The sequence below is a fragment of the Enhydra lutris genome, unplaced genomic scaffold (genome assembly GCF_002288905.1).
Source record: "Enhydra lutris kenyoni isolate GAN:26980312 unplaced genomic scaffold, ASM228890v2 scaffoldscaffold7, whole genome shotgun sequence".
NCBI lineage: Eukaryota > Metazoa > Chordata > Mammalia > Carnivora > Mustelidae > Enhydra > Enhydra lutris.
This window is the reverse complement of record NW_019154091.1, coordinates 25,890,196-25,962,284: the sequence shown is the minus strand read 5'-3', so window position 1 is coordinate 25,962,284 and position 72,089 is coordinate 25,890,196.

Here is a 72,089-nt window from a genome sequence, read left to right as displayed (position 1 = left end):
TAAACTCCATCTGGTCTGGATTTTTGCGCCCAACAGGTCTTGTTTCCCACCCTTGTCTTTTCATGATCCAACCATCTTTTTAGAATATGGATCAATTTCTTTCACTTCCTTACCTAAAATCTTCAAATGGCTGCCTGTTGTGCTTAGAATAAAATCAGAACCCCTAACTACAGCCTACAGGGCCCTACAAGCTCTGACCTCTGACTTCATTTTATAATCTTGCCCACTTCTACACTAGGATCTACCCATACTTTCCTTTTTACTATTGCTAAAACACATCAAATTCATTCTCACCTCAGGACATTTGCTCCTGCTCTTCCCTTCACCCAGAATGTCTTGCCCTGAGACTTGCCTATAACTGTTTTGTCATATACCAGTTCCTCAGAGAGATGTTCCTCAGAGAGATGTTCTAAAACTTCCTAATCCAAAGGGGAAGAGCCTTTCTGCCTAGTTACTGTCCCCTGAGCCTATGTTTTTTTTCTCCATAACACCCGTCACTAGCTGACATTATTTTATTCATTTATTTATTTTCTTATTTATGGTCTTTCTACTCCTAACTAAAATTTCATCTTCATAAAAGCAACTATATTGTGGATCATATTCACTGCTGTATCCTTAATATCTAGGGTAGTGATGAGTACACATTACTCAGGCCATAGATACTAGTGACCTGAACAAATAAATCAGTTATGCAATGCATCAGCTGGGATTTTTTTTTATCTGCAAGCAACAGAAGCTAACTGCAGCCAATTTAGGCAGAAAGGCATTTACTGGAAGGCTATCACATGGCTCTCAGAAGAGCCAGGATAGCTGGAGAAATAGGCTTAGAAGATAGGAAGGAAGCACGCAGCTGGAGGGCCGGAATTACAGTGAAAATGACACCAGAAACTGACCAGAACAATGCCACCTTTGGCCCTGCTAGTCACGGGCAACAGACATTCTATTACGATTGTCCTCACCATCACTGCTACTGGATGCTGGTTGCTGCCTCTCTAACCCTCTGACAGAATCCTCTGCCTGTGCTTCTTTACTTCTTTTTCATGCTTGATTTCCTTGCAGTAACAATCTCGGCCACCTGTCTACAACCACATTTGAAGGTAAATTATGAAAAAAATGGTTTCAAGCCTTTGGGACTTTGGTAGAGGAAGATGGGTCTTATCACCGTAAAATTTAAAAAAAAAAAAATGTGAGAGGCAAATCATTGCTTTTTGTATCTTATGATTAGCCATGACTCAGAAATTCATAGACCTTGCTATACCCTTAGCAGGTCTTTCAATTGATTCAATAATCACATATTGAATGTCTTCTATTTTCTCTTTTGATAAATGGTTATTGAGTGGTTAGGGAAAGGTGATGACAAACTCAAGACTGGTTATAAATAACCCCATAAAATATAAAGAGCCCGGCAAAAGCCTAATAATCTCAGGTATCTATAGGCAGCTTTAAAACATTGATGAAAGAACACGCCTCCACTGCAAGGCCAAGGGTTCACAATCATGTGATTTCCCTTTGTAAAAACTCATCAGAGCAGACACAGAAGATCTGGACTCTAGATCCATAAATTGTACACCCTTACTGAATGATTTTGGGCAGGTCTCTAAGCCTTGTTTCTTTACCTGTAAAGTGAGAATATTAATAAAATTATAGCCTTCTATTACTGCCTCATCAAGTTTTTCTGAGGATCATATAGGACAATATACAAGTATATTTCAAAGAATAAAAGATAGGCAAAATACATGTAAAATATCAGTATTAAAAAATAACAAGATCTATTGCAATTGGGAGCCATATCAAGAACTGCCATTTATTTATCCTTTGCTAGGTATTTCAAACATGCATGGCCCCTCATTTTCTCAATCTATCTTCCTCTCCCAACCTGCTTGAGAACAAGTATCTTTCTCAGGTCTGTACCAGATCTACTAGATCCTCTCAAGGACCCCCTCCTTCCTTCTTAGCCTCATGCTTCCTATGGGGAGATTTTAGCTAAACTAGACATACTTTCGGTCTCCCTCCCTAGGAAGGGATTTGATTAATGAATTTGGGGGTAAGAAAGTGATCCTCTTTAAGATTGTTAAGTACTAATAAGTCATTTTTGCCCTATATACCATGTTAACCATTTTGTCCTATACTTGACAATATCTCTGCATGAAATAAAATTCTCATTATAATGTTTATTATCTATATGCATGATTTTATTGTAAAATCTTAGATCTTAGAGATTTGATCTGTTTATGCTATGATTGGGTAGGTTATATACAGAATATTTTATGTATGTTAATTCTAGACAAATTTACTCTGAAAATATTTTAGCAGCTCTACCTTTATTCATAATCAAAGGAATAAAGACTTTCCCCTTGTGAATACTTTAAACTGTGCATTAATTTTAACTTGCTAACACGTAAAACATGGGAAATGTGATATATAGAGAATGAAAACATAAGTCATGGTGCTTAAAACACAAGAGAAGCACAGTGGGCAGATTTTTTTTTTTTTTTTTAAGGCTCAGCTCACCAGGGAATAGAAAAAAGAAAACACAAATGTCTCTGCCCTGCTCAGGGAAACCTTGCCTTTTTGTGCTACTCTCCACCCTCTCACCTAAGCACCCCCCACCCCGCCCGCCCCCCAATCGCAGATGAAAAGGCAAAGAGAAACACCAGCCTGCATAGCTCCCCTGGGATTTGAAAGAACAAAAGAAAAGCAAACACTCCCCTGCTTCCAAGAATGACAGTTAGGCAAGAATAGTCTGTCTTTTCTTTTTGTTTCTTCCTCTCCCTTATTATTAAACAAACAGACAAACAAAAAGATTAGTGAAAAAGCAGAAATCCTTTTAAAAATTATTTCTGTTTTGGGGTCAGAGTTTAGCATTTTTTTGAAAATTAGAGCAGAGCTTATTTTGTCCCCCACCTTTGAACATTTCAATTGTTAATTCCCAAGCAGAGTTTGATTCTCTTGTGATGCACTCAGTATTAAAAACCTCCAATTTCCTGAGGTGTCTATATTATTAATTGAGTACCCTCAGTTAATGCTGATGTGCAAATGACTTCCTTATGGGACCTAAAACCTGACAAAGCCTTATTCCTAGGACTTCAGCTCATCTTACATGACCACACCAGTGATGTGCCATGAGAATGAGCTGCCGCTAGGACAGACTCAAAGCTTAACGAGAATATTTTCATGCCACAGTTCTGAGCTCAGTTATCGTGCCAGGCACTTGGACCCACCCGCGGCAGGTGATTTGACACACGCCAATGGATGGCTAAAGCTATACTGAAGTCAGTCCCAATCCACACTGAGACAGGAGTTTCCCTGCCCACTTCTGTCTCCTGAACCTTACTCTAAATAGTAGGACATGTGTGGGAGCCACATTCTTGTTCAATCCAAAAGACACCGCCACCAAAATAATATCTGGCTACCGCATTTAGTATCCCCATCCTCTAAATCCTGGCATGTTAAGACAGGTCCCCCTCTGTGAAATCCTTTATTTATGTTTCTTCCTGACAGTGGGAATCAGACATGGAAATGAGTCATCTAAAGAGAGCAGGATCTTCTCTGGAAGTTCTGCCAATTAAATGCATAAATGCCTTTGACTTAAGAGTGACCCTACAGGGCACCTGGGTGGCTCAGTGGGGTAAAGCCTCTGCCTTTGGCTCTGGTCATGATCCCAGGGTCCTGGGATCAAGCCCTGCATTGGGCTCTGTGCTCAGCAGGGAGCCTGCTTCCTCCTCTCTCTCTGCCTGCCTCTCTGCCTACTTGTGATCTCTATCAAATAAGAAAAATCTTAAAAAAAAAAAAAAAAAAAAAAAAGAGCGACCATACAGCCTGAATTGGATGTTCCTGATCTCTCCTGTCCTTAACATCCTGTTCTTATGGGTTTGCTCTTAACCCTCTGGTTATTCTTTTTTAGTATCTCTCTGGGCTCCCTTTCCTCTTCCCCTTATTGTGGGTATTGGCCAGTCTTCCATCCTTGACTCCGCTGTTAGCACGCTATACTATGAATCACAAACCAAAGTGCTCACAGGGATCTGAAGGTAGCATAAATAAATGAAGCAGGCTGTTCATGACAAAAATATGTGGTTCTCTTACTCTTCAATACAATAATGAACTGCCTTTTCTCTTATAAGGAAATAACAACAGAAAGAACACAAGCACGACTTTAAATGGCAGCTGATACTTAGAGTCAGGGAGATACCGTGTAGGAGGCTTGAGTCTGGGGGGTGGGAGGGGACAGCTGTTCTCAGCTATGGTCAGTACCTGGAGAGAGGTAATACGACAACTAGACAAGATTTTCCGTTTCTCAAAAGAATCTGGAAATCCAGATTCTTATATATAAACTTTTATATGAAATCTCCAATATTTAAAATTTTCCTCAAGCATAACATATCTGTATGTCAGAAATGAGTATGCTGACCAAAGAGAACACATCTCCATGCCAGATACAGTCAGTGGGTCACCAGTTGGCGGCTTCTTCACCACAGATTACTAAAGGCGGTAGTTTTCAAACTGCAGGGCACAAGACATCACCAGATCATATAATCAAGCCATGGATCACAAGTGGCATTTTTAAATGAAATAGAATCTGCATAGAAGAAAACAACTAAAAATGATAAAATATATCACATTTAATAAAGATGGGTATTACTACAGGAGACACACATACATATGCATCTGTGTGTGTGTATGTGTGTGTGTGTGTGTGTGTGTGTGTGTGTATGGTGGGTCACTATTAAATTTTTCTTTGACTGTAGTCAAAAGGTTTGAAGGTCACTGCCCAGGTGATATTATTCCATTCCTTTACCTTCTATTACAACCTAAGGGCTAAAATGATTGTGAAATATGCATACCTATACTAAATTTTTCTATTGAACTTTTGCCACTTTTTTATTTTAAGATTTTATTTATTTGAGGGGCGCCTGGGTGGCTCAGTCGGTTAAGCGTCTGCCTTCAGCTCAGGTCATGATCTCAGGGTCCTGGGATTGAGCCCTACATCAGGCTCCCTGCTTGGCGGGGAGTCTGCTTCTCCCTTAACCTCTGCTTCTACTCCTCCCCTCTCTCCCTCTCTCCCTCAAATAAATAAATAAAATCTTAAAAACAAACAAACAAAAAAACAACACCATTTTATTTATTTGAGAGAGAGAAAAAAAAAATCACAAGCAGGTAGGAGGGGCAGAGGAAGAGGGAGAAGCAGACTCCCCACTGAGCAGGGAGCCTGATGTGGGCTTGCCCAGGACCCTGGGATCATGACCTGAGATGAAGGCAGATGCTTAACTGATTGAACCACCCAGGCATCCCTTCAGCCACTTATTTTTAATTATCTACAGGATATTATCACTTGGATAATCCACAGGTCCCACAAACACAGTATAACAGAACAATTAAAATAATGCGCCCTGTAGTCAAAGGGATCTCAATTTGAATCTTAGGATTTCTTGGCCTATTTTCTCATCTTTAAAATCAGGATAATTGAACCATCTGCATAGGGTTTATTATAAGAATCTCTCCTTAAAACAGTGCCTGCACATACAAAATAAACAAATATTGCTTGAGCACCAAGCATATTCCAGACATTGTTTCAGACATTAGAGATAGGTAAGAAAACTCTGCTCTTCCACAATTAGACTGTGCTGTTTTTCAGTAATTCAAGAAAGGAAGTTAAAATTAACAAAACATCTCCTCAATGTTTTACCGGATATGCACAGTAATCCTTTTATAATGTAATCTATAAATATCCTTTTCCAATAGCTCTGAAGTGTACTAATTAATGACCACAAGGACGACATTCTTCTTCCTGCTGAATGTCAGGAGGTCTCCTCTCCTCTTGAGTGTCGTGAGCCTCCCCTGCCCTAATTTTGCTCTGCTAAGGAACTAGGGTGTAGAATAAGATGATGACTGTCTTAGTCCATTGGGGCAGCTATAACAAAGCACCATAGGCTAGGCAGGTTATGAACAACAGAAATTTATTTCTCAGGACATGGGGCTTGATCCTAAGACCCTGGGATCATGACTTGAGCCAAAGGCAGACGCTTAACCAACTGAGCCACCCAGGCTCTCCTAGGGTTTCTTTCTTAAGAACATTATCCACTCATGAGTGCTTTTCTCTCCTCCTTCTTCCCTCCTCCCTCTTCCCTTCCTTCCTTCCTCACTCTCTTCTTTCTTTCTTCCATTTATTTATTTGAGAGAAAGAGAGAGAGAGAGAGAGAGAGAGACAAAGCACAAGCACAAAACAGGGGGAGTGGCAGCCAGAGACAGAAGCAGGCTCCAGTCAAGTAAAGATCCTGACCCAGGGCTCAATCCCAAGACCCTGGGATCATGACCTGAGCCAAAGGCAGATCTTAACCACTTAACTGACTGAGCCACCCAGGTGTCCCCTGACTTTTCTCTCATGACCTAATTACCTTCTAAAGGCCCTACCTCCTAATACCATCATCATACTGGATATAAGGTTGCAACATATGCAATTTATGAATTTGGGGGTGGGGGAAGGGCAGAGACACAAATATTTAGTCCAAAGCAATATCCTTTCCCTTTGAGAAGCTTGTTGATAGGGAACACATGCACAATCTGTGGTAAATTCCTGATTGAACTTTCTGCCTCCAGATCCATTCCCTTTTAAAACATCCATCACACTGAAACCACGGACTCCCTATAAAATAGATTCTGGTCATAGTCCTTCACATTCTAACCTTTTAATGATCCTGTAGAGGGCTGAAATCCTAGTGGAATTTACCACTAGGTAAATTTATCCTCACCTCTCAAGCATCATCTGGTCTCAAATTCTGTCCTCTTGTCAATTAGGACAACTTACAATTTCTAATACATTTAGCACTCTCTGTCAATTGATACTGTCAGGAAGCCAAGCCTGTGACTGCAGTTGTCATGTTTATAGACTAGCTTCTGCCCTTCCAGGCATCACTTCCACCTTCCAGAAAGAAAGAGTAGAGGATTGAAAAATTCTGCCTGGGGTTGAACTGTATCACATAAATATCCTTAACTGAGACCAGGATATTATGCATTTTTATTTCCTAATTTCTAGTAGTGGAAAAGAGAAAAGGGATTGGAATCGGGTGCTGGGTGAACACTGCCTACACAATTGGAATGTTGGAGCTGATTCATCCCTCATGAATCCTTAATTCTTGAAGGTGTTTTTTCATGTACCTAATACACCTAGGAGTCCTGAGTCGTTCTGCTTCCTGTTATTTCTTCAGCTTCTCTCTTAAAGTTTCTCTTTCCTTCTCTGAGCTGTGCTTTCCTTCCAATAAATTTAGTAAGAGTTAATTTTCATTGTGTGCTACCGACAAACCCTAAATGATAGCATTTAAAAAATGATTCCAAGTGTTTAGAGGCCCAGGTAGTATCAAGCTGATGAATATTCCTCTCCTTTTTAAAAATTTTTTAAAAAGATTTTATTTATTTATTTGACAGAGAGAGACAGAACAAGAGAGGGAACACAAGCAGGGGACAATGAGAGAGGGAGAAGCAGGCTTCCCGCTAAGCAGGGAGCCTGATGCAGGGCCGGATCCCAGAACCCTGGGATCATTCACTGAGCCAAAGGCAGACACTTAACAACTGAGCCATCCAGGTGCCCTGAATATTCCTCTTTTTATAGCTTAGAATCTACTGAGCACTTATCCCTGTCCATGGAATATCTCAGCGACATTTTAGGATCAAAATTTTAAAAGAATATTTAGCAGTTGTTAAAGTATCCAAAATAAATTTATTGGAAATGTCAATATTCACTCAATGGAACATTCTGGTAAAATAAATTTTTCCATTCCTGAGATCCACTCTTATTTGTGCAGATTGGCTAGTGACTGGAACTGGTTAAAATATGGTGCAAATGGGTTACTAGCCCTTTGTTAAATGAAACTCATCATTATTTAAATACAGTAATTTCATTAATCAACTGCCGTTAATCTTAAGATCCTCTTGATGATTTCTTCAACAAATCCACAAGAAAAGTACTAGGAAAAGAAAAAAAAATCTATGTGCTAAAATGTTTTAGAATATAAAATAGGACAGAAGAAAAATAGTAGAATAATACAGACTCTCGGTAAAAACTGCATTTGTAAAAATGATGATAATAGAATATATCATAATGAGAATGATGTCTGTAATAATACTCCTAATACCACTTTAGTTAAGTAAAGACCTGTTAAAGATGAATTTTAGAATTGTAGAATATGCTGCCTTACGATCTCTACAATGACATTCTTACATTATAATCAAATATATCACCAAAAGAATCTAGGAAGTAAAGCTCTACTAAGTACTGCTAATAATGTAAACTTATATGCACAAACTACTATGAATATTTTGAAAAGATAGCACAGTTTCTAAGAATTTACAATAAAATCTAACCAAAACACTGCAAAATGAGTCTAATCTTATTCCTTTAGCTATTAGAATGCCAGAGCATGGCAACAGATTATTGAACAACTTAAATAAGTAGATTCAGCATGCTGTTACTGAAGCAATTCCAGTCATTTATATTATGGACTTTTCAACTTTTAAGCTAGGAAATACTTTATTCAAAATAAATTACATGAAAGCCTAGTATATGAAAACAGAATGAATGTGATGTTAAACATCGCTCATAAGAGATATTTATTACAGTATTATTTGAAAGTTCAAGGTAGACATTTTAAAGCAATATGCCAGCAGTTGCTAGGAAAAAAGTAAGCCAGGAGTCTTTTGAAACTTTTTGCAAGACTCAGCTATAAGAATTAGGGAGATTAGAGAAGTCAGAGCAAAAATAGTAAGTACACTATTCACTATTACTACAGAAACATGGAGCCAGTATTTCACTAACTACGCCTAGAGAAGGAAAAAAGGAAAAATAAAGCAGAAGAAAATTCCCAAATCACTTGCATTTGATTTTGGGATACCCCTGACACAAATACCCTGCAATCACGCTGGCTCTACCCTAACTTCAGCAGCCTGGGAATAATTTAGGAATGTGAAAGTGGAAGTCTGAGGTCATCCCAGACCAATAGTGGGTATAGAATTGCCCATTCATGTTGATGTTAATTTCTTATAATTATAGAGCTGGGAGCTCAGACGGTTGGATGGTTATGTTTATTCTGTTTCACTGTCCTGCTACCTCCAGCTAAACCAGTCCCCAGTCCTCACCAGGGGTTAGCCTCACTACAGTCTCTTCTCTCTGCGTCACTTCTACTGCCCTTGCCACCTCCCCCTTTTCCCATCGAACTCTTTTGGCCCAGAGATCAGAGTAGCTGTCATGGTCAGATTGGTTAAAGAAGAATGAATGACTCTATCTGTCTCAAATTAAAGGAAGCCTCCAGAAGTGCTTTCAGAGAGTCCATACTCCTTTGGTACTCTAAAGCTTCTCTCCTGACGATGTGGACATTTAATCAACCTGCTTGCATAACTTATTTTAACCCCCTGCCTCCTGGCACCAAAATACTTGCTAATACATAGAAAGGAGAATCATGTAACTAAATGTTAGATAATGTAAAGATATTGAAAAGGAAAATAAGATGAAATTAACTTCTAGGGATCTACCATATGGGCTCCTGGTTATCAATCATTTTAATAGCAAAAAGCTTTTACATTACTTCTAATTCTTGGATTAGATACTAACTAAATACTAACACAGATATAAACATTAAATGCCTCTTTAAAAGTCAAGTGAAGGGGCTCCTGGGTGGCTCAGGGGGTTAAACCCAGTGGGTTAAAGCCTCTGCCTTCAGCTTGGGTCATGATCCAAGGGTCCTGGGATCAAGCCCTGTATCAGGCTCTCTGCTCAGCGCGGAGCCTGCTTCCTCCTCTCTGCCTGCCTCTCTGCTTACTTGTGATCTCTGTCTGTCAAATAAATAAATAAAATCTTAAAAAAAAAGTCAAGTGAAAAATTTACTCGTTAAGTACCTTCAGTATTATTTGTACAAGTTTCTTGAAAAGAAGGTTAGTAACAGTTAATCATCACCTGATATTTATTGTGGAACCAGAATATGCAAACTATAAAGGAGGAAATCATCTGACAACACCAGTCCAAGGAACAAAAACAAATCCATGCATAGCAGAGAACTACACAATAAAGCTTTCTGGTTCAACAATCAATACTATTAATTGAGGATCTACTATAAGCCATGCATTGTGCTAAGTATTGAGAACTCACACAATAGGAACAAAGATCTCTCTGTGGGGCATACAAAGATAGAATACCCCAGTGGTCCAGGCTTGGGATTGTACTGCATTTAAGTCAACAGAAAATCTGATCTTTTCTTTTATTACCCACAAAAGTTCTTGTCTATTTGAATATATGATCCTGGAGAATTCTCATTAAACTTACTCCTTTGCTATATTCAGACACCCTGAAGCTTCTGGGAACATCTCACACTTTGTCCCTATAGAACCCTCATTCTCTCCTACTCTCCCCATTCTTGCCATCTGGTCCTCCTGATTGTCTTCTCTCCCTTTCCATGCATCTGCCTATAATGACAGGTTTCACTTATTGATAATTGTTATGTGTTCAGGCAGAACTCAACTTTCGGAATCATCTGGTCTAATGGAGAAGTAAGAGCTATAAATAAATATTTCAGTACTGGGTGATAAGCATCAAAACAGAGATAGGTACAAGTTTCCAAGAACTATGATGGGGAGAACAACTCATGGTAGGCGCAAAAAGATGGAGGTTAGGGGCAGGGACAGTAAGAATGGCTTTTATAATCAAGAAATGCCCTTTCTGCAAGTGAAAATATTGATGGTACCTGGAATCCCTCCTGAAAAAAAAGCTAGATTAAAACTTATGAAAGTCCCCAATTTTTGTCTCCAATACAGAAAGCATTCAGTTTTACTGAACACTTTTTTTATTTAAAAAAATGCGTACCAGTTCTTGCCAGTATTTGATGATTCCTGTTCACGTAGTTTCTCTGGGTTTTATTTCACTGGCCTGTGTTAAGATAGCCTTTTCTCCATTTGCTGTGCCCTTCTACCACCTCCTCCACAAATATTTGCAAAAGCATGTGCCTCCATTAGGAAACACTACACACACACACACACACACACCTCAAAACAAGTCATAAAATTTGTAACATCAAAAATCATGAACTGATGAATTGTACAAGGAACTACAGCGAAATATGGAAGTGAACATAAGAGTTAAATTTATAAATCTTCAAAAAGTATGTAAGTTCATCTCTTTAGATTTTCACAACTCTTCTCTTGCCTATAATGTATTTGAAAAGAAATAAGTATGTATAAACAAACAAACAAAAAACTCTAGGGGACTGATTCTATTCTTAAAGTCAATCCTAAAAGCTCTGAAATTTGACCCAAACATGGCTATGGAGTCAGAAGGATATAGAACAAATGATTTATCACAAGTAGTGGCTGTATTTTCAAATGCATCAAAACCAGAAATTCAAGATGTAGATTATAATGTAATTTTCAAGACTAGTTAAAAACCCCTCCCAATGGAGCAACATACTTATTCAATTAGTTCAGGTGAATAAATATTATCCTTTAATTGATATCTCATTTGTCTGACAACAAGCTGGAGCACACTGTTCACACAAGCTACATTTCTTGCTATAAAATGATAAATTTTAGGAGATAGGGTGCATAATGGAAAAGTAATTGTTCCAGAAGAGATGTGTATAACTTGTAATCTTAAAAAATTAATTCTGCCTGGGCTACATTCCAGTATTCCAGAACAATTACCCAAGGAACGCCTCCAAATGGTAGGAAACGAGAATGTATACCCCTGCATACCCCCTCCCAGGCACAGCCCAGAATTTTGTGGGGACCCCAAGAAAACTTTTTTCTTCTTTCTAAACAGCAATTTCATTAAAATACATGCTCTACAAGAAGGTGTGAATGGAAAAATGAGCAGTGGAAGGAAAGAGGCCAAGAAATGGAGTTGTGGAAACCATACAGTAAACAACTGCTGATAAATGTGAACATTCTGGTATAGTTAAGGGGAGTTTAGAGTGCAGAAAAGATTCCTAGGATATTTTATTAATACACTTTTGTGAAAGTTACAAATGCTGAAACCTAATTCATCCTTGAGCTTTTATGGTTAGCTTACTATTCTATTTAAGAATCTAGCAAATATTTACAACCACTTGCTAAGGCGATTTGAGTAATCCTGCTTGGTTCCCACTTACCAACTTGATAACCTAAACACCTTCAAGTATTGTAAACATCATTTATAAATTTAAAATATTCTATTTCCTTTTTAGTTAAAAAGATCTGATTGATAAACCCTTCCCAATACTTAAGGAATTCAGACAAGTTAACTTTATGAATATGATAAAACTTGAGTCCTTTTAATATTCTAGTGATGTCTATAACCTTAGTAATATCCACCAAATCGATTATTCAATTACACACTTAAAACTAAAATTAAAAGATTTTCACTCTAAGATACTCCATTTTTCTCAAATGTATAAAGCACTAATTATGCATAAATTCCTACCATAAAAATATTAGTATTATGGTTCTGATCATTTTAAACATTTTATACTAATCCTAAATATTCCCACAGTTAAACAATGCTACTCTCTCTGGAGACAATGGCATTCTCAGTTTATTTGGTTACTTTTGATTAGTAATTTCGACTGAGAGTAAAATTTGCAACTTGAGAAACCCAGGAAAATTCTTACCAGCCACTATTTAGGTGGCTATTATTTGAGGAGTCTTCTTCTCAGCATGCTTAAGATTACCCAATGGCTGGAAATTTTGACCAGATGTAATTTTCATACAAAAATTCCAAGGATCCACTTCTTACTGCATACCATTCCATGATCCAAAATAGGAATGGAGTCTTTATAACCATCTAGTGGGCCTTAGGCAATCCCCAACCCGCATTCCCATTGCCACCCACTTCCCCTCCTATCTAATCTCCTCCTACTCTCTTTTTTACTTTCTTTCTTTTTAAGATTTATTTATTTATTTATTTGAGAGAGAGTGAGAGAGAGGGCAGGACGGGCAGTGGGAGAGGGAGAGAGAATCTCAAGCAGACTTTGAGCTGAGCATGAAGCCTCACATGGGGCTTGATCCCATTGAGATCATGACCTAAGCTGAAAAAAGAATCAGACACTTAACTGACTGTGCCACCCAGATGCCCCCCCCGCAAAATACATTTTTCTAAGCAGGAAAAAGGAAGAAAGGAGGAAGGGAAGAATGGAGGGCAGGAGGACGGAAGGAAGGAGATAGAAAGAGATACTTGTTGCTCTTTTACTCAATCGACACAAGTTCCCTTCCTGCTTTTGGTACTTGCCCCATGTGCTCATGCCTCAGGACCTTTGCACTGATTCTTCCTTCTGCATGAAACAGTTGCCTCCTAGAAATGTATGTTGCTTCCTGATTATCTTTAAGTCTTTGCTCAGATATCACCTTTTCCAAGAGCCTATGCTGACCACCCTATTTAAAACCACAACCCTGCTCCCTCTATACCCTTTCCATGTTTCCTTTTTCTCAGTCACTCAACACATCTGACATACTATACAGTGTAATTATTTACTCATTTATTGCCTCTTCTCCAAGACTCCATGAGAGAAAGAATTTTCTTCTTTCTTAGTCAGTGCTGGATTCCCATCACCTAAAACAGTGCCTGACACACTGATGGTTCTCAAAAAAAAATTGTTGAGTGAATGAATTCATTGAGTGAATGAATAAAGGGAATGAAGAAGCTGACTTCTGGGTGTCACAAAGAGAGTCTGTGTGGATGCTGTTGTTTTTGGAGAGAGAAGCTTTATCCTTTTTAAAGGTGCAAAGCCGCAGAAGCACTTGAGCAATGGCTTTGGCAAGTAACATGTGGATGTGGAAATAGCCCCTCCTGTTCCTCCAGCAGGCCTGTGATGACCTCTGCCTGTTTTCTAAGCACTGTTGGTAGCAATCATTCATGTTTCTAAGTAAGGTTATATATATATTTAAAATATTCCTTCAACAGAATTTTCACTCTTTAAAATCAGCCTCATCCCTTAATTAGTTCAAAGTGGTAAATGAAGTTCACACCCCAATGCAATTCATTCCACTTCTTTACTGGGACCTCCCTGTTTCTCATTTGTTCCATTAACCATAAGGGGAGTTGAGAACGAATAAATTGTTTTCTCACGGTGAAAGGTCTGAATAGAATAATTAGACTAGTCAATTCCCAGAGTGCAATGGATAAATTTTTCTTTCTCTGATTCACACCACATCTCTGCAAGCCACAGCATTGTTAGTTATCAAATATTCCATAGACGTTCTTAGTGGAATCCCCTCTGAGGGTATCAGGGAAGCTTGGTAGAGATCAAAAAGGACTTCACCTCAAAGTTTATTGTGCAGGAGGGAATTGTGTGAGGGATTCCTCAACTTCTTTTTATCACTATTAATACAGGAACAGAACAAAAGAAGAGCTCACTCTGTGGTTCTCTCTGTTCTGCATATCTGGTCATCTGCTTTCTCTTTTTTATGGAAAGTACTGGATTGGAGGGAGGGATAGAACCACTTGCTATCCATCTTCCTCAATCAATATTCATTATGTCAGAGTAAGAACATCTTGCCCTGACTTGTACTACCCTAGAGAATACCAGTTAAACTCTCGTAATAAAGACAATTCCCAAATGACCTGTAGACTAATCTGTGGTGCAGTCAGTGAGAAACCCCACGAAAGTACATACCTGGACTCAAAGCAATGAACAAAGGCATGAATGAAAAAAAAGAATCTTGGGATTTTTCAAGACTATCCTTCCCTTGAATTCTGCTTTACTTAAACCAAAAGGTTAACATATACAATTTGACAACCTGTGGATGCCATATTGGATGACAGGAAGCCCTTCATTCTCAGAAGAGGAGCTAAACCAAAGACTGGGCTATAACCTTGTGGAATATCTATTTTACAGTGGCTATTATCTGCTATATGTAGAGGAAATGAGGTCTTTGTTTTTCTGAGGTTAACCCTGAGGGGTTTTTTTTAATTTTTTTTAATTTTTTTTTAATTTCTTTTCAGAGTAACAGTATTCATTGTTTTTGCACCACACCGAGTGCTCCCTGCAATACGTGCCCTCCCCAATACCCAGCACCTGGTTCCCCAACCTCCCACACCCCACCCCTTCAAAACCCTCAGGTTGTTTTTCAGAGTCCATAGTCTCTCATGGTTCACCTCCCTTTCCAATTTGCCTCAACTCCCTTCTCCTCTCCATCTCCCCATGTCCTCCATGTTATTTGTTACGCTCCACAGATAAGTGAAACCATATGATAATTGACTCTCTCTTCTTATTTCACTCAGTGTACTCTCTTCCAGTCCCGTCCATGTTGCTACAAAAGTTGGGTATTCATCCTTTCTGATGGAGGCATAATACTCCATAGTGTAAATGGGCCATATCTTCCTTATCCATTCGTCCGTTGAAGGGCATCTTGGTTCTTTCCACAGTTTGGCAACCGTGGCCATTGCTGCTATAAACATTGGGGTACAGATGGCCCTTCTTTTCACTACATCTGTATCTTTGGGTAAGTATTGGGTAAGTACAATTGCAGGGTCATAAGGAAGCTCTATTTTTCTTTTTTTTTTTTAAAGATTTTATTTATTTATTTGACAGAGGGAGAGAGGGATCAGAAGTAGGCAGAGAGGCAGCAGAGAGAGAGGGGGAAGCAGGCTTCCTGCTGAGCAGAGAGCCCGATGTGGGGCTCGATCCCAGGACCCTGAGATCATGACCTGAGCCGAAGGCAGAGGCTTAACCCACTGAGCCACCCAGGCGCCCCTCTATTTTTAATTTCTTAAGAAATCTCCACACCGTTCTCCAAAGTGGCTGCACCAACTTGCATTCCCACCAACAGTGTAAGAGGGTTCCCCTTTCTCCACATCCCCTCCAACACATGTTGTTTCCTGTCTTGCTAATTTTGGCCATTCTAACTGGTGTAAGGTGGTATCTCAATGTGGTTTTAATTTGAATCTCCCTGATGGCTAGTGATGATGAACATTTTTTCATGTGTCTGATAGCCATTTGTATGTCTTCATTGGAGAAGTGTCTGTTCATATCTTCTGCCCATTTCTTGATATGATTATCTGTTTTGTGTGTGTTGAGTTTGAGGAGTTCTTTATAGATCCTGGATATCAGCCTTTTGTCTGTACTGTCATTTGCAAATATCTTCTCCCATTCCATGGGTTGCCTTTTTGTTTTGTTGACTGTTTCCTTTGCTGTGCAGAAGCTTTTGATCTTGTACAGAAATCAGTGGCTTTCTTATACACTAACAATGAAAATACAGAAAGGGAAATTAGAGAATCAATTCCATTTACTATAGCACCAAGAACCATAAGATACCTGGGAATAAACCTAACCAAAGAGGTAAAGGATCTGTACTCGAGGAACTACAGAACACTCATGAAAGAAATTTAAGAAGAAATAAAAAGATGGAAGACCATTCCATGCTCTTGGATCAGAAGAATAAACATTGTTAAAATGTCTATACTGCCTGGAGCAATCTAGACTTTTAATGCCATTCCAATCAAAATTCCACAAGCATTTTTCAAAGAGCTAAAGCAAATAATCCTAAAATTTGTATGGAATCAGAAGAGACCCCGAATTGCTAAGGATATGTTGAAAAACAAAAATAAAACTGGCAGCATCACGTTACCTGATTTCAAGCTTTACTACAAAGCTGTGATCACCAAGACAGCGTGGTACTGGCATAAAAACAGACACATAGACCAGTGGAACGGAGTAGAGAGCCCAGATATGGACCCTCAACTCTATGGTCAAATAATATTCGACAAAACAGGAAAAAATATACAGTGGAAAAAAGACAGTCTCTTCAATAAATGTTGCTGGGAAAACTGGACAGCTATATGTAGAAGAATGAAACTCGACCATTCTCTTACACCATACACAAAGATAAACTTGAAATGGATGAAAGACCTCAATGTGAGACAGGAATCCATCAGAATCCTAGAGGAGAACATAGGCAGTAACCTCTTCGATATCAGCCACAGCAACTTCTTTCAAGATATGTCTCCAAAGGCAAAGGAAACAAAAGCGAAAATGAACTTTTGGGACTTCATCAAGATCAAAAGCTTCTGCACAGCAATGGAAACAGTCAAGAAAACCCTGAGATTTTTTTAGAGATCTTGAAAGTTGGTTGCCACTAGGTAAGCAAAAGATTTACATCTGGACAGATCAACCTTGTTTTAGAAAAACCACTTAAATGGGCCCATCAGTTTCAGTCATGTAATAAATATAATATAGAAACTATACCTTAGAGAAGAACTGCAAGGTCATTACTTAACTGAATGCAGATGCTGAAAGTGAATCAGGTACTACGTCATTACTTTTCCATCTGCTTTTTGCTTTTAGTAGATTGTGGTTTAGAGTGATAGCTGTCTTCTAGTTTTATTGAAGATGGGGTTTCTGTTTCTCTTTACCATTTTTCTTATTGTTTTAGAATAATTTATGAAGGTTATGTGGTGAAATGATTTTATTATGTCACTTTAAGACTGGAAGTAATATGCCATACATTTTAGATATTTGTGTTATCATTGTGGCAACTCTGTGAGTATACTGGGAAAGCCAAATTTTATTAAAATATTATTAAATAATAATAAATATTATTAAATAAATTTTATTTATTTAATATTTAATTAAATAATTAAATTTTATAATAATATAAATTAATACAAATTTTATAATAATAAATATTGTTAAATAAATTTTATTTAATATTTAATATTTATTTAATATTATTATAAATAAATATTATTAAATAAATAATAAATATTATTAAAATAAACAGAATTGAAGAGGCTTCCACCTTCTTGGGAAGAGGCATAGTTCATCCCTGTTTAGATAAAAAATGATCTTGGACTTTCACACGTCTTCTGATGGAAAAAGGTTGGGCTTGCTAAGTATTATTTGAATGACTGGGGGCTAGTCGCAGAAGTTGCTACATTTTTCTGCCAATTACACATTGTGAGGAAGTTTGAGTTTCTTTAGGAAGCCTGGAAGAAAAGGGATTAGTGGTCTTAGAACTGGGAAAAGGAAAAGGAGAAGGGGAAAAATGCAAAGAAAGAGCAGAGGGGGAGGAGGAAGAGAAAAGAAAGGGGGAAAGAGACAGAGAAGAAAGGGCTATGATGTTTTTGAGCCAAATATCAGTAGGTATTGACATGGGAAGAAAGTTGGCCAGCAAGAAATTCCTTGTGCCCTTATATAGTATATATAAAATGTGCATATGTATAGAGCATTATGTATAGTATGAAACATGTACAATAGATGAAAATATATAATTATATTATTAGGAGCACAGATACTAGTAAAATGTAGTAAAATAATTAGGAAATGAGTTTAGTGTATCTGTTAACTTTATTTTAAACCTTATTTAATTATAAGTATACTTTCATTTTTAATAATGGCTATGTTTAACAACTAACTCACAAAGTGCTTAAAAATTTAATGACTAGCTCTCATGAGCCAGTAGGAGCTAGCTCCAGCACACCTGAGTCAGCCCACTGTGATTTGGAATGCATTCACAATTTCTAAGCGTTCTTAGAAACCAGTGGATTTAAAAAAAATCTTATCCCTTAAAATCAAGGCCTGAATCTTACATTTTAAACTCTGTCCCCAGAAACTCTAGGAGATCCAGGTAGTACGTAATCAGAGTAATGGAAAAGTCTAGGAACCAGGGTAAGCAGATGAGGCATGAGAGTCACCAAGAAGTAGATATTGGTATGAGAATCAGCATGCAGCCACAGAAAGCACACCCTTCTCAAGCATACCCAAACTCAATATAAAGACAAATACATAGCCATACAGGGCTGAAATTATTCCTGGAAATGGAGAGTTTTGAACTTGCAAGGCAGGACAGGTGAATAGTTGCCCTTATCCAATGTCATGGACCCTGAAGTTGCCTTTCCACCACCCAGACCCCCTCTGTTACCTGTACTTTTGTTGTGGGGGGCTGCCCATGACCTTTGGAGATGCTGATTCCAACTCTGAATCCAAAGATGGGGCATATTATTAGGATCTAAGAAAAAAAGATTCAGAGGATTCATACCACCTAGTCCTAGATACATTTTTAGACCAGCAAGACAGGAAGGAGGGTTTGGTGTGTCTTTTGAGTACATAGTCATTTATTCTATGGAAAATGGAAGTATGTTGACCTGAGAGTTGTCAGCAGTCTGTTGGGACCACAAAAGCACAACAGCTTTAGCATGAAACTGATACCACTGAACGCTAGAAAGAAGGAAACCAGATTCTTGGTGATGCAGCTAAACCCCTAGATCAAACTGATCCTAATACCCATATACTTCTTAACTTCTAGTTATGTGAACCAATAAATCTTTAGAACTTAAGCCAGTTTGACTTGCATTTTCTGATACTGGTACTGAATGCATTATAAATGATAAAATCTTCAAAGTGATCAAGTAGGTGTTCATTGAGAGTCCAACATGACAAAACATGCCAGAGAAATCTGAGAAGTGAAAGATCAAAGAGGGCTGGTGTGGCTCATGAAGATGACACTTCATGAAAGAAGTGTCTTTCTTCAGAAGTGCCCTTGAAGGAAATATAGATGTGGCGGATGAGAAAGAGAAGAGACCTGTCATCTGCAAGGAAGGCCTGACCAGCTGGGTAGGAATGGGCTAGGACCGGCTGAGCATGACCTTGCCCTTTCTCCTGTCTGACAGTTAGAGGAGGGAATTCATTTCCTCATGAGCAGAGGCTCTGCCTGTTGCATCAAGCTCACTGCGCCGGTCTGGTGCCTACTCCTCAATCAGATATGGTAGCTAGAGGAAGTGAATGCCAAGTTGTAAAAATAGAAAAACAGATAATGGGAAGTTCTCTCTGATTTTCACCTGGAGAGATACGTGGAAGATGAAAGTGAGTAAACCAAACTGCCAGGTAATCCAAACATCAGGCATAGATTGTTACATGACTGACCTTCTTGGAAAAATTTGCTTTGTCAAATGTGATTTTTCTGGGGGGGCAGGATATTGATATTCTATAATTAGTTAAGAGAAATGTCTAGAATCCAAGTCAACGTACACAATAAGCCAATCAAAATCAGATCCAAGTGATACACTCAGACTGGAGACACTGCTCTTTGACAATCTGACAAACTGGAGTTTGCCCCACACTCAGGGGCGCCACCTGGACTCTTGTGTGAACATGGAAACAGAGCTAATGGAGCAAAAGGAAGAGCAAAAATAATATGTAGTCAAAATCTGAAATTTAAATATAAGCTCCTCAGAAGTAGGCCCTCCTCCGGTTGCCAAGAAGAAATAAGGGGAAAGTGTCTGACACCATCCTTAATAACCAAACCTGTGCCACTCTTAGCTTCTGGCCCTAACATGGTAGCAATTCTGCAGGATTTCCTGAAATAATGGTTTATAATTGCAGATAGCCCAGCAGGAATTTTAAATTATTTTTAATATGGCTTATATTTTCACCTATTTAGTACTCTAAAAATTTTTATTTATTTATATCAAAGTTTTTTGAGTATAGTTGATGCACAATGTTACTTTAGTTTCAGGTGTATAACATAGTGATTCAACTTCTCTATATGTTACTCTATATTCACCACAAGTGTAGCTCCTATCTGCCACCATACAATGCAATTATAATATCATTGACTCTATTCCCTACCAGCAGTAATTTTAGATATCACAACCTATGCTGACATTTTTCAGAAGTTTTTCTTTCCTTTGTTCCTTTTCCTTCTGTTAAATTTACTGATCTGCTCTCTGTTCCCCCCCTCCTCCATCAGTCTGGAAATTCTCACACAAGCGTACCTTAGAATCTGATCCATATGTTATTCCTCCAAGAACAGAGGAATAGGAAAAAAATTCATATGTGTATTCCACAGAATACTCACTGATATCTGGGATGTGGGAGTCTCAAGGTCAAGGCCATTCAGAGCTGGATGAACCAAGACTAGAACCAGAGTTTCCTGAATCACGGGGACTACTCCAGTACCCATGTGCCCCTGAGCCTCTTTGTACATCCAGGGAAAACCAGAAACATTTTCTAATCCAAAAGATCATTTTCTTATAAAAATGAGGAGAACATTATTATTAACCTTTTTTACTTACAACCTCCCTCTTCCTAATAAGAATTGAAGCAAACTTGTCATCAAATGGCCTTTTCAGGGAAGCAGGGCAGAAACGGGTATGAATCTAAGCTCAATCACTGACCAGCTCTGTGACTTCTAGCAAGTTTCTTAGTCTGTTTGTCACTTGTTTCCCCTTTGCTATAAAAAAGGGTTACTGATACTTGCATTTGGGCATGTTGCATGGATTAGAAACAATCTATAAAAACCACACAGCACAGTGGCTGGTACAGAGTAGACACTGAACACATTATACTTCTTACTATTTCAAAACAAACCAGTTCAAACATTTGGGAACCAACCTATGCTTCTAGATGACAATATGAGCCAAAAAAAAAAAAAAAAAAAATCCTCCATAGAAGATTCCTGTAATTATATATAGTGGCTGTGAATCAAGTTACCAATCAAAGACAATATATTTAAATCAATCCTAATCAAATTAAAAATAAATTCTGATAACTTGCCTCAAAAAAGGAAACAATTAAGATTCCCATTAAGACAAATTCAGTAACCACAGAAGCATACAGAACCAGACAAAAGAAGATAGTGGCATTCTTTCCATGAGTATATGACTCATTTTCAGCTCAAAGATGGTGTACAGGAAACAAATGCTCATTTACCTACTAGATGGCCCAGAGCTGCAGATACAGACAACACTCCACTCATTTTTTGCATATTCAGGCAAAATATTACGTCCTTTCTTACTGGACTCAGTCCCATTTTTGCAGGTGTAACTTTTATAAGCAATATGGTGGGGGAAGTGTCATTTGAGAATGTATTTATTTGAAGCCCACTAAGAGGACACATCCACCTGGGTTTCTCCTTAACCTTCAGGCTGCAGGATGGCCTCACAGCCAGGCTAGAGAAGCAAGGGCAGAGAGCCAAAAACAACAGGAAAAGAATATGATACTTCAAAATTATCTGGAAAGGACAGGTGTGCTTTTTAAGAAGCCTTTCCCATAGCAGCTTTAGCTTTTGCAAGCAGCCCAGATATAGCAGATAAACTGAGGGTCTCTAACTTTGCAGTTAGAGATACAGAATTTTCATACGGTATGTGGGAAAATAAGTCACACAGTGTATTGGACAGTTGTCCCTGTGTTATCAAGAGGCCCTGTTCTCTCATTTCACTAACAAATGTGCAGACAAACATACATTGTGGCAAATGCAAGGAAATCACTAGCTTGGTTTGGAACTTAAGCCTCCTCATTCTTTGGGGTATAGCATTATTCAGGCAATAAGAGTCCATGGTACAACATTGCCCTTTCTCTCTAGACTCCTTTAAGACTCTGGAACACTACAATAGCTAATATGTTTCAGTGTATGAGTAATTCTGATCTCAGATAGACAATCATTGTGGAGGAACTGCCATGATAATAGTTACCTCATTTTAAAAAGAAGATTTCATTGTGAAATAAAAATATTCAAAATGGCCACCTATATTTTGGCAAAAAAAAAAATCCTCTTCTTAAAAAGTAGAGGGCTAATAAATATCTGTCAAATGTATGAATAAAAGGACAAAGGAATGTTTTTGTGGATTCTGATGCCTTTCTAGAGAGATGCTATCTCAATCATAGCTCATTCCTTAGGTGAGAATATTTAGACACAAAATTAGAGTAAGCCACGAACCTCATGGTCAAGAGCAGATTCAGGAACACTCTTTGCCTGTCCCTTCATGCAATTCTTCTCTACTCTCTGAAAAAGAATAAAACAAAAAAAATCCTCTCTTCCTGCTGTTTCCACCCCTGAAATACTTACAGGCTGATGTCTCCTTGAGTCATCACTGAGCTAAGCTGCAATCTTTTAATCCTTTCTCAGAACTCATTTTCTCCATCTGCTTAATCATTGCATTTACTTCTGACCCCACCCAATGTGCCTACGTCCCTCAGACATAAAGTTCTAAAAATGGAGATAGGCTTCAAGGAACCAGAGGGATGCCTGGCAACATCAAGCCATGACAAGAGGACACGTCCTGCTGTGGGATTCTGGCACTCCGTCTCACCTCCTGGGTAAGCTGCAATCTAGACAGAGCTCCAGGGGCAGCGCTATAGCACAGGAGAACATGCACTGCTTTTGGCCGGGCACACCTGGGTCCAAATCTTAGTTTTCCCATTGTCTACCTGACGCAAGTTATTTAGCCTCTCAAAATCAGTTTCTTTGTCACAGATAGCTTGGGAAATGCTAGCTACATCGTAGGACTCAAGTGAGAAATAAATTAGTTAATATATGTAAATGGACTATATAAAGTATGTAGAGGTCTCTACCTACACCTCTAAAGACCTGTATATGCTAAACCTCACACATGGTCCGCACAGTGCTCCCAATAGCCCCCAAATCTAAAAGTTCAACCAATTTCTCTCAATTTCTTACCACATTCCATTCAACTTACCAGGAATTTGTGTCTACCCTTCCTCCATTTTTTCTAAACTTACCCATTTTTCTCCATGGATGTGAGTCACAGTGGAATCAGCTACCACCTGACCGGATAGGCCACCATTTCTTACCAGGACCATTGTAAGAGCCTGCTTCCTGATGCATCTCCCTGCTTTAAGTCTTGCCCCTTATAAACCATTCTCTACACAGCCATGATGTCATCTTTGTAAGAGTAATTAGATCAATCTACTTCTTTGCATAAAACCCCACATAGGTTTCCCATTATACTTAGAAAAAAATCCAAACTCTTTGCATGGGCTATGGGGCCTAATGGGACGCATCCCTGCCTGTATCTTTAAAGTTAGCCCTCTCTACTCTTCCATCCCTCATTCTGCTTTAGGCACAGAGGCTTTAAAAATAGTAGTAGTAGTAGTAATAATAATAATAATAATAACAATAATAATTATTATTATTATTTTATTTATTTATTTGAGAGAGAGAGAGAGCATGCCCATAGGCAGGGTCGGGGAGCCGAGGGAGAAGCAGAATCCCCACTGAACAGTGAGTCTGATGCCGGGCTCCATCCCAGGACCCTGGGATCATGACCTCAGCCAAAGGCAGATGCCTAACTGGCTGAGCCATCAGGTACCCCAAGCTACAGAGGCCTTTTTATTTTTCTGAAACTCATTGAGCTTATCCTGGTCACAGGAACTTTGCCCTTGCCTTCCTTGAGGCTTCAGTGTTCTTTTCTCAGATCCTCAGATCTTCATATGGCTGATTCCTTCTCATTATTCAGGTCTAAGGCCAGATACCACCAAGAGACCTCCTCTGATCACCAAATCTCATGTTGTCTCTCCCCTGGACCCCAAGACAGTCACTCTCTAGTACATTACTTTGTCTTGTTTTCTTTATATCGCTTACCACTATTTGAAGTTACCATATTTATTTACTTACTTGCAGAATGTCTGCCTCCCTCAACAGAATATTAACCCCATAACAGAAGGGCCCTTGTCTACCTTGCTTATCTCTGTACTGTCACCTTCTAAAATAGGGCCGGGCAGGATGTAGGCACTCAATAAATATTTGACAAATGAATAGGTGTTTTAAAGCCTGTCCTGGAAGAACTGAGCTCTGTCATACTGTCCATAAACATGAAATCACCAAATAACATATAGAGTCTCAAAGTATTCTCACAGAAGTTTAATATCCAGGTCCTAAACTTCACACTGCCAGAAAATTCTGGAGCATTATAAAGTGGTTCAAAACACAGAGTATATTTTAATTCTAGCTTTGTACTTCCTATCCTTGTGACCTTGGACAAGTCAGTTAACATATTAAAACTGATTTCCTCATCTAAAAAAGTAAGGATAATAAGACATACATTAGATGGTTTTGTGAGGAATAAATGAGCTAAGCCTTTAGCTCAGTTCCTGGAACATCGTGCACACTTAATAAATGGCAGTTATTATTGTTACGGGTATTGTTATTACAGTAATTAATTTCCGGCACCATACTTTACAAAGAACATTGACAAATTGGAGCTCATCCAGGGGAGAACAAACAATCCTGTGAAGGGTCTGGAAACTGCAACTTGTGAGGAACAACTGAAATTGCTGAGGATGTTTACCTTGGAAAAGATGGATTTCAAGAGGAACATGATAGCTTTTTTTTTTTCAAAACACTGTAAAGAACTGTCTCATGGAAGAGGGATTAGATTTAGTCAATGCTGTTCTAGAAGTTACAATTAGAGCCAAGGAGTGGAAGTTAAATCTTGAACTCTTCAATACCTAATAACCAAACTGTCCAAACCAATACAGGATTGACTTCTACTTATAAAAGTAAAAGAATTAAGGTACAGTTACATATTTTGATTCAGAAAATTATGTATGAAGCCATTTACAAGAACCACAATGAAGACTTTGTATCAATATAAAAATATGTTTGGCATGTGAATTGTTAAAAAGGTGACTAAAGTATGCATATATGCCGTGATCCCAATTCTGTATTTATCTAAGAAAATATAAGCACAAACACACACAAATGAAATGTGCTGTTTCATGAAGTAGTGTTTCCTGTCACTGCAAATGTTGAGGCAGAGGCCAGACAAACTCTTAGAAGAAATGGCATTCAAGAAGTGGTGTGTCAGAGAAAGGGCTGGGCAGAGAGAACCCCGGGAAAGATTTCAAAATTCATGGGTCTCTAATCCTACAAAATTCATTGCTGAATTATGGTAATACAAAATAATGCTTTTTTTTTTTTTAAGGAGTAAAGAGGTCTCTTCAAATATTTTCATTTTCTCCCAATTAAGCAAGGGGGGGGAAAAAAAAAGATCGACTCTTAAAAGACCCAAAGTATTGGGCTCTGTGGCCTAAAGGGGATATTGCAGCATCAAATAGTAGATGCTTGTGGACACTATTTCTCTTCTGCCCCAACCAAAGCCTGTCCATCTCTCTGACTCTGATGTTCTGGAGGCTTCCCTGTAAAGGAGGAAGTTGCATACTTTCAGGATCTGAAGGTCTATGATTCATCTTGATTATTTTGTTTGATAAATATGAACTTGGCCAAGAATTAGGAAGCACCTGAACTTTGTAAATATGAATGTCCAAGAAGACCAACAAAGGAATAACTTTAGGAGAATTCTGGTCCAAAAATCAAGGATGGTCCTATCCCCTGCCAGGTTTACAAAGTAATAACTGATTCCTTTTCTAATTCAATGGGTGAGAAGTTGACCTCTAAGAGACAGGCATCCATGAACAGGGTATTCTAGTAAAATCTCTTTGTTTTATACATAAGATGAAATTAGTAGGTCACCTACATCAAATTCTTAGCCTCTGATGATAAAGGCACTCTTTTTCACTGTTGTTAAAGTTCCAGGCAGAGCTTTCAGACTGTCTGCATCTTGGAAAGACCAATATAAAAAGGATTGCCATTTTCAAGCACTGAGGACATTGTTTGATCCTCTCTTGAGGTCACCTTACCTCCCATTTCATACCTCAGATTATTTACAGTGGTGGTGAGAAGTACTTTTCCTTTCATACCCAGTGACTAAGAGATGCACTTCTTGAAATAGAGATATTATGAAGTAATATCCGTGTGACCTTGGACACAAGGTGACCCCACAGAACTTCTCAAGACATCATATAAGTTACAGTTATAAAGAATAGAAGACAGTTTCATTCTCTTCAAGTCTTTGGTTATAATTCATATAGGTTATCTTGTGGGAATGGAACAAATTAAATCTTGCTGTTCCATGCTCTCTCAGTGAGAGTTCTGACTTTTATATTTCAGATGAAGAAAGCATTATAATGTGCCAATGGTCAGGAATGCCCTTGCTTCTATGCCCAGAATTTTTTTTTAATGCCCAGAATTGACCTAGAGTCCTCAAAACAATGATTTTAGGCTTAAATAATTACCATTTGAATGGAAGATAGTCTTTTTTTTCTTCTAGAATTTAGAATTTTTTGTTAATTTTGTAAATAATTGAATTAAAATTCACATTATAGAAAATTAACCATTATAAAGTGAGAAATTCCAAGAATTTAGTACACTCACCATTTCCTCCTTCCTGCAGTCCCTACCAGCCTGTTTTCTAGCTCTAAGGATTTACTTATTCTGGAAATTTCATAGAAATGGAATCATATAATATGTGACCTTTTGATTTTGGGAAGACAGACTTTTTTTTTTAAGATTTTATTTATTTATTTGAGAGAGAGGGAGAACACAGGAGCAGAGGGAGGGGCAGAGAGAGAGGAAGAAGCAGACTCCTGCTGAGCAGGAAGCCATATGTGGTCTGGATCTCAGGATCCCAGGATCATGACCCAAGCCTAAGGCAGATGCTAAACCAACTGAGCCACACAGGCATCCCAAGGGAAGATAGACTTTTAATCATTCCCAGTATATACTTTAAGAAGAAGCTACATTTGTGTAAGGAAATATATAAACATTATCGTAACAATTTACCTAAACAAACATTCTATTAAGACATGGCATTTGCAAAATATCTAAAGTGCTTTTCGGAGCACACACATACAAAATGCATCTTAACTGTCTTTGTACTCAAAAGACCCACAGTTTGGGAAGAAAGTGACAAAGAAAGGGGATTGGGTGCCAAACAGGAGAGGCCACTTTTTTTTTTCTCAAACAGGAGAAGCATGGCAAACAAGGGAAGCTTGGAGCTTTGAGGTCCTTTCTTGTCCGTGTCAAGAAACGGTACCATTATTAGTTAGAATACTTGGTTGCAAAGTTCCAGAAATTAGCTTAACCCAAAATGGGGAAATTTTATGGTGAAGCAGGCATTGTTTGTGACATGTAGTAGAATAGAGCCTAGACTCAAAAGAGAAGCTCAAGAAACTCCCTCTCTCATGTTGGTTCCTTTATGCATGTTAGTGCCAATTTATTCTTTGCTCTCTGCTCCCATGGGCAAAAAATGGCCATCCCACAGTTCCCAAGTTTCTATCTTCTCTGTTCAAAAGAGTACGTATGCATGGAAGCTAAGATCATGGGATCCAGAGACAGACTGGGGTAAGTCTAAATCCTACTCTGCCATTTAGGCTGCGTGACATTGGGCAAGTTATTTAACCTCTCTGATGTCAGTTTAACTGAGAAAACATATTTAAAGATTACTATCATATAAATCTTCAAAAATATTATTTATTACTTTTATTATTATTATCATCATCATTATCATTAAAGAAGTCAGCCTTAACTGAGTTTTGGTCACAAATTCAGCTTTCTAGGAAAGAAACTGCTTGATCTAATTTGGATCCGGTGCTCATCTCTACTCCATCAGTCATAGCCAGAGGGTACAGCCACAACTGAGAGCAATGGCTACCAGCAACACATTCCTGTGGTAGAGTGAGGAGAGTATGAGCTACAGAACCCAGGAGAAAAGATGCCGGTAATCAGACAGAAGGGATATGGAGAGAAAAGTCAAGGCTCCCGTTCTGCCCAGCTAGCTGCCTGAGGATCCCAGTCCATAGAAGGAGAAAGGTGTTGATTAGCTAACCCCCTGGGCTTTGAAATCATTGTTTACATTCTTTTTCTTTTTCTTCTTCTTCTTCTTTCTTTCTTTCTTTCTTTTTTTTTTTTGATAACTTCAGCTTGTTTGAGTTATTCTTTTGTTCTTTCTGACCTTCAGCTTTAAATTTTATTTTATCTTAATTGCTCTTAGCTCATGGCCTGCTTGCTGCCTTCCAATTTCTTTTAACTCATGTTTTCACTTTTGTGTGTGGGGGCGGGTGGAGAAGGGGTCAGTTGTTGAACCTAGTTTCTGTATCATTTAATCTTTACTATTTTATCTTACGTTTTACTCTAAGTTTTACTGTTACTTTTAAAGCTTTTTATTGTCTATCATTTTTGTTCTCACAAATACGGCCAGTAATGCTTATTTTTTTTACATCCTGTAAAAAATGCAGGCTGCTGGGTATTCACTTCCATTTACCATCTCAGCCAACCTATAAGGGTTCTCAGCCCCTGAGGCTGATCTTCACAAAAATCTTATAGCAAGCCACATAATTCCCCTTTACAGGTCCCCTGTGCTGAGGTTTTGCCTCAGGCTCTTTCTCACCCTACTTTGCTTCCATCCTCCCAGGAGAAAGCGCCTCCCATCAGCGGACTGAGTAGGCAGGGAGCCCTCCTCCTCTGGAGAACTAAAAGCTTGCAGCTCTGCCAAAGAATTATTGAAATGGATATACCATTCCAGTTGAAGGAGGCCTTCTCATCATGGGGGAGCTGCAGGACTTGGCCCCAGGACTCCTCTCTTCTCGGTCCACATTAGTCCCTGGTTGATCTCTCAGATGCCATCCACATGCTGATGACTCCCAAATTTGCAGAACCCAACTTCTCTCCTAAATTCCATAGAGCTAACTTCCCACCAGAAATCTCAACTTAAGTGTCCAAAGGTATCTCAACTGTAGCATGTCCAAAACTAAGCTATTGATTCCCACCCCCGCTGAACCAGCTCCTCTTGAAGTCTTCCCTATATCAGATAATAATAACACCATTGTCCTAGTCATCTAGAGCCAAAATCTAGCAGGAAGCTTTTACTTCTCCATTTTTCTTATAGCTCACATCCAATAAATCAGCAAATCCTGTTGTTTCTACTTTAACCTTCCATCACCTTTCCCTGGAGGGGTTGGAGTAGCCTATCTACTGGTCTCTCTCCTTCCATCTCTGCCTCCTAAATTCTACTCCTTATAGGACAGCTAGAGTGATTCTTTAGGCCATATTATTCCCCTGAGAACTCCAGTAATGGTCCTTTTCTTACTGAGACTAAAGACTTTGTCTTGACTATGAGCTACAGGGTTCTACATGATATGCTCTATCACCTAACTCTTTACTCCCAAGCTACCCACCTAACTTGTTTCTTACCATTTCTCCCTGGTTTATTCCATTCTAGCTCTGCTGACTTCCTTGCTGTTGCTCCAACACCAATCATGCTTCCCCTACAAGGTTTTTGTATTTGTTCTTCCATCCTCCTAGAACTCTTACACCAGATATTCACATGATTTAAACACTCACTTCCTTCATGTTTATACTGAAAGTCCCTTTATTGTTCCGCATAAAATAGTATCCACCTCACCATCCTATCACCTTCCCTGCTTTATTTTTCTTCATAGTACTTTTTGCCATCTGCCTCAATTAGTTATTATCTGCCTCCCTTTATTTAAATGTAAGCTCCACTAAAAGAAAAGATATTCTTTTCAATTTGCTCACTGCTATATTTCTAATACCTAGAATAATGCCTGTTACTAGAAGATGCTCAAAAATCGTTTGAAAACTTGAGTTTTCAAATTGAATGATTAAATAAATGACGTGACAAATCCCGGCATAATTCAAGAAGCATTTCAAACTATGTGTGTTTGTGTGTGTGTGTGTGTGCGTGTGCGTGTGCGCACTGCAGGGGCGGGTAATGTTGGGAAGGAGAGAAAACAAAAGTGAAAAAGTAAAAAGGAAGGTATCAACCATTGGCTGAACTCCACCTGTATGGAAGGCATTGTGTTAGGTGTCACTTCTGGGTTATTTCTCTTAATTCTAAATTTTATAAGATAAATGACAATGTTTTTTCAACTCTAGTAGCTTCTCTGAAACTTATTTCCCATTATCTTTACCTTTTCACTCAAGCTATAATACTACTTGCAAGAAACACAGCCTTTAGAAAATAAGTCCGCTAATCTACATATTGTATGTTTTTCCCCTTATCTATAGGAAATCCATTATGGCTGGTGAATTGACCATATTTATCATGGTGAATTCAAAATAAAATGTGAACCACAGAAAAGCATACAAAGTATTACGGGTTAATAATGAAAGGAGGAATTAACCTCAATATATGGAGTCAAAAAAGACTTTAATGAGAAGGTAGAATTTGATCTGGACCTCAAAGAATTGACAAGCTTTGTAAACTCAGAAGTCTGATATAAAGCAAGCTATAGTATAAAGAAAAGAACTTTAAAATACATAGTGTGCACAAAACCTTCCAGTAAATGTAGTAGGTGCTTCCAAGATGGCCCCCATTGATCCTCACCCTCTGGTATTTATGCCATTGTGTAATCCTCTCCACTTGAATGTGATAGGACCAAAGACTTACTTCTAGCCAATAGAATACAGCAAAGGTGAGTGGGATGTCACTTCCATGATTAGGTTACACAAAGCTCTGACTTCTGTCTTGGCTGCAGATTCCATTGCCTTCTCCGCTTGTATGCTTTCATGAAACAAGCTTTCATGCTGGAGAAGCCCAAGTGGCAAGTCACTAGCCAAGAGACAGCAAGGAACTGAGGCTAAGCTCAGTCCAATGACATTCCCCGGTCAAGACTTCACTGACACTGTAATTCCAGCCTTGTGAGAGACCCTCATCAGAGGACCCAATGAAGCCATGCCAGGATTTCTGACTCACAGAAACTATGAATGTTGCTTTAAGCTGCCAAGTTTTATGGTAATCTGCTGTATAGCAAGAAATAACTAATTCAGTAAGGGACAAGTGAAAATTTGTATTTTCCCCCAAATATGTTTTGTAACAGATCTTCTAATTGTTAATTCAAGCATTTATTTAGTACATATTTATGATGAGTCTTCTTTATGAAAGTAATGTTGTTATAGTTACCATAAAGCCTGGAATCAATCACAGAAAGACTCTAACCTCAAGAAGTCTAGCAGGTAGGTACAATGTACTCACAAATTACTGTAAAACAAGTAGATAGCGCTAAGCCACAGGAGTAGCTGGAGATGATCCAACCAGAACTCCTGACGGAGTGGCATTTCAGCTGGATCATAGATAGCTTGGGCATGCCAGTGGACCATATATAAACAAACACATGCAGGTAAGAATTGTGGGTTATGTACAACAGACAAACAGACAATTGTGGGGTATGTCCAACAGACAATGTGTCCTATTCTGTAAGACACATTCAGGATACAGGGGATGCGCAGGTAAACAGAAATGAGAAGTAGGCTTGGACCATGTTTTGAAGTTCTTTGAACACTGGGTGAAGGGCTAAGAACTGGTACATTTTGGGGCACCTGGGTGGTTCATTCAGTTGAACGGCCAAATCTTGATTTCAGCTCAGGTCATGATCTTGCGGTCCTGGGATTGAGCCTGTATCAGGCTCCACACTCAGCAGGGACTCTGCTTGAGATTCCTCTCTCTCTCTCCCTTTGCCCATTCCCCCACTCACCCACTCTTCTCTCTCTCTAAAATAAATTAATAAATCTTTGAAAAAAAAAAAAGAGTTGGTATATTTTTGGAGCATTTGTTCAAATTCCATTTCCAAAAACAATGCAGTCCCAGTTTCCTTTATGAAACTTTCCTCATTCCGTAATCAATACTTTTTAATATTGGGCCAAGGACAGAAACTTCTTGTATTTTTATCATGTTGCAGTTCATTCAGGATTAGTTATCCATCAATTCTCCGTGAAATGAATGGCTCACTGCATTTTATAATGCAGTTTGAAGACCTATCATTGAAACAGAGATTAACACCATCTATAAAGTATTGGGTGTATTTTTACTAAGTGCAAATTATTTTGGTCTATGTCTTTATTTGTTTCCAGTACCAAAAACTCTTCTAATTATTTTTCCCCCAAATGTCACTTACTTTAAGTATTCCCATTTATTCATCAGGGTTTGGAGGTAGGCTACATGGCTACAAAGTATGTATTTATGTCTAATTTATACACAGCTCTTGCATGTACTTTAATCAAAGGTAGCTGAAATGGCACTTGAACAATTTTTACTTGAGCATTTACCAGCATTCAATCACTTCAAAAATCCATCCCAGAACATCTTGAGATTAATCTTCACAAGTGGCTCTCTCTACATCATCTCTGCTAGTTACAAAATTCTTTGTATCAGTTCTCAGTGTGCTTCACAAGATTTCTTCTCACCCAGCAGAAAATGGCTCATTTTAGAGTCTTTCATATATTATTTTTAGAAGATAGCAAAAGGTTACCACTTTGCTCCCCTAATAGTAAGTTATTTATAGACTTCTGTAATTATACCTCTGTATCTATTTAAATGCCCCAAACAACACAGAAGTATTCCCTAGACTTTCAAAGTGTCAAAGTATTTTGACCTTGTCTCTCTCAATTTTGCACTCTACGTATCTAATCACACAGCACATGTAATCCTATTGTCATAGGATTAACTGTCCAAGGATCATATTATCATCTCCATATTTTACCAGCTAAAAAATATTTATAATTCAGTGTCATAATTTTTTTTGATTGATAATGTTTAAGCATCCTGGAGAATTAGTAGGGTCCTAACCAGGGTTTATAATTGATATTTGGAAGGCTGCAGCCTTTTCCTTCTCAAGAGGCAGTCTCATTAGTGAGGGCTGCCTATTTGTACAATGCAGGAGGAGGAGGAGCCCTGACATCTCTTCAGGGTGTGAAATTATGGGGCTCTTTCCCCATCAGAACAGCTCCACAGAAGCAAAAGAGGCAGAATACCTCTAGAAAAGAAAGGCTCTTCAAACATAGTATTTACAATTTATTCATAATTCTCCAATCAATGTTCAAAAGAATTTAGTAGTTTACTCCCCTAAATCTCACATATAACAAAACAAATTTACTCATTTAAAATTAGTTCACTCTGGGGTGTGTTTAAATAGTAAGTTCCTTGATTCACTCAAAACTACTTTATAATATAATTGACACTGGAACTTTTTTTTTTTAAACTGGAACCACTTTTAAAAATAGGTTCATTTAAGCAGTATAATTTGATTTTTTTTTTTAAAGATTTTATTTATTTATTTGACAGAGAGAGATCACAAGTAGGCAGAGAGGCAGGCAGAGAGAGAGGGAAGCAGGCTCCTCACAGAGCAGAGAGCCCAATGCGGGGCTCAATCCCAGGACCCTGAGATCATGACCTGAGCCGAAGGCAGAGGCTTTAACCCACTGAGCCACCCAGGCACCCCAGTATAATTTGATTTTTTAAAATTACGGTTTATACCCCTATATTTTAATTTTTGTATATAGTTAATAACATGATACAATGTCTGAATGGTTCAGAGACCAGGATACAAAGCATTTAACTTTTTCTCCTGGCGACCAGGCTTGGAAAAGGAACAGAGAGAAGTTTTTGAATTCGAAATGTAATATAGCTCAGCTATATGAACTTTTAAAGAATCATTCATGTTCTTTAATTTTTCCAAATTATCAAGCAGCCAATTTTATGAAAAGCTTGCTTTTTTATAATTTTTTTCCTTCTTCAAATACATATTTCTTTTATTTCCAAATGCACGCTTGATATCAAAAGATTTACTTTTGGACTCTCTGTGATCTTGACTGATGTTAAGTCTCTCTTAATCTCAGCCTGTCAAGGTCAAAAGAATATTTACTTTTCATTTTTGCTATGATAGCATAGATCTCAAATCTGTTGAATGCTTTCCTTATGGTTTTTCTGTTTATTAAATTAAAAAAAATGCACTCATTTATAATATCTCATACAAATCCCTTCTTATATTTTATTTACTCCTCTATCCATAACATTTACCTACAATCTTCCTTTTTATCCTTTTTACTTTAAGTTTTTATATATTATTCTCCTCAACCCATTGCATAATAAATTAGTATATTCATTTCCATTCATTCTAAGCATTTTAGTTTGTTATCAATGACCAGAGTGTAAATAGTTCAATAATTCGAAATTCATTACTAAATTTAGAATAAAACCAAATGAGGTGGTCATCAGGAGACAAACTTTTTTTTTTTTTTTTTTTTTTGAGAGTGCACACATGAGCACGTATGGCAGGGAGAGGCAGGGAGAGGAATAGAGAGAAACTTAAGCAGACTCCACACCCAGCACAGAGCCCTATGCAGGACTTGATCTCAAAACCCTGAGATCATGACCTGAGCCAAAATTCAAGAGTCAGTGTTTAACCAAATGAGCCATCTAGGTGCCCCAAAAGCCAACATTTCTGTCCAAGACTATAAATTCCAGAAAGGCAATGAACTTTTGGTGTTAACTTTTTTATTCTGGGTGATGGGTGAACTTTCTGGCACACAGACTGCATTCAATAGGTATTTGTAGAATGAACAAACTATAGGAAGTCAGTACTATCATTTTCCTCATTTTATCAATGAGTTCACATCATTATTATGTGGTAAAGCCAAGATCAAAAACCACGTGGAGAACTCTGGAGTTTTCTTACATTATTTTCTCACATTCTTAATTACTGTGCAATTGTGCCTCTCTTATAAAAAAAGATAGGCATCTAAGAGTTCCCCTCTTAGAGTTAGGCTCTTTTAAATATTTGAGAAATTAACTAACCTAACCTATAAGAAAAAGAAAAGAATTTTACACCTTTACATGAATATTCTTTTTAAGTAATATAATATTCTTACACAATCTCATTCAAGCATGGAAAACACTGCCAGAATATTAAATATTTAGATCTTGGAAAATCATTAACGTGTAATTTCTGCTGTAGCATTTACTTCTACCCAAATGTCAAAGCCTTGTAATTGCAGGCTTGCAAAAGCAATAAATAAATCGAAGGGTACACTCCTAAGGGTATGAAAGATTGAGATTAATATTATGCTATTACTGCTTGGTTTGCATGTCAGAAGAGACAGGTGAGGCAAATACCAGGGAAACACAGTGGAGATCAGCATACTCAGCAAACATTGGACTCATCTCTGAGATGACAGTAAGTAGGTCCTAAATTTTCTCTCCATAAAACCTATGTGGCTAATTTTCACTTTAAAAGCTCCAATTTATCTTTTGGGCTGCAGATTGCACAATGATCCATTATGCACTGGGAGTTGAAGTCTAGTACCAGTTAGTTGTTTCTGAATGCCCATGGCTACCAACCCTTGACATTACTCTGTACAAATGATATGTTTGGTCAGGAAAGCCCCAGAAGGTGATGACATACAGAGTTGGCAGGAATCACTATGGAGAAGACACATAACAACCAGTTATTGTTCTAGTAGGCTGCATCTGGTTTCATGTAGATTTGGTTTAAGATTTCAAAGTCTTTTTAATGATGAACCTAGGGCTGTGGTACAGGATCTCTGAGGCATAAATGCCCCTGCAGTTCATCCCTCGGGAGTGGGGGGTTGTGGGAGTACATCTCTGAATCCTGGCAATAGTCTCCATAATTATTCCTAACTGTGGTTAAACTGCCTCCTCCCCAAATCTATGGGTAAGAATTCAATCTCATTTTCTTAAGAGTTAATGAGATCATTTTAAAAGCATTTTTCAACTCTATGATAAGTATCAAGTATAGAAAATCCTTATGATTTAACAAAACAATTTGAAAATTAGGTTTTATATCCTATTTTTATGAGAAAATGTTGGCATTTTAAACAAAAAGAGTGGAGAGTTGTAAGGCAAATATTTACCTATTTAAAATAGTAAACTACTTCTAAATACCATAGAATAATTTACATAAAAATACTATACCTATATTGTACGTAGAAGCTAGCATTGATTTTATCAACTTAGTTACTATATTAATTTTATCTAAATCAGTAGAGATTTACTGTCACTGTTTATTCAGTCTGTATATATTAAAATATCTCTGACTTAATATGGTTATCATTACTATACTATCAGTCTGTGCTTATAAAATATTATTTATATATCACAAATACGTATATTATAAATTATATGTTATGTCACTATTTTTTTTTAAATGATTATTTATTTATTTATTTATTTATTTTACAGACATCACAAGCAGGCAGAGAGGCAGGCAGAGAGAGAGAAGGGGAAGCAGGCTCCCCACTGAGCAGAGAGCCCAATGCGGGGCTCGATCCCAGGACCCTGGGATCACGACCCGAGCCCAAGGCAGAGGCCTTAACCCACTGAGCCACCCAGGCGCCCCTATGTTTTCTCTTTTTATGTGCAAACAGAATGATCATTAATTTGGAGGGTCACCTAACTCCCAGGCTTTATCTCTGGAAAATGGGAAAATGGTTACTTAAGAACAGTAGAGCATGGCATCCCTCTTACAGGCAGGGAGAGAGTAAAGTTTAACAGAACTACTAAATTGAGAAGCTTTGTTATGGCCAAGGAATACAAGAGGTCATTTTTCTTTGTCACTGGTTCAACATTTTTTTTTTTTTTAACTACCCAGTGTGATCAGTGAAACGGAGATAAATGTCCACACTACTCCTGAAAATTAAAAGCCAGAGTTCAGGGGCAGCTTCTTTAAAAGATAGATTGCCACAGAAAAATGTTATAAGCAAGAAAAGTCTTCAGTTCATGAAGAAATACTGTTAACCTTGTATTTATTACAAGGTAGTGTGTATGACTCTCTTGGAATGCACTCTTTTACTCTTGTTCCTTGTCTAAATACACTGAAGTACTAGTCAACACCTGTATCCTGAGCACAAAGTAATGACTTCTGAATTCCTGAAAACTGACTACTTTCCACTTTGTCCACCTAAATATCAATCTTACAACTTCCATGAGAACAACTGTAACAGAATGTTAAATTGATTTTCCTATTGTCATAGAATTTTATCAGAGGCCCAAATACGAAGTATAATTAGGCCAATCTTAGTTGAGAAGAGATCATTAATTCAGGGCTAAGACATTGTAAACTTGATGTGTGAACCCCTGACACATACAAGGGTGAGGTTTAGCTCATCACCTCTAATTTAAGGATATGACTGGTAAAGATGTCCTTAAGAGAGACTTGTCAGTGGGTATGCGTTTCAGCCACCACACACAATGATATGCTGGAGGAAAAGCATCCACGCCCCCACCAAATGAAGTGGGCTTTGGAGATCCACCTAGAAAGCTATACCTGTGTCTTCCGAAAGTTAGGTGACACAGGCTGTTTTATCTTACTTGCATCTGAAAAATTTTAAACACGAAAAAATTTAAACAAGAATCTTGATTTCTTAGAAAGCAGAGTGAGAAAAGAGGACCATAAAAGAAGTTAATTATTCCATCACCAATGGTGGAACAAAAATGTGTGTATTCTGAAAACCAGATATGGATTCTATCATAGGGAGCTTGAATGGAAGGATGCAGTGACATCCACAGAGAGAATCTGAGGAGTCAGAGGCTGAGGAGGAAACTCTACATGACTGAGTGTAGGAGGCATCACTTGGGTCAGGGGCTGGCAGATGAACATGCCACAGCTGTGGGCACTCCTAACTACTCCTGAAATCCCACCATGAGCCAGTATTGGCATGTCTTCCATGGCAGAGACAGTAGAGAGCCAAGGGAGATAGGGAAGACCTTTTCAGTGTATTTCTCCAAACGATCCTTCACCTCCCTTATCTCAGAGAATCCAGAGGAAGCCTAGTAAATGAGGAAGGGGGGCAAGAACTGGGAAGAAGGGGAACAGGGACCACCCAACCCACCTTTCCATTTCAGAGTTGTAGCCAAAACTGAGATTAGATGCATGAGATGAGAGATGAAGTATAGTAGACCGTTTAATTATCTAGAAGTGATACTCATGTGACACAAAAAGCTATGAGATCATCTAAATTTCAACCAAGGGAAGGGAAGAACAATTCAGCAGAATGGGTTGACAGGGACAGTAATGGGAAAGAATGAAGTTGCTTTCTGCTTGCTTCCTGTCAGTCCTAATAAGGTGTTACATTGTGGGGTTTTTTTTTTAAGATTTTATTTATTTATTTGACAGAGAGAGATACAGTAAGAGAGGGAACACAAGCAGGGGGAGTGGGAGAGAGCAAAGCAGGCTCCCTGCCAAGCAGGGAACCCAACATGAGGCTAGATCCCAGGATATCGGGATCATGACCTGAGCCAAAGGTAGGCACATAACAACTGAGCCACCCAGGTGCCTCTTGTTACATTGTGTTTATGCACACATTTTGTGACTAGTACTTTGGGGCTAAAAATTATATTTCTATGAATAATAATAGTTATGATGACTTGTTGACAGCTTATACATGTCAAGACACTGTGCTTAGTATTTCTTCCATTTTTAAAAAATTTAAATTCAATTAGCCAACATATAGTATCATTAGTTTCAGATGTGGTATTCAATAATTTATCAGCTGAGTATAAAACCCAGTGCTTATCATATCACATGCCTTTTTTTATAAGCATTATTTCATTTGAGCTTAACCATCACATTAGAAATTCATTAAATGTACTTTGCAGTTCAGGAAATGAGCACCTAGGTTAAATAACTTGTCTAAGGTCACATAACTAGGAAACTCAGTTTTGTCTGAATTCAGTTTTGTCTCCCAAAATTAGATTTTTAAAAATTTTTTTTTAATTTTTTTATAAACATATAATGTATTATTAGCCCCAGGGGTACAGGTCTGTGAATCGCCAGGTTTGCACACTTCACAGCACTCACCATAGCACATACCCTCCCCAATGTCCATATCCCCACCACCCTCTCCCTTCCCCCCTCCCCCTGGCAACCCTCAGTTTGTTTTGTGAGATTAAGAGTCTCTTATGGTTTGTCTCCCTCCTGATCCCATCTTGTTTCATTTATTCTTTTCCTACCCCCCAAACCCCCCACATCTCTCCATTTCCTCATATCTGCACTCCACTTCCTCATATCAGGGTGATCATATGATAGTTTTCTTTCTCTGATTGACTTATTTTGCTAAGCATAATACCCTCTAGTTCCATCCACGTCACTGCAAATGGCAAGAATTCATTTCTTTTGATGGCTGCATAGTATTCCATTGTATATATATACCACATCTTCTTTTTCTATTCATCTGTTGATGGACATCTAGCTTCTTTCCATAGTTTGGTTATTGTGGACATTGCTGCTATAAACATTCGGGCGCACGTGCCCCTTCAGATCACTATGTTTGTATCTTTAGGGTAAATACTCAGTAGTGCAATTGCTGGGTCATAGGGTAGCTCTATTTTCAACTTTTTGAGGAACCTCCATGCGGTTTTCCAGAGTGGTTGCACCAGCTTGCATTCCCACCAACAGTGTAGGAGGGTTCCCCTTTCTCTGCATCCTGGCCAGCATCTCTCATTTCCTGACTTGTTAATTTTAGACATTCTGACTGGTGTGAGGTGGTATCTCATTGTGGTTTTGATTTGTATTTCCCTGATGCCCAGTGATGTGGAGCACTTTTTCATGTGTCTGTTGGCCATCTGGATGTCTTCTTTGCAGAAATGTCTGTCCATGTCCTCTGCCCATTTCTTGATTGGCTTATTTGTTCTTTGGGTGTTGAGTTTGATAAGCTCTTTATAGATTTTGGATACTAGCCCTTTATCTGATACGTCATTTGCAAATATCTTCTTCCATTCTGTCAGTTGTCTTTTGGTTTTATTGACTGTTTCCTATGCTGTGCAAAAGCTTTTGATCTTGATGAAGTCCCAAAAGTTCATTTTTGCCCTTGCTTCCCTTCTCTTTGGTGATGTTCCTAGGAAGAAGCTGCTGCGGCTGAGGTCGAAGAGGTTGCTGCCTGTGTTCTCCTCAAGGATTTTGATGGATTCCTTTCTCACATTGAGGTCCTTCATCCATTTTGAGTCTATTTTCATGTGTGGTGTAAGGAAATGGTCTAGTTTCATTTTTCTGCATGTGGCTGTCCAATTTTCCCAACACCATTTGTTGAAGAGGCTGTCTTTTTTCCATTGGACATTCTTTCCTGCTTTGTCAAAGATTAGTTGACCATAGAGTTGAGGGTCTATTTCTGGGCTCTCTCTTCTGTTCCATTGATCTACGTGTCTGTTTTTGTGCCAGTACCATACTGTCTTGATGATGACAGCTTTGTAATAGAGCTTGAAGTCCGGAATTGTGATGCCACCAACTTTGGCTTTCTTTTTCAATATTCCTTTGGCTATTCGAGGTCTTTTCTGGTTCCATATAAATTTTAGGATTATTTGTTCCATTTCTTTGAAAAAATTGGATGAGATTTTGATAGGGATTGCATTAAATGTGTAGATTGCTTTAGGTAACATAGACATTTTCACTATATTTGTTCTTCCAATCCATGAGCATAGAACACAAAAATTAGATTCTTAATCACTCTGCTTCTGTAAAAAACTGAGCTAGGTATTATATAAAATAATAAAATAACTAATGTTTTAAAAAATATATGTCCATGTATTGGGTGCAGCACTGGGTGTTATATGCAAACAATGAATCATGGAACACTACATCAAAAACTAATGATGTACTGTATGGTGACTAACACAATAAAAAAATAAAAATACAAATACAAAAAAATGTCCATTTCCGTTTTATCATATTACTCTCCATTTTTATATTAAAAAATTCTCACATATTATATGCTTTTATCTATATGGCACAAATGAAGTTCAAGGGCAATATTGTTCAACAGAATTTTTTGCAATGAAGGAAATGCTCTGTGTCTGTGCTGTCTAATGTAATAGCCACATGTGACTGCCGGGCACTTAAAAGTGACTAGTGCAACAGAGAAACTGAATTTTTAATTTAATTCAATTTTAACTTCAAATTTAAATAGCTATGTGAGGTTAGTGGCTACAATATCGGAATAATCAAAGATAATACAGCAGGCATATCTTGATCGGTCCATCAGCTGACAGAGCCAGGTACATGGGCACATAATAGACTCTAGGTTATCTAAAGGAAAAAGCTCTGGATCAAGGAGCTAGGTGACTCATTTGAGCCAAAAACCTCCCAGCAAAATCTACCTAACATCTGGGATGATACCGAAGTTTCAAAGATTCTTTGGATTAAGGATTTCTAATAAATTTGGGGATGTTCTCACAGAATCCAAGCTGATAAGCTATACAATTAATGCTCTTAAAATGCTTTTTTTCAGCACAAAAACAAAACAAAAACAACTCTCATTTCCAGTGGTTAGACTCAGAGTAACCCAAAAATGTACTGTCTGAGAATCAATGCATGTGTCCCAACAGCTAGAACATTATAATTGTTTGGGGCAATATTTTGAGAAAGACATTGTGAAAATGATTCAGAAGACAACAGCAGTATGGAGAAGGGTCTGGAAAGATAGTCACATGAGAGAACACGGGATTATTAGCCAAGAAAAGAGAAAGCACAGAGCTGGTATGGGTACTGCCTTCAAGCAATTGAATGCTTGTCATACAGGAGAAGGGTCATGTTATTCTGCACTGTTCCAAAGGGCAGAACTAAGATCAAAAGGAAAAGGTTAAAAGATCAGGTGTCCCCAATGAAAGCAAGAGCAGAAAGCTGAGATGTCGAGTCTCAGAATTTGCTATTTGAAAAGTGATGCAGTCCAGTTACTATTTATGTTTAAGCAGATTCTAGAAAATCTAAAATTCCAAAACTCAGAATTATAGTTACCATAGAGCTCATACACCTCAATGGTACTTAATGAGAAGTTATCATGGGATCCTTGAGAACACAAAGGATGGTGTTAGCCATTTCTTTCTGTTCAAAAGAAAATGAGGATGTTCAGTGAATATTTATATATTAGCTACCATAAAATTTAAGTTATATCCATATCTATCTGTAACTTGTCATCAAAATTTCAGTTTCTATTTAAGTACATTTCCAGAAAGGGCAAAGAACTCTTGTATTAGACTATGTGATTTAACAGTTCTAAGTTCTAAGGACTATCGATGTGCAACTTTAAGACTATATTTCTATTATAAACATATTTGCTGGAATTTGTAAAAAATTCAGTGTGCTTTAGTAAAGTTCTAAATTATATTTCTATAGAAGGCAAAGTTTGCTCACCAATCTTGCGGAAATTAACTCAACTAAGACATCACTGATGTATTTCTGATTAATTCAACCTATATGAAGTGCTAAGTAAAATCTCTTAGAATTAGAAACGTTACCGAGGAGAGCCTGGATGGCTCAGTTGGTTGGGTGTCTGACTCTTGATTTTGGCTCAGGTTTTGATCTCAGGGCCATGGGATGGAGCCCCTTGTTGGCTCTGTGCTCAGCTTAGAGCCTGCCTGAGATTCTCTCTTTCTCTCTGCCCCTCCTCCTGCTTGTGCTCTTTCTCTCTCTCGCTCTCAAATAAATAAATAAATAAATAAATAAATAAATAAATAAAATCTTTTAAAAATGAAACATCAAAAAGCAGTCCTTTTTATAAATATTATTTTGCAAATAAGATACATATACTCTTTGGGCACCTGGGTGGCTCAGTGGGTTGGGCCTCTGCCCAGGGTCTTGGGATCAAACCCCACATCGGACTCTCTGCTCAGTTGGGAGCCTGTTTCCCCCTCTCTCTCTGCTTGCCTCTCTGCCTACTTGTGATCTCTGTCAAATGGATAAATAAAATCTTTTTTTTTTTTAAAAAGATACATATACTCTTAACAGATTAATTTTAAGGTATAGTGCATCTCATTTTTTCCCAAAATCTTATTTTTTCTCATTTCTGCCAGGAATTCTTTCTTTTCCCTTTTCTATTTATCCAATTCCCACTTATTCATCAAGTCATGTGTAAGCCTCTTCTTTACCATGAAATCTTCCTTTGCCTCAGCCCAAGGTGATACTATGGCCATGTCTAAATTACTCTATACTACACAGCTCTTATCATATGGTTCTCATAACACTTCTTACCGTTGTGTTTATTTTGTTTAACTATGTTGGCTCGTTTATATTCCAGCATGGTGTCTTGTATAAAAAGGCACATGGTATATGATGATTAATTGATTGAAAAGAACTGGAACATCCATAGTGGGAGAACCAGCCAAACTAGGAAGAAATTCTATCTCGGTTATCTTTGCTGTATAACAAATTACCCCAAAACTTAGTGGCTTAAAACAACCATTTCATTATGCTCAAAGATTCTTTGTCAGGAATTTGAAAGAACACAGTGGGGCTGGTATCTCTCCGTTCCATGGTGTCCAAGGTCTCAGCTGGGAAGTCTAAGGCTGGGAGTAACTCAATGGCTTAGGTTTAGAATCATCTGACTTGTTCAATTGCATGTCTAGGTTTGGATGGGAATGACTCAGAGCTTAAGACTGCCAACCGTAGTACCTATATATGACTTTTCCATGTGACTTGGCTTTATCACAGCCTGGCAGCTTCAGGGGGGTCAGACAGGGCTCCCAGCATAAGCTTTCCAGCCAACCAGCAGAAAGCTGTATTGCTGTTTTTAATCTAGCCTCTAAAGCACATAGTGTCACTACTACCACCCTGTATTGGCTAAAATGGTTACAAGCCCACTCATATTCAAGAGGAGAAAACAGACCCCACCTTTTGATGAAAGGAATGGCACAAACACATTACTAAAAAGCAAGTGGGATGGGAAATATTGTTGCAGCCATTTGGGAAAGTATAACCCACAATGCTGGTTTTTTGTTTTTGTTTTTGTTTTGTTATTATTTTTTAAAGATTTTATTTATTTATTTGTCAGAGAGAGCATAAGCAGGGGGAGCAGCAGGCAGAGAGAGAAGCAGGCTCCCGGCTGAGAAAGGAGCCAAATGTGGGACTTGATCCCAGGATCCTATGGTCATGACCTAACCTAAAGGCAGACGCTTAACCAACTGAGCCACCTAGGTGTCCCTGACCTACAACCTTTAAAGTCTTTGGAAAATGCAATTTCTGCATTGGTTTTAGACTATGAGAGACTACAGTATTTGGATTGCTCAATCTGTGACCAAGTGCTCTGGAACTAGACAGAGAACATGCCAAGGTACAACCTGTTAATAATAACAGCAATAATAGACACCATTTATTGACACATACTATTGAATACTTACTGAGTGCCTGACAAGCTTTATCTAATTCCATCCTCAAAACAACTTTAGGAAAAAGAGCCTACTAGTATGCCATTTTACAAACAAGAAAATTGGGACACAATTTTGTGGGCACACGTAGCTTGCCCAAGGCCTGATATCAGCCATGCATGTCTGACTCTGGATACCAGGTTTTACCACTGAAGCTGTATTGCCTCCAGATAGGAAATGACTCATCTTAAAGGGTTCAGAGCCTTTCTACCCTGCAGCTCTTTGTAAATACTTAAGTGTATCTGAGGAGTGTCACTTTAATCACTTACTCCTCCGAAAGCATAATCTATTGTTCCCGGTTACATGTGGCTTGCACAAAACTTTCTGGAGATTTTGTAAAATTATTTCTCAGTCTGTTTCTCTAGCCACAACTTGGTTGTAATTGCTTCTGGCATCTGTTTTCATCCGCTCACAGCATCATTTCTTCCCTTGTTCCTGCCCGTAACAGCAGCGTCAAGGCAGCAAGCAAGAACACATGCAGTTTTTAGCCCCTAATAGTGACTTTAGTTCCTACGCTTGAATCCTGTGTTAGGGCTCGTAACCTGCTCCGAAGCAAATGTCTTATTGCATGTATTTGAAAAAGGTTTACCTGAGTGCCTGGGTGATGGTTTCTCTGATTTATGGAGCAGATGAAGGTTCCTGCTGCCGGTATTGTTCCCATCTAGTTAAACACAAATTGGTGAAATCTGAGATACCGCAATGGACTAATTAAAGAAAAACTGCCAAATGGTTAGAGAATAGAATTTCCACATAGACTTCCTTATAGCTATGCTTATCAATTTGTAGGAAGCTAAGAACAAAGATTCTAATAGGGATCACGCACATGTACAAAAAGGCCCATTTGATAAACTAATAATGGGAGGCACAACTGTGGATAAGCTTCTCCACATTTCTCTCCTTAGAGGCTCAAACGCAACAATGAAACTAACCAGGTACTTGAATGAAGTGATTTTTTTCCCTCTGAAAAGGAATCATGTTTTATCCCTACTTTCTAAATTCTTTTTTGTCTTGTCAGGCATCTGTCCCTTTATTGCACAAGAATAGAAAGCCACAAACTGCCTAAAGGCAGGTGGTCTAGCTTTCAAAGACACTAATACTCACCATTCAATTAGAATCTCCCAGACTGTTTAACTGGAATTGGCCTTTTTTTGTTTAGCATTAGCAGGGGGACCAAGAACGGACTTTCCTTCAGGCCAACTGGGGAATAGGTGTTCTGAATATCAACTTAAAAGCCAGGAAACAAGAAAAAAGATATTTCAGGTAACAGAACTCAGCTCTACAGAATATAATTACTAACGCCATCTTGGATAGCTGTGGAGGAAAACACAAAGAGCTTTTGGCAAGTCCTGGTTCCTGGGTAGATTTTTAAACTTCTATTCTAGGACACTATGTGGATATACCAAAGTAGAAGATGCATATCTGAAACAATGGATGGAAAAAAAAGGAAAAACAACACTGTCTGCGGCAGCCACTGAACTATAGCAACCCATGAAATGGAGGATGGATTCAATAGCAGAGATTTTTTTCAGAAATTAAATGAGATTGTGTGGAGAATACTCATTTCAAGTTTCATAGATTGACAGAATATAAGAGTTAAAAGGAATCTGAAAAGAACAGTCTGCCTAATTTTCTTATTTTGTGCTTTATTTTATTTGATAAGAGTGCACTGGGGAGGACATCTGGGAGGCTCCATTGGTTAAGTGTCTGCCTTCAGCTCAGGTCATGATCCCAGGGTCCTGGGATCAAGCCCCACCTCAGGCTCCCTGCTCAGTGGGGAGCCTGCTTCTCCTTCTCCTCCTCCCCCTCCCCTTCTGCTCATGCTCTCACTCGTGTTCTCTTTCTCTCATGCTCTCTTTCAAATTAATAAATATAATCTTTTTTAAAAAGTACATGGGGAAAATAGATAATTAATAATATAAATAAGACTAGCTACTAATTAGGTCTCCTAATTCCTAGGCTCTTATCGTTCCTATCATACTTCTTACCATCTATATTTTATAGAGTAGCTTACAATGTTGTCATGTATGTCATTTCATTATATTTTTACATAATGTAAGATGTCAGAAAAAGCAACAGTCTATTTCAAAGATGATACATTTACCTAAATCCAATTAGGTATAGAAAATTCAAGGTCTTAACATTAGCCACGTAGGTAATGATACCAATAAGACCAAACCTCAGGTCTCCAGCTTTCCAGTTTTATATTCTTCCTACTGATTCAGATGTCCCATGTCAGAAATACTGGTAATTTAGAACATTCATACGATGCCTACACTGGAGATTAAATGACTGTGCCCACTGAATACTGACTGAATATTCACAAACACTTGTTACACTAAATTCTATACAGTGATACCCTGGACCAATGTTCTTTTACAACGAATCTTTTCTTAAAGAAGTCCATAATAGAAAACAAAACAAAACAGGCAATGGGCATATAGCAGGTGGCAAGATTTAAAACCAACTAACCAACCAACTACTTACTCAAGTTTTTTTTTGGCCTTGACTATTTTAGGAAAAGTATAATGACCAAAGCTGAAACCTAAACTAGGGCAGGACGGGGAATAGAGTGAAAGGGTTTCTGATGGAGCAACAGGTGTAAAGGAGGGGCTGGGGGCAGGGTGGTGACAAAGAGTTTCCTGTTAGAAGAGCTGAAGGAAGATGGTGGGAGAAGGAACTGGGGACACAGTGGCAGAAGGTGGGACTGGACTGGAAGGCTGGGGCCACATCCACTGGGTGCTGCCAGCCCTGTCAAGACCCTGAACTCCAACTAAGGGACAGCTAGAGGACAATGAAAGGACTCAGTTGGGGAAGACGTGAATAGATGCGAATTAAGGAAAAATTACTCAGGCCAGTTAGTGGGCCAGTTAGGAGGCCGTTACTCTCTTTCTGGTGAGAGATAATAAGGGCATAAAAATAGTTGTACAAAATTGTTGGACTCACGGGACACAATTTTGTGGCCTCAATTTCATACGTTGATTTTATATTACTTATCTGCTGTTTTTCCTTCCTGTTGAAAATTTCAAGACACAGCCTATCAAATGCAGAGATATTTTAGGAGCAGGAGCCTTCAAATCTACATGCTCCCTTGAATCCTGTGAGCCTTCCAGGCTCTGAAGGTGATACGCTGAGGGTTGGTCTGGCTAAAACACATCACTCGCTTTCTGTAACAGCCCCCACCCTTCCCATCCCAGACTTTACCCCAGCCTAGGCCACTGCTTTGAAATCTTTCTCCTAAATCCAACAATAGTTTTCTTCTTCAGCTCTAAGTTTTCTGCGCGTTTTCGTGACATAGGCCTCTTTTCCACGGGACTCATTTTTTTTTTTTTAAGATTTTATTTATTTATGTATTTATTTGCCAGAGAGAGAGAGAGGTGTGGGAGGACGCGGGGGGGCGGGGAATGGAAAGGGAAGACAAGACCAGGGGAGCAGCAGGCAGAAGGAGAAGCAGACTTCCCACTGAGCAGGGAGCTTGATGATGCAGTACTCAATCCTAGGACCCTGGGATCATGACCTAAGCCGAACACAGACGCTTAACGACTAAGCCACCCAGGCGCCCCAGGACTCTTATTATTTTGACCTCTGCTTTCTGAAAAGGAAGTCTGACAGAGATGTGCATTCTCCTCACTAACAAAAGAGTAATTGATCCTGAGTTTGTGGATGCAATATACTTAAAATTGTTCTTTGCAATATGTGCACAAGTTTATCCTCTTCTCTTGGGCTCCACATTCCCTCTGTGTCCCCTGGAGAGTCTCTGCCTCTGTATCCATACAGTAACAACTTTGAGCAGCAGAGCTGGTCTCAGAGCTCACGTTGGCCTGGATACTGCAGAAGGAAGTTAAGTGTCAGGAGAATGAACTGGGAGAACCCTCAGATTCTGGGCTCTCTGCTGGAGTGCTATTTCCTAAAAATTCATCAGACCGCACATGACACACACACACACACACACATGCAAAAGGCATCATACTTTAAAGATTATGAAAGTAAACTTTGCCTGATTTTAACCAAATTCATATTCTCCTACAAAAGGGCACGAAGATAGCTTTTTACTGTTTTGATTACCAGAAAGGTTTTTTTGACAATGTAACAATGGAAAACAACTGAAATGTTTGGGGTGCTTAACTTATGTCCTGTGGCTTATTAAAGGTTACATGGGTAAAACCAGATTCCAATTCAGTTTGATTCTTTGATGAAGAGGAACTGAAAAGAAATTGACCTGAGTTTGAACAAGTCTCATTTGTACTAAATTTTTTGCATTCCCAAAGTGGTGTTATTTATGACTCCATTACTCTGACATTGGGAAAGGAATGTACTGAATAGAGCCATAGGGTCTTAATTCACTGCAGTGGTTGAGAGTGAAGTCTCCCTGAGGAAAAAAAATTGATATTCACACTGTCAATCATCCCACAAAGAGACAGATCCTAAAACAAGAAACGAGGGCTTGAGAGAAACATGTCAGTCCCCGAGGACAAAGAGAACCTTTTTGTTTTCTAGATTAGGGACACATTTTGATGAACACTAGAGCCTGAATACTCTAACAACAGCTCTAGTGACTGGGAAGGGATGAGCTGTCTCTGGCTACCAGATATGAAGCAAAAACTTGCCGCATTAGAAATTTCGAGAAGAATCTAGAACAGAGGCAGTGATTTAAGGTGTTTTATATAGGTTGCACTTCCCTTTTTTTTTATCCTCAATCCTGAAAATGCTCAAAGTCCTAAAAATCTTAAAATGATAAAACATACATTCTGACCGCTGTTTTAGAAAGGGGAATTAAGTCAAAGAATAGAGAGCCCACAGTTGGAGGGTACTGGTTCAATAGAGTAGTCCACCGTTCCCAAGGCCAATATAGCATTGGCAGCAGTAATCTTCATTGAAGAAAACCATACCCACAGAGTGATGCTCTCACAGAAGTAGGGCAGCAGCAAGGACCAGCTGTGGCTAGATTCTAAACAACTGGCATCTCAGCCTAGGCTGTGGCTGCCTGTGTCAGAGGGGCCTGCGGCTAGCTCTTGCTCCACCAGCAAGCAGGGAGAACAAACCTCATGTCTTGCTGAGAATGATGAGTTAGCATGTATCATAGTTCAAGTCAGGTCTCACCCAGAGTATCACCATCAGAACACCATCCATGGGTTTGATAATTATGCAGTTTTCAGTTGTTTTTGTTCTTATTCACTACTTAATTTATATATGTGGTGTAGCATTGGTTAAAGATAGGGAGCTAGGAGTGTCTGGTGGCTCAGTGGGTTAAGCATCTGCCTTCTGCTCAGGTCATGATCCCGGGGTCCTGGGGTCAGACCCTGTGTAAGGCTCCCTCCTCAGTGGGAAACATGCTTCTCCCTCTCCCATTCCCCCTGCTGTGTTCCCTCTCACTGTGTCTCTTTCTGTCAAATAAATAAATAAAATCTTAAAAAAAAATCCAGCACTGTCCTGATGAAACCAGGACTCTGGATCATATTAAAATTATAATATTTAATAATACATTGATTTACTTTTTTAAAAATTATAATTATTTATATAATTATAGACTTATACAAGATGATGAGATGATTTTTTAAAACCTAAGGGAGTCAATGAGATAATATATTACTGTACAAGGAATTTATGAGCCAAGAAAGGATACCTAAGGTAGTGCTATTTTAATCCAGTATATTCATTTCACAAGTCCTAAGCCTAAATAGGCTAAAAGTCATGACCTAGGTATTAGAGTTAAACTACAGGAAACTTTCATGACCCTGAATTATACTAATATCTCGATGATGGATGGCAATTATCAGCAAATCCATAACCATGCTTTAAAGAGTGAACCAAGGAAATAAAAATATAATTTTAAAAAGTACTTCCTAAAATTCTAACAAAGTGAAATAATTAGCTCTTTTAATAAAAATCGTGAAAAATAATTCTTATTGTCAATAATACTCTAAGGTTTTATACCACATTTATTCATAGAAACTCTCTTGTCAATCTCAGTGGCAGAAAAGATCCCTAAGGGCATCAGAGGTGAGAAGGAAATATCTGGACTGGTGACCTGGGCTGCTCCATATCTGGAGGCCAATGGCAAAGGCAGATTCTTTTTTTTTTTTTTTTTTAAGATTTTATTTTTTTATTTGAAAAAGAGAGAGAACATGAGCAGTGGGAGGAGCAGAGGAAGAAGCAGAGGGAGAGTGGCAGAGCACCAAGTTGTGCAGAGCACCAAGCCCAATGCGGGGCCATCCCCACAACTCTGATCCTGCAACTCCAAGATCACAACCTGAGCCTAAACAAAGAGTCGGATGCTTAATCAGCTGAGCCACCTAAAAAGTGCCCTGGGGGAGGCAGATTCTAATATAACAGACAACCAAGACTGCAAGTTCATCCCCACCCAGACCCTCCAACATGATGGTTCACTTAAGTAGCAATAGCTGAGCGTGAGAAAGTGCACTGAAGGAATGATAATCACGGCACCCAAATGAAGATCCAAGATCTGGGTAAGCAGAGTCAATCCACAGCAGTGGACAAAAGTCCACCTGATCTGTGCAAACTATTCACAATGGCCAGAATGGCCAGATCAGGCTTTAGTTCTCATTCTGTTTTCCACTTACAAATAGGGTCAACCCCTAAGAATTCAGTAAACCTCAGAATCCATGGGAATTTGGAGGAGGAGGGCAATGGCCTCTCAATAAGACACCATAGGACATTTTGCAGAAAGGCAAAAGGGGCACCTTGAGTAATTAATTGGAAAAATAAGACACATCTATACTTGTACTCCAGGTAGATGATAGTAACTGTTACACAATTAATAACAGTTAATAACAGTTACACAAAAACCATTCTAGGTGGTATTTTTATTGTGCTTAAATTCAAATTGTATGGTAATAGGCAAATGTAGACATTATAAATCATATATCTGGATAGCTTGGATATCTGATTATAAATCAGATATCTGGATAGCTATATAATTCTAGTATGTTTGCGGGCAAATTGGAAAAAGAAAAGATGAAGAGAAGAAAAGTTATGTCTGATTAAAGAAAATTAAAGGCACCAAGTGAGTAGAACAACAAAGAAAGGTGAAATAAGCTAACAATGGTGCCCAGTGAGGGAAAGTCCTTCCATTGTTACTTCGTGCAGCTTTTCTCCATGAATTTCGTCTTTGCAGTAAACTTAACATAATCCCTTGAGTTCTGTAGAGAAAAGAATGTAAGATTTGAAGACACAAAACTTGAACTCATATCCTTGCCTCACCATTGACCTTGAACATATCACTTAGCATTTTTTGTCCTTGTTTTCCTTCACTAGAGGAGTAGGAACACCTTACTCACAGGGCTTGTTAAAAGGAATAAATAAGATGACCATAGGAGCACGCTTGACATATATAAGACCATCAAATATGTTGCTTTTTTCCAAAAATATTTAAAATGATCTTGAAGAATACTTTTAAAGATAGAATGTATAAAAAAGGGACGCCTGGGTGGCTCAGTTGGTTAAGCGGCTGCCTTTGGCTCAGGTCATGATCCCAGCATCCTGGGATCGAGTCCCACATCGGGCTCCTTGCTCAGCGGGGAGCCTGCTTCTCCTTCTGCCTCTGCCTCTGCCTGCCACTCTGTCTGCCTGTGCTCACTCTCTCTGACAAATAAATAAATAAAATTTTAAAAAATGTATAAAAAATACAGAAATAACAAAGGAAATATGGAACTTGAAAAGTCTTGAAAGTAATGAGTTAACAGCCATTTAAAAGTACTCATTAGCATCTGATAACCTTTGCAGTTGGCAAAGTGCTGTTCTGAAGATTCTATTATTATATGTTATATAAGTTGCAATTAGTGAAATAGGGAAGAATGAAAACTCAATCTATCAGAAAATTGCCAGTTAGCAGGACAGGGATTAAGAATATAATTGTAATTTGAGGAGAGACATTAATAATTAAAAGGTCAAGATGGTTTACGCCTTAAGAACTCATGTCATAGGGAGTTTATAATGCAAATCATAGCTCCTATTAGCTATGTGAAAGGAAAACTTCACTTTGAAGCATGCAAATTTCTAAAAGAAAACAGGCTATTTCCCTACCTAAAAAATCCCTACCCTTCTGCTCTTTGGTCTGGTCATCACCATCACCACAAGCGACATTCAATAAATATACTCTGATCTCCAGCCCTCAAGGACAGTGAGCGTGGCAATAGACATAGTTTACATGTGTGTTCTCACTACTGACACCCAGGGTGTCACCAGCTTCTCCACAGCTCTGTGCTATATGTGAAGCAGCCTTCTAAGGATGGCCACACATATCTCCTCCAAGTGCATTTGAGACTAGCTCCTCAACACCAGCTGGCCCTTCTGATCACAGACCACCCTTGCTTCCAGTCAATGTACTGAAGTCATACTCACATAGGTTGCCAGAGAGGATATGCCAGAAAAAGGACAGACATTCTTTCCGTGAATGATACCGTGAATGATACCGTGAATGATACCGTGAATGATACTCTTCTCTTTCTGCCCAGGGACCCTTTGCTTATCCTCTCTACTGGTGGAGGTGTGTGGAGGACAGGGATGCAGTCAATACTAAAAGAGATCCCACTAGAGGAGTGTAGTAATTATAGCCAAGACAGGTCAAGAGAAGGCATGGTTTAAAGATCTGTTTTCCTATATTTACATTATAAAATTCTGAATGGTAAATTTAACATGATAAGAAAATTAATTACTGCTCACATTTTCTTGCAACTCTGCATGAGAGTTGTATTTTTGTTTATCAACAATGAAACAGTATTCAACCTTTGATATTGGACATGACTACTCATGAGTAGCATGAAGAGTGATGCAGTAGCATGAATAATTGTGTGCAATATTGAATCAGTAGTTCTAGAGAATTGCAGAAGCAAGAAGATCTACACTGTTTCTGTACAAATGACTCCTGAATAGTCATGACATGGTGAATAATAAAACCATCACTGCCTTTTTCCCACACTGGGAGATAGGAAATTGATGAGGAATTGTGGACCATTTGACAATAAAGAATACGAAGAGAGAGTCTCTGGACCTGCACAGGAAAAGATGATGCTTGGACAGCAAAAAAAAAAACTTCATGTATAGTAATGGGACAATATATAAATACCTAAGAATTTCTCTAAATCTTCATCAATAAATCCCTACACTTTACATGAGCCCATACATTTTGTAATACATTTTAAAATCAAATTGTTTTTATAGACCAGAGCCCTGGTGGTGGCTTGGGGCTAGAGGATGCTCAGAATGACAAAAATGGTGCTGAGTGAAAATTGGCCCCCATACTTGGACACAGACCCATGTTCTTTGGTCAGACTTTAGCTCCCCAACAATCTGTTCAGGTAAGTTCTTTTCACCAATGGTGTTTTGGTCCTTTATTGAAATAAATCTCTGTTGGACCACCTTGTTAGCTGTCCAAGCATGTTTTACATAGCCAAATTTGGGAAAGAAAAAAAAAGTGGTCAACAATATAAGCTAACTTCAGTGGTTCCTGTTTTACAAAAGTTTCTATGTTGATGAGCACTTAGGATTGAATGAAGGTGAGACAGAACAAAGGGAAATCATGAACAACGAGAAAGGAAAGGGAAAGGTTGAGGAATTAGAGATCTGACATTTTAGAAGTTAACTCAGCAGACTAGATGGCTGAGTGAATAAATTTAGGTAAAGGAATATGGGTCTATGCTAATTTTGAATATAGCATACATTTTGTCATTCTTCTGTTCCTCTACATATATAATTCCTCATTGTTCTCAGGAAGTAACATTCCTTATCCAGAGAGGTGTATTAGAATCTATCTCCCTCCCTTTTGGGACAATCCATAAATAAAATATCCTCTACAATACATTTCCAAAGTCTGTGCTATGCTGATGAGAATAATGTGAGAAAAATAGGTAGAAGACTTAATTCCAAGGTCAGGTTTAACCTTTGAGGTGGCCTGTGGCCAAGCTTACCATGCTTTTAGGACTTCTGATATGGCAGATCAAAATAGTGTAGTAAGCATATGCCGATGTGTTGCCTGGCCACTATTATATAATTTGAAGCTAATGACACAATATGCACTGGTGATGTTGCAAATTAAAGCAAAAATTTTCAACCATTTAAGTAATTATTCTGTAATTTTTGAGTGACATGACTGGTGTGCAACAAGCACAACAAAGACCCTATTCGTCACTTCTTTCAACCTTGCAGAATGACCTCCCTTATGAAGATGAAGACAATAGCCAAGTGTCAATATGCCATCCTTGAGGGAATCAGAAGAAACCAGAGCAGTTGTGATCATGGAGTATCCCCAAACTGATGTTCTCTTGCAGCCTATGTTGAGAGCTATATCCTTTAAGCTAAATGTAATAGAGTGTAATTCATATATAAACACTGTGTTTGTCTTCATTTTCTCCTACCTTCAAATCCAGTTTTCTGTAGACCTAATTCACATTCCAAGTCTCTCCTTGCTCTGCATCACTGAATTGAGGTCCAATGGGTTACACGCATGCACACACCAAGAACAAGATTTAATTTTCACAGTCAGCACATAAGGTGTATTTTATGTCCCAACCTCATAAAAATACACACATGCAGAAATTTAACTAAACAAATGTTGGACACACAGTAATTATCCTAATACATATGATATAATCTGATATTTTCTATTTTATTTTTAACAATAATTTTCATGAACTGATTAGATGATCTAATAATGGGCTTCATCCTATGGTTTAAATTCATTTTGCTCTACATCCACTTTGCAGATTGTACCCTGGAATCCATCAATGCCTAATCAATGAAATTCATTACAGAATTATCTGCCCTGCAGGTCTACCACTCAGATTGCTTTCTTTTTTTTTTTTTTTTAAAGATTTTATTTATTTATTTGTCAGAGAGAGAGGGAGAGAACAAACACAGGCAGACAGAGTGGCAGGCAGAGGCAGAGGGAGAAGCAGGCTCCCCACAGAACAAGGAGCCCGATGCGGGACTCGATCCCAGGACGCTGGGATCATGACCTGAGCTGAAGGCAGCGGCTTAACCAACTGAGCCACCCAGGCGTCCCAGATTGCTTTCTTTCTTTACTTCTTGTGTCAAGTGAAAAAACTGTGTCAAGTATTTTACAGTTTTCTCAATTAATCTCTGAATTCAAAAGGAAAGCATGTACCTTCACCTTTAAGTAAATCTAAGAGTAAAGGGCTTCTTTTCCCAGAAAGATAAATATATACATTTGCACTTACAAACACACACACACACACACACACACACACACACACACACAAACTAGGGCTTAGAAAAAGGTCTGAAAGGAAAGACCCCAAATTTATAACAGTGATTTTCTTAAGAGAGAAAGATTGGTGGAAAAAGAAAAAGTGAAGGGAATGAGGGACTATCACTTTTTATCTTATGTATTTATGTTTTACTTTTTATAATAGACTTGCATTATTGCTATAATTTTTAAATTAATGAAGCTATGTTTATTTTTAAAAATTTGAGAAACATGAAGATAAATGTTTTAAACTCTATATTACCACCATTGAGAGAAAATCAATTCTAAAAATTTGATGTATTTTCTTTTTAATCTTTTCTTCTGTGAACATACACACATAAACATCACACAGAAGACTACAATTAGAGTGAATACAGACTTTTGTTCTTTTTCACTTAGCATTAAAATAAAGGATGTTTACCTACCTTGCTAAAAATTCTTCAAAAAGTTAACTTTTTATAACTGTTTATAGTTCATTAAATGGGTATTTTATAAAACAGAAAAGTAATCATTTATTATTAAAACTACTTCCAAAATTTTTAGGTAACTAAAGCAAACATAAATAAGTAGGCCCATATCAAACTAAAAAGCTTCCACACAGGAAAAAAAAAAAAATCAATGAAATGAAAAGACAGTCTACCGAAAGAGAGAAAATATTTGCAAATCATATATATCTGATACATATGTTATAACAAAATAGAGAACTCATACAACTCAATTGAGAAAAAACAATCCAGAGGATTGTTCAGAGCAGAGGATCTGTTCAAATCCTTTCTTATTTTTCCAAAGAAGATATACAGGTGGCTAACAGGTTCATGAAAAGATGCTCAACATCACTAGTCATCAGAGAAATGTAAATCAAAGCCACAATGAGATATTACCTCATACCTGTTAGAATGCCTATCATCAAAAAGACATGAAATAACAAGACAAAGATGTGGAGAAAGGGGAGTCCTTGTGCCCTCCTGGGAATGCCAACAGATGCAGCCACTGTGGAAAACAGTATGGAGGTTCCTTAAAAAATTAAAAAATAGAACTAACTGACCCAGCAATTCCACTTCTGGGAATTTAAACAAAGAGAACAAAACAATTCTCTCAAAAAGAGGTATGTATACCCATATACATTACAGCATTGTTTATAATAGTCAAGATATGGAAACAACCTAAATGTTCACTGATGGATGAATAGATAAAGAAACTGTAATGTCAAGGTGTCTGGGTGGCTCAGTGGGTTAAAGCCTTTGCCTTCGGCTCAGGTCATGATCTCAGGGTCCTGTGATTGAGCCCCACATCAGGCTCTCTGCTCAGCAGGGAGCCTGCTTCCCCCCTTCTCTCTGCCTGCCTCTCTGCCTACTTGTGATCTCTCTCTCTCTGTCAAATAAATAAAATCCTAAAAAAAAAAAAGAAACTGTGATGTGTGTATATATATTTGTATAATGGAATATATATGTATATTGTGTGTACACACACACACACACACACACACACACACACACACAATGGAATATTATTTAGCCATAAAAGAGAATGAAATCTTGCTACTTGTGACAACATGGGTGGACCTCGAGGGCATTATGCTATGTGAAATAAGTCAGAGAGAGAAAGACAAATACTATATTATCTCACTTATATGTGGAATCTAGAAAAAAGGGGGGAAAAAAGCTCATGGATACAGAGAATATATTGGTGGTAGCCAAAGGCAGGGGGTGGGAGATAGGCAAAATGGGTGAAGCAAGCCAAATGGTACAAACTTCCAGTTATAAAATAACTAAGTCATGGAGATGTAATGTGTATCACGGTGACTATAGTTACTAATACTGTATCACATATATAAAAGTTGCTAAAATAAGAGAAGTTACAAGTTCTCATCACAAGAAAAAAAAAACTCTGGAACTATGTATGGTGACAGATGTTCACTAGACTTATTGTGGTGACCTCTACTTTGCCATATATACAAATTTGAATCATTATATTGTACACTTGAAAGTAACAGAATGTGGTAAAAGGAAAGATTATTTCCAGAATTTTTAATAAAACTATTTTAATAAATTATAAACTACCAAATGAAAAATAGAATTATTAAATTTCTACCACAATTCTGTATAATAGGCATTAATCCAAAGCACTTGTTTATGGTTCAAATATAAATGATAGTTTAAAAGAAGTGTGTTTTAGTATTATTAAGTATTTCTTATCCAGCCATCACATAAAACAGTTTAAAGAAATGTTTACCCCTTTAAGGCTATGATCAAAAAAAATTGCAAAGTAATCAGAATCTAATTAAGTTTAATAGCATTCATGTGTAAGGCTATATAGATAAGAAAACTAGTATCTTACCATTAAATGGGGAAAAATATCTAGAATGGCCCTAGATTTAAACATAGTACACTTGAGGTATCTGTAAAAGTCTTGTAGTAATATAGAAATATACTGTAGGGGTTGTACCTGTCAAACTCAAAAGCAATGAAGTGGTTAGACTGTATATTTAGCAATAAGGCTAAAGTCAGGACTGGTGAATAAGACCAGACAAGCACAGTAAGTATGTGGAATACAGGGAGAAGACCACAGTCACGCAACAAAACCAGGACTAGATCCTTATTGACTCCAGCCTATTCAGACCTCTCTTCCTTTTAGCATTAGAGAAAATCTGTATGTACTTTTCCTTTAAATCTATATCACACATTTTGTATTTCTAAACATATTGTGAGCTTTTCAAGGGCATGGACTACTTTTCTTCAATTATATATAGTGTGGAGTTGGACCCTAAAGGAGTTCTGAGCTTCCATTTGCAGCAAAGACGGATTCCATAATCTAGACCACCTTGTATAAAATGTGAATAAGATTTGCTTTAAGTCACTAGACTAAATAAGATAGTGAGTAATTACCAGGCTATGATCCAGAAGAAGAGGGAAATCAAGACAGGCAACTCAAAATCTAGACTCACTTTTTCCCCTGGGGCACTTGCTACCACTGAAAGAGGCTGCCAAAGGACCAAGAGGCTGAGCAGTGTTCTCATCATATCCAAGGAATAGGTAGATAAAAGCTGCAGTCAAGGAGCTGTTGGACAGTACAAAGAAAGGTTATAAATTTCATGCACTTTGGGTTAAGACTCTGGAGAGTTGTATTTTGGGAGTACAATGAACTATAAGTGGTCCTCCCCTTACAGCCAAACTTTCAATCCTTTCAATCCCAGACAAGAAATTGGGGATCCCGGATTCCAAGGGCCCAGAGGCAACTATGGAAACAGAAGTAAACCACCTCTAGAAAGAGATATTACACAAACCTTAATTCCTACAAGCAATTTTTTTTTAAAGATTTGTTTACTTATTTTGGAGAAAGAGAGAAAAAAAATAAAAGCAAGAGCAGGGAGAGGGTTAGAGGGAGAGGGTAAGAAGCAGATTCCCCCCACTGAGTGCAGACACCGATGAGGGGCTCCCAGAAACCTGAGCTGGGATCATGACCTGAGCTATAATCAAGAGTCAGGCACTTAACCAACCAAGCCACCCAGGTGCCCCCCTACAAACAACTTTTAAGTACAATGTCTGGCTCATAATCAAAAACATCCACACATGTGACAAGACAACATCAAATACATGAGAATACCAGAAAAAAAAACAGGAAATTTAAAAGGCCTACCTGGGCTGCAGATGTTGGTGTGATCAAACAGACTTTAATCAATAAGAGAAGAGAGAAGAACCACATGGTCCTCTCAATTGATGCAGAAAAAGCATTTGACAAAATCCAGCATCCGTTCCTGATTAAAATGCTTCAAAGTATAGGGATAGAGGGAACATTCCTCAACTTCATAAAATCTATCTATGAAAAACCTACAGCAAATATCATCCTCAATGGGAAAAAGCTGACATCCTTCCCTTTGAGATCAGGAACATGACAAGGATGCCCACTCTCACCACTCTTGTTCAACATAATATTAGAAGTCCTACCAACAGCAATCAGACAACAAAGAGAATTAAAAGGTATCCAAATTGGCAATGAAGAAGTCAAACTTTCTCTCTTTGCAGATGACAAGATACTTTATATGGAAAACCCAAAAGACTCCACCCCCAAACTACTAGAACTCATACAGCAATTCAGTAATGTGGCAGGATACAAAGTCAATGTACAAAAATCAGTTGCTTTCTTATACACTAATAATGAAAATACAGAAAGGAAAATTAGAGAATCGATTCCATTTACTAAAGCACCAAGAACCATAAGATACCTGGGAATAAACCTAACCAAAGAAGTAAAGGATCTGTACTTGAGGAACTACAGAACACTCATGAAAGAAACTGAAGAAGACACAAAAAGATGGAAGACCATTCCATGCTCATGGATCGGAAAAATAAACATTGTTAAAATGTCTATACTGCCTAGAGCAATCTATATTTTCAATGCCATTCTGATCAAAATTCCACCAGCATTTTTCAAAGAGCTAAAGCAAACAATCCTAAAATGTATATGGAATCAGAAGAGACCTGGAATTGCTAAGGAAATGTTGAAAAAGAAAAACAAAACTGGGGGCATCACGTTGCCTGATTTCAAGCTTTACTACAAAGCTGTGATCATCAAGACAGCATGGTACTGGTATAAAAACAGAAATGTAGACCAGTGGAACAGAGTAGAGAGCCAGATATGGACCCTCAACTCTATGGTCAAATAATCTTCGAAAAAGCAGGAAAAAATATACAGTGGAAAAAAGTCTCTTCAATAAATGTTGCTGGGAAAATTGGACAGCTATATGTAGAAGAATGAAACTCAACCATTCTCTTATACTACACACAAGGATAAACTCAAAATGGATAAAAGATCTCAACATGAGGCAGGAATCCATCAGAATCATAGAGGAGAACATAGGCAGTAACCTTGTCAATATCAGCCACAGCAACTTCTTTCAAGACATGTCTCCAAAGGCAAAGGAAACAAAAGCAAAAATGAATTTTGGGGGCTTCATCAAGATCAAAAACTGCTGCACAGCAAAGGAAACAGTCAAACAAAACAAAGAGGCAACCCACGGAATGGGAGAAGATATTCGCAAATGACAGTACAGACAAAAGGCTGATATCCAGGGTCTATAAAGAACTCCTCAAACTCAACCCACACAAAATAGATAATCATGTCAAAAAATGGACAGAAGACATGAACAGACACTTCTCCAGTGAAGACATACAAATGGGTAACAGACACATGAAAAAATGTTCATCATCACTGGCCATCAGGGAGATTCAAATCAAAACAACATTGAGATACCACCTTACACCAGTTAGAATGGCCAAAATTAACAAGACAGTAAATAATGTGTGTTGGAAAGGATGTGGGGAAAGGGGAATCCTCTTACACTGTTGGTGGGAATGCAAGTTGGTGCAGCCAGTTTGGAAAACAGTATGGAGATTCCTTAAGAAATTAAAAATAGAGCTACCTTATGACCCTGAAATTGCACTATTGGGTACCTACCCCAAAGATATTGATGTAGTGAAAAGAAGGGCCATCTGTACCCCAATGTTCATAGCAGCAATGGCCACGGTCGCCAAACTGTGGAAAGAACCAAGATGCCCTTCAATGGACAAATGGATAAGGAAGATGTGGTCCATATACACTATGGAGTATTATGCCTCCATCAGAAAGGATGAATACCCAACTTTTGTAGCAACATGGACAGGACTGGAAGAGATTATGCTGAGTGAAATAAGTCAAGCAGAGAGAGTCAATTATCATATGGTTTCACTTATTTTTGGACCATAAGAAATAACATGGAGGACATGGGGAGATGGAGAGGAGAAGGGAGTTGGGAGAAATTGGAGGGGGAGACGAATCATGAGAAACTGTGGGCTCTGAAAAACAATCTGAGGGTTTTGAAGGGGCAGGGCGTGGGTGGTTGGGTGAGCCTGGTGGTGGGTATTATGGAGGGCACGTATTGCATGGAGCACTGGGTGTGGTACATAAACAATGAATTCTGGTACACTGAAAAGAAATTTTAAAAATAAAATAAAATAAAAAAATAACTATGTTTACTATGATTAAGGTTATAAAGATAAAATTGAGAATTTCCACAGAGCTGGAAACTATGAGAAAAGACATAGAGGATTTTTAAAAACACATAGAAATTCTAGAAATTAGAAATACAATTAACGAAATGAAGAACTCAAGGATTGGTTGAACACTAAGGTAAATGAAGAGAAAATTAGAAAATAATATATAAATCAGAAGAAACAATTTAGAAAGAAGCACAAAGAAAGAAACAAGAAAAGATAAATGCAGAAGCAAGGATAAGGGGCATAGAGAATAGAATGAGAAGTTATAAACCAGGTATAAAACCTAGTCCCCGAAAAAGAGGGATGAGAGCATGGGGCAGAAGTAATACTTGAACAACCATTGGTAATATTCTAAAACTGAACATTCTAAGACACAGTTCAAGAAACCCTACAAATCCAAGGGGCAAAATAAAAAGAAATATATGAGTAGACACATCTTAGCAAAAACCAATTATAATTAAGAACAGATTGTCTGCAAAATAGCAGAAGAGAAAAGATTACCTCAAAAGAAGCAATAATTACACTGAGAATTGACTTCTCAAAAAAAAAAAAAAATCCGTGAAAGCCAGATATAGTGATATTTGTAAATGGCTGAAAGAAAATAAGTATTAATTTATATTTCTATAATCTTTTTAAGATTTTATTTAGTTATTTGACAGACAGAGATCACAAGTAGGCAGAGAGGCAGGCAGAGAGAGAGAGGAAGGGAAGCAGGCTCTCCGCTGAGCAGAGAGCCTGATGTGGGGCTCGATCCCAGAACCCTGAGACCATGACCTGAGCCGAAGGCAGAGGCTTAACCCACTGAGCCACCCAGGCGCCCCTTAATTTATATTTCTAATGAATGTAAAATAGAAACATTTTTGGATAAATAAGAACTAAGAAAATTCATTACCAGCAGACCAATATTAAGATAAATAAATAAGGTCATTCTTTAGGTGACAGAAAATGAAACCAAACGAAAAATAAAAGATGAAAAAAGAAGAAGAAATAGCAAATAACATGGTAACTTTAGATGTAGATATATTTGACTGTTGTTTATGTAAAATAATAATTAAAATTAACAACAAAAGTAGCATTTAATTTGGAGGCAGTAAATATCATTAAAATGGTCTAAGATATTATATTTTTGGGGGAGCAGGTTAAAAGTGACAATTAACATCAGACTTTGATGACTCAGAAATACGTGTCGCAACCCTAAGATACAACTGAAGAGTATATAAATTCTAAGCTAATGGATGAGGGAAATGGAAACAATTTAAAAGTATCAATCCAAAAGAAGGAGAAAAGAAACATAGGACAATTAAGACAGATAAGCACATAATAGATGGGAGATTTAAATCCAACTAGATCACAAATTATACTAACATAAATGTTAAATGTTTCAATTAAAATGCAGATTATTGGACTGGTTTAAAAAAAACAACAGGGCACATGGGTGGCTCAGTGGGTTAAAGCCTCTGCCTTCAGCTCAGGTCATGATCCCAGGGTCCTGGGATCGAGTCCCATATCGGGCTCTCTGCTCCGCAGGGAGCCTGCTTCCCCGCCCCCCACCCTGCCTGTCTCTCTGCCTACTTGTGATCTCTGTCTGTCAAATAAATAAATAAAATCTTAAAAAAAAAAAAAACTACATGCTATATACAAGACACACGTCTCAACAGACGGATGCAGAAAAAAAAATTCAAAGGATGAAAAAGATTGATTTTGCAAACAGTAACTAAAAATGTTGAGCTATGGTAATGCCCAGTTAGGTAGATTTAAAGGCAAAACCATAAAGAGGTAAAGAGGGACATTTTTGTTGATCAACAACTATATACCAGTGAGATAGCTAAAATTAAGGAGTGAAGCAAAGGAGAATAAGGCACAACAATTCTCATACATCCCAGTAGGAGTATGAAAAAGCACATTTATAAGACATTCTAGTATTATGCATTAAAGATTAAGAAGTGCATAGCTGTTATGGACTACATAGTCATATGTTGAAACCCTAACCCCAATGTGATGGTATTAGGAGGTGGGGCCTTTGGGAGAGAAAAAGGTCCTGAGGTTGGAGGCTTCATGATGATTAGTGCCCCTTATAAAAAGAGACACAAGAGATCTTGCTTCCTCTCTGCTCTCTATTATGTGAGGACACAGCAAAGAGATGGTCATCTGCAACCCATGAAGACGGCCCTCACCAGGACCTTCATCTGGGGCTTCGCAGCCTCCAGAACTATGAGAATAAATATTTGCCATTTAAGCTACTCAGTCTCTGGTAATTTGTTATAGTGGCTCAAACTGAAAGACAATACCCTATGACCCAACAAAATCTATTCAATGATATAGAAAAATATATATGTATGCATCAGGGTCCACACACAAGAATGTTTATAGTAGCACTACTTATAGATTCCCAAAACTGGCAGCTCACAAATTTTTATGAACATTAGGACAAATAAATGAATTGAAAATACTCATATAATAGAGTAGTATAAAACATTTAAGATGAATAAATTATGTTACAAACAACATGAAAAAGATGTTCCACAAATACCTTACAAATACTTTTAGCGAAAGATGACGGACAACATAAGAATGCATGATTCCCTTTGAAAAGTAATCATTACTAAATTATAGCATTTAGAAATATATATGTGGATAATAAAACTCTAAAGAAAAGCAAAGAAGTGGCACTACAAATTAGGATAGTGATAAACTTTGTGAAGAAAAATATAGGAGTTATTAACTAGAAGGGAAGATAAGGGACTTTTGAGAAGCTGGCAATGTTCTATTTCTTGACCTGGGTGGTAGTTTTACAATCACTTTGTAATAATGCATTGAGTTGTACATTTTGGCTTGTTTTGCATTTTATTCAGTTTGTGTATGTGTGTTTTGTTGTTTTTTTAAATGTTCGAGGGGCGCCTGGGTAGCAAAGTCAGTTAAGCGACTAATTCTTGGTTTCAGCTCAGGTCGTGATCTCAGGGTCATGAGATCAAGCCCAGCATTGGGCTCTGTGTTCTGCATGGAGTCTGCTTAAGACTCTCTTTCCCTCTCCCCTTTGCCTCCCCTCCCCAAAATAAATAAATAAAGCTTCAAAATGTTTGAAATAAACATATAAATAAAAGCCCTCTGTGACATTTATACTTTACCTGATATGATCTGGAAGGTAGTGGATTGGTCAATTAAATTGGTTCATTAATCTAGGAATCATTTAAATAATGATGCTGCCATACCTAGAACATTTAATTTTCAGTTAAAATTTATATAATTCTACTCCTAGGTATTTATCCAAAATAAGTGAAAATGTACATCCACAGAAACACTTGTAATAGAACATTCATAGCCACTTTATTTCTAAGAGCTCCAGAATAGAAATAACATGAATGTGTATCACTTCAATTTTCAATATATCTATATGATACACTGACACACAATTTGTGGTATATCTATACAAAAAATACTATTTTGCAGTATAAATGAGTGCACAACTGATTTACCCAACTATGTGAATGAAACCAGTGATGTGCTGATCATTGGCTCTTCGGGGTAGGGAAAACCCTGATTTGTAGGGTTTGCCAATTTCTATGATTTAAATGTTCCCAATGCAATACTCCTAGTTCAGCTTGAAGTCACTAAATGCGGAGTTGGGAAGAGATGCACTCACGTGACTTTTAGAATGGGTTTGAGCGGGCGCCAGTACACCACAGGGAAGTCTCTCAGACATTATGCTGAGCAAAAGAAGGCCACACACACAGAAGTACACATTATATGACTTCATTTATATGAAGTTTTAGAAAAATAGTCTAAAATGGTAAAAAAAATCAGAAAAGTGATCACATTTAGGGAGTTGGGGTATGCAATTCATGCAAGGAGCATGAGGAAATTTTCTGGGGAGACAGAAATGCTCTGTATTGTGATAGGGTCATGTGTCCCACAGGTATCTGGTCAAAATCATACAGGTAAGGTTTGTGCATTTCCAAGTACGTAAATTTTACCTCAAGCAAAAAAGAACCATAGAAAAATAATGAGAGTAACAAAGCTGGAGGAATGAGTGGAAGTATTAATAACAGTACAGGAAAGGCAGAAAGTTGATAATTACTGAAGCGAGGTGATGAGTATGGAAGTTCATTATATTATTCTATTTATTTTGTATGTGTTTAACTTCTTCTGCATAAAGCTTAAAATAACATATTCATAGATGAACAAAGATCCACCAATTTTTCCAATGTACTACTGTGACTTCTTCATAGATCAAGGGTCCTCTAGTTTTGCTTTGTGTTTGTTACAGAAAATAACCAGTATATTTCAAGTTGTCCCGCCTTTCGAGTAGGAAGACAAAGACACACATAAAGCCATCATTATGCAGGGGTACCTGGGTGGCTCAGTGGTTTAAAGCCTTTGCCTTCAGCTCAGGTCATGATCCCAGGGTCCTGGGATCGAGCCCCACATTGGGCTCTCTGCTTAGCAAGGAGCCTGCTTCCTCCTCCTCTCTCTCTCTCTGCCTGCTTGTAATATCTGTCTGCCAAATAAATAAATAAAATCTTTTAAAAAATAAATAAATAAAGCCATCATTATGCAGAATTCTAGATTGTCATGATTTTTCCTATATAGTTCTCCTCTTTAACAGTTGTCTTATCCATACCTAATGGGGTAGATTTTTTTTTAGCTAACTAAATGTATTGTGCTTTTCCATAACATTAAATTTAGTTGCCTTAAAAAACCAATAAGCTTCTTTCTTTTTCCGTTCACATTTTATCAATTTATGATTTTTAAAGTATGATATTAAAAATAATAATATACCTGGCATATATAGGTTTGGGAACAAAGTCAATGATATCTGAGGTCAGAAGGAAAGAAAGATATGATAGTAACTTATAAACTGAGTACCTCTGCATAAGTCATGCCGCCAAACTCCTCCAACAGTTGAGGAAGGCCAGACACAAAAGAGTGCATAACTTATGACTTAAGTAACATAAAGTTCTAGAAAGTGAATACAACGTTAAAAAAAGAAATCAGAAGAGTGATCATCTAGTTTACGGAGAAGAGGAATGAAATGAATTTCAAACATATACAGAGACCATTTACCCTGGAAACAAGGACTTCAGACCAACAGTCTTATTTTACACTTACAAGAATGGTAGAAAAGAGAAAAGAAAACTGGGCACAGCTCTGTCTATTTATCTGTTTATCTAGACTGAACTCACCTTAGACAAAAGGTTGCTGTCTATTGTGTTGTTTTACTTCCTGGAGGGAAAGTTAGAACATGAATAAAGAATGATTTTTTTTGTTCCAGAAGAGACTATGGTCAGATATACTCTGACCAATGAATATCCTTCGGTGGCTAACAATGGGCCTTCCTTTAGTCCTTTGAAAGTCAAGAGAACAGGAGAGAATAACTCCATGACTGACAGCCGGAGAGGAGCTCTGAACACCTGTGCAGGCCCGCCCTAGGGCCCACAGTTCCATTTGGGTGCACCTTTTGGAAAATCTAGGTAATCTGGCCTTCTCCATCTCTCTACAGGTTAACAATATTTAATTTCGTAATAATAATAATAATAATAATAGCAACTCTTTATAGAACTTTTAATTTGCCCAGGGAATAATCACTTTTTATACATATTCTCATTTGACCTTTGCAACAATCCTGTATGGGAGACTCTATTATTGCCCACATTTTTTAAAATGGAAAAATGAGACTCAGAAAGCTTGAATAACTATCCCAAGATTGCTAGCTAAACAAGAGGAAGAGCCCAGATTCCCAGCCATGCAATCTGACTGCAGAGTGTACCTCATTAGCCACTGACAAGCTAAGTGACTAACACACTATAGGGAGCTGGGGGAAATGGCAGCAAAGTACTCTCTTTCCTTATACTTAGTATTAGCCAGCAAGCTAAAAGATACAGCGTATGAATTTTGGCCCAAATATGCCCAGTGAGCCAATGTCTCTAAAAGATGATGAAAACAGAAATGATATGATTAGTATCCTGAAAAACTAGCAGAGATCTTTTTAAATCATAGGATTCACAATCAAGAAGATCAACAAGAGCTCTGCATTTTTTTAGGCAAAAGGGAAAGGAAGAATAAGAGGGGAGGCCTAATTTTTAAAGGACATTTTCCTATATTTTAGAACATTATCATTTTGCTCCAGGTTTCAAGAGGAAAGAAGAGTAATGGGTACCATTTCATATCCTTGCAATTTATATCAGACATGAATTATCCGAATTTAAATGCTTCCTATAGTGTATATTCGATCAGTTTATTTTACTACTTTGATGTTTTCACTTTGCCCAAATTCAGACACATTTGTCTACTGTCCCTGCAGACCAAGGAACTATTACTAGAGGCAAAACACATATGCATGCATGTGACTGTTTATACAGATAGAGGATAAATATATATTTCTATCTTATCAAAATACAGACTTCTGACAAGTCAGAAAGAACAGACCATATTAAAACTATCACCATCAAACACAATGTCCAATGACCTCTAGGTTAAATAGGAAGAAAAAAGATTTCTTTGTAAAAAGGAACTTCTTGTTTATTACCTTGAGATTTTTTTCCCCCCCAAGATCCAGTACCAAAATATTACAAAAGGATAATGGCATGATTAGCCAGATGACCTTGGGCAAGTCACTAAAATTCTTTTTATCTTAGAACAGAGAGCTGAGGTCAAGGCTCCAACTCTGAGTTCTCCTTGAGCCCTGATTTTATGTAGGTCTCTGCTGCAGCATGATGGGGGTAAGCCTTCAATGAAAGAAACATTCCACATGTTCATTCTACCTCCTCAGGCCGTTTCCCCATTCTGTAGGGAGGCACCTACAAAATGGTGGTGGTTGAACTAAGTGAGGCAGTTGACATCTCTTATAGTTTGCCTCTAGCATTGCATCTGAGTTTTGAAAAGTCATCAGATATTAGAGGTATGTATTCCAAAGCCCCGTGAAACTCAAACTGTTTGATAAGTCTTGTAAAAAAACAGAAACCAAAAATTAAAAAAAAAAAACCTAGATTGAATCGCAATAGGAAAACACGTCTGGGTAACACTTACGGGAAGCTCCAGCTGATTGGGAATGAATGGGCTCTGTGCTCAGCAACAGCTGCAACAACACAGGCCCAGCCTGGGTAGATGGATGCGTACAGAACAAGCTGAGCTGGGGCCTGGAATTTCCCGAAATGAAATCTGAGAAGTATTTAGGTTGACCTTCTCTCTCTCAGCACAGCTGACCCTTAAGAAATAAGAGATGACACATCCCAAAGCACACTAAACTTTTACAACAGCAGCCCAAAAAAAGAGCTGGAAAATGCATGGGAGTCCTCCTGCAACGCTGGCAGAATAAACTGGTTGATTTGACTGCCTTCTGTTTGGGGAATAAACAAAGAGGTTATTTAAGAATCGTATATGCTGGGGCTGCTGTGGAATGCACAGTTTCCAGAAAACAGATGTATCTGTCGATTATAATCAGGCTTCCTACACTGCAGGACTCACTTTTCCACAGCAGTCAGGGTTATAATGACATAAAACAGAATGCCATGAACTTGTATTTAGAAAAGCTGATCTAAGAAAAACAGTGGGGAGAAAGATTGAAGTGTTTGGAAAAAGATACATAAGCAGGTACAATATGGATGGGGAAATGTATTATTTTCCGATAACAGCCTCCTCAATGGTGTTTTCCAGAAAACTGTAGAAAAAATTTTCTTAGCAGGGAAATCATGGAAGTAAGTGGAGTCACCTCCCGGGTAGGTGTATAAAGACACACCTTAAAAGGAATCTTTAGAGTAGGTTTCACATGTGGAAAGTGAGGCCATTATGAGCTATAGCCCCTCAGGTTATCCACTTCCATCTGGCCTAATAGGATGGGATTTTGTGAGGTAGAATAAAGTGGCACCTAGAATACCTGTCCTGGACATAAGCCTCCTCTTCGAGCTGTGACTGTGTCAAGTCACTTAGCCCTTGCTTCACTCTGTTGGATCCTCATAACATACACCTAAAGGATTTTGTAAAAACTATGCCTCACTTTCACAAACATAAAAGAAGTAAGAGCAGTCCTAAGGACAACCCAGCAGGAAGTGCTGGGAAATAAAATGCTCCACAATGATTCAGTTGGGAAGAAGCTTAGAAGTCATTTAGGCTCTTAGCTTCCATATGCTGGCTCGAGCCCTGTGTTCTTTCCAAAGTAGTAATCAAAGAAAATAGAGATCAGAGATAGTATTGATTCTATGTTACATACAGAATGTCTATAGACATAGTGACTTTAGTAAACTATCTTACACTGAACACATCACAAATAAAGGAATGGCAAAACTCAGAGTTGTCTGTAATTCTCTTCTCCCATTTTCTTAATTGCACTCCTTTAAGTCTTTTGGCCCCAACAGCAATAACTGCCCTTATCAAGGCTAATGGTCATGTTGCCAAATCATGTGACTCAGGTCTCAATCTTCATCTTACCTGAGCCCTGAGCAGTATCTGGCAGAGCTGATCATCCCCTCCCTCTTGAAACTCATTTGTCACTTAGATCAGGACCATCACACTCTCTTACTACTCTCCCTTCTTGGCTAATCCTTCCTACCATCCCTCATCCTTCTTTATCTAACCTCTAAATATTGAAGTGAATTTGTAACATCTCTCAGGGTTTATTGTATAGGACCTCAGTAATCCAAGCTTAAGGAAAAACAAAAAGAAAATCATGAATTATATGGAAATTGGGTGCACCGAGGAAAGCATTTCTTAGCGGCAGGTCCTCTCAGTGGCTGCACTGTTTCCAGTCAGGGGCAGACTCTGCTCCCTCCAGGCTCCAGGAAAATAGCCGGCTCCCATGCCCTTGTTACTTCTGCAACATAGAAAGCAGAGCAAACTCCTCTGTGGGGCCCTTTGTCTTATTTGCATGCTGACTCATGATGACAGGGTGACCATATAGTCTGAAAACATAGGCATATGTCAGCCATCCCGAAGTGACTAAATAATGCCTATTGCTGATAGGTTAGGAGAAAGTCCTCCAGAGGGCTGGTGCCAGAGTGGTAGGGCTGGATGCCTGTACAGAGACTGATGGAAAGCTGTGTCACACACCATGCTCCTTGCAGTTTTGCACAGCACATTACACTGTATGTTGTGAAGGAGAGATGACACATACTATGTATTGTAGATACAGAGATGAACATACTATGTATCGTAAGGTAATATCCACAAACTACTTATCATGTGTATTCTCCTGTTTCCGCGATTTTACTGTATGCTACAGACTGAATGTTTGTGTCCCCCAAATCCATATGTTGAAATCCTAATCCCCAATTTAGAGGTGAGGGCCTTGGGTGACTAGGTTATGAGTGGAGCCCTCACGGACAAGATTAGTGCCCTTAAGAAAGAGGTCCTTTGTTCTTTCCACCATATGAAGACATAGCAAAAAAAAAAAAACCCCAGCCAGCTATAAACTTGAAGTGAGCTCTCACCAAACACTGATCTGCCAGAACCTTGATCTTGAACTTTCCAGCCCCCAGAACTGTGAGAAATAAATTTCTGTTGTTTATAAGCCACTCAGCCTATGGTATTTTGTTATAATAGCCCACACAAATTAAGACACTAGAGAATCTACTCCCATTGAGCAAGGCAATAAATGTGTCCTGACTTGTTCTGGTCCTCTAATTCAAACATTTATTGACAATATGAGCAGAGGTCCTTTGCTCCTGAAAAACAAAGGAGTTTTTGACCTCTACACAACTAACTGCCCAGATAATGAACAAGGAAATTAATACTCACATAGTCCTGGCTGTACAATAGGCATAGTCCTGGAGACTTTCACACACCCACTCCATTTAACCCTTATGAACTCATAGGCAGAGATAGCACTTAATCCTCATTACAACCCTATGAAGGGGATCCTAACACCTTTCCGGCTCCAACAGGCTAAGGAACTGGGATTTAAACTAATTTCCTCTGCCTTAAACTCATTATTGCTGCTACATCCCACATTATTTATTCAATTTTTATAAATGAGTAAGTGGGGATCTTAAGAGGTTGAAAATTTGCCTAAAATTACATGGCAAGACTGAAATTCAATCCTGGATCTTTCTGATTTGAGCATCCCATGTTCTTTCTGCTATATGGCAGAACAGTTATATATATATTCAAAATTGAGGACAAAGAAAAAAGACAGAATAAATCAAAAGGGAATATGGGGTCTAAGTCCTTATGCCAAATAAAAATGAGGTTGATATGTCAAAAAAAATGAAAAGACTTCAGAACATTCATTATTCTGTATTTCTATGGCCTTGAGTAGTTGAGTTGGAACCACCCAGAATTAGGACCAAATTAATGTTGAATTCACTGCAACTGGTTC